This window comes from Mus caroli, unplaced genomic scaffold (assembly GCF_978045245.1).
Source record: "Mus caroli unplaced genomic scaffold, Mus_caroli_1 scaffold_7, whole genome shotgun sequence".
In the NCBI taxonomy this organism is placed as follows: Eukaryota; Metazoa; Chordata; class Mammalia; order Rodentia; family Muridae; genus Mus; species Mus caroli.
The window spans coordinates 124,694,860-124,766,948 of NW_028227262.1; the positions used below are offsets into that span (position 1 = coordinate 124,694,860).

Below are 72,089 nucleotides of genomic sequence, written 5' to 3' on the forward strand. Positions count from 1 at the left end.
TTAGGATAGGTAAAGATCCTTTCCCAATCTGTTGGTGGTCTTTTTGTCTTATTGACGGTGTCTTTTGCCTTGCAGAAGCTTTGCAATTTTATGAGGTCCCATTCATTGATTCTCGATCTTACAGCACAAGCCATTACTGTTCTATTCAGGAATTTTCCCCTGTACCCATATCTTCGAGGCTTTTGCCTATTTTCTCCTCTATAAGTTTCAGTGTCTCTGGTTTTATGTGGAGTTCCTTAATCCACTTAGATTTGACCTTAGTACAAGGAGATAGAAATGGATCAATTTGCATTCTTCTACATGATAACAGCCAGTTGTGCCAGCACCATTTGTTGAAAATGCTGTCTTTTTTCCACTGGATGGTTTTAGATCCCTTGTCAAATATCAAGTGACCATAGGTGTGTGGGTTCATTTATGGGTCTTCAATTCTGTTCCATTGGTTTACTTGTCTGTCACTATACCAGTACCATGCAGTTTTTATCACAATTGCTCTGTAGTACAGCTTTAGGTCGGGCATGGTGATTCCACCAGAAGTTCTTTTATCCTTGAGAAGAGTCTTTGCTATCCTAGGTTTTTTGTTATTCCAGATGAATCTGCCGATTGTCCTTTCTTTTTTTTTCCATTTTTATTAGGTATTTGGCTCATTTACATTTCCAATGCTATACCAAAAGTCCCCCATACCTACCTCCCACTCCCCTACCCACCCACTCCCCTTTCTGGCCCTGGCGTTCCCCTGTACTGGGGCATATAAAGTTTGCAACCCCAATGGGTCTCTCTTTCAAGTGATGGCCTATTAGGCCATCTTTTGATACATATGCAGCTAGAGACAAGAGCTCCGGGGTACTGGTTAGTTCATATTGTTGTTCTGCCTATAGGATTGCAGTTCCCTTTAGTTCCTTGGGTGCTTTCTCTAGCTCCTCCACTGGGGGCCCTGTGATCAATTCAGTAGCTGACTGTGAGCATCCACTTCTGTGTTTGCTAGGCCCTGATATAGTCTCACAAGAGACAGCTATATCTGGGTCCTTTCAGCAAAATCTTGCTAGTGTATGCAATGGTGTCAGCGTTTGGAAGCTGATCATGGGGTGGATCTCTGGATATGGTAATCACTAGATGGTCCATCCTTTCGTCACACCTCCAAATTTTGTCTCTGTAACTCCTTCCATGGGTGTTTTGTTCCCTATTCTAAGAAGGGACAAAGTGTCCACACTTTGTTCTTCGTTCTCTTGAGTTTAATGTGTTTAGCAAATTGTATCTTATATCTTGGGTATCCTAAGTTTCTGGGCTAATATCCACTTATCAGTGAGTACATATTGTGAGTGTTCCTTTGTGATTGGGTTACCTCACTCAGGATGATGCCCTCCAGGTCCAACCATTTGCTTAGGAATTTCATAAATTCATTCTTTTTAATAGCTGAGTAGTACTCCATTGTGTAAATGTACCACATTTTCTGTATCCATTCCTCTGTTGAGGGGCATCTGGGTTCTTTCCAGCTTCTGGCTATTATAAATAGGGCTGCTATGAACATAGTAGAGCATGTGTCCTTCTTACCGGTTGGGCCATTTTCTGGATATATGCCCAGGAGAGGTATTGCTGGATCCTCCTGTAGTACTATGTCCAATATTCTGAGGAACCGCCAGACTGATTTCCAGAGTGGTTTTACAAGCTTCTGATTGCCCTTTCTAATTCGTTGAAGAATTGAGTTGGAATTTTGATGGGGATTGCATTGAATCTGTAGATTGCTTTTGGCAAGATAGCCATTTTTACTATATTGATCCTGCCAATCCATGAGCATGGGAGATCTTCCATCTTCTGAGATCTTCTTTAATTTCTTTCTTCAGAGACTTGAAGTTCTTATCATACAGATCTTTCACTTCCTTAGTTAGAGTCAAGCCTAGGTATTTTATATTATTTGTGACTATTGAGAAGGGTGTTGTTTCCCTAATTTCTTTCTCAGCCTGTTTGTCCTTTGTGTAGAGAAAGGGCATTGACTTGTTTGAATTAATTTTATATCCAGCTACTTCACTGAAGCTGTTTATCAGGCTTAGGAGTTCTCTGGTGGAATTTTTAGGGTCACGTGTATATATACTATTATATCATCTGCAAAAAGTTATATTTTGACTTCTTCCTTTCCAATTTGTATCCCCTTGATCTCCTTTTGTTGTCTAATTGCTCTGGCTAGGACTCCAAGTACAATGTTGAATAGGTAGAGAAAGAGAGTGGGAAGTTTCTCTCCATTTAGTTTGATGTTGGCTACTGGTGTGCTGTATATTACTTTTACTATAAGTATTTATAGGCCTTCAATTTCTGCTCTTTTCAAGACTTTTATCATGAACATGTGTTGGATTTTATCAAATACTTTCTCAGCATCTAATGAGATGGTCATTTTTTTTCCTTTGAGTTTCTTTATATAGTGTATTACATTGATGTATTTCCATATATTGAACCATCCCTGCATCCCTGGGATGATGCCTACTTGATCATGATGGATGATCCTTTTAATGTGTTCTTGGATTTGGTTTGTGAGAATTTTATTGAGCATATTAATATGGTCAATTTTGAAGAAGGTACCATGAGGTGTTGAGAAGAAGGTATATTCTATTGTTTTAGTATAAAATGTTCTAGAGATATCTGTTAAATCCATTTGGCTCATAACTTCTGTTACTTTCACTGTGTCTCTGTATAGTTTCTGTTTCCAGGATTAGTCCTTTGATGACGGTGAGATGTTGAAGTCTCCCATTATTATTGTGTGTAGTACAATGTGTGCTTTGAGCTTTACTAAAATTTCTTTAATGAATGTGGATGCCCTTGCATTTGGAGCATAGATGTTCAGAACTGAGAGTTACCTTGGTAGATTTTACCTTTGATGAGTATGAAGTGTCCTTCCTTATCTTTTTTGATAACTTTAGGTTGAAAGTCGATTTTATTCAATATTAGAATGGCTAGTCCAGCTTGTTTCTTGGGACCATTTGCTTGGAAAATTGTTTTCCAGCCTTTTACTCTGAGGTAGTGTCTGTCTTTGTCACTGAGGTGGTTTTCTGTATGCAGCTAAATGTTGCGTCCTGTTTATGTACCCAGTCTTTTAATTTATATCTTTTTATTGGGAAAGTGAATCCATTGATATTAAGAGATATTAAGTAAAAGTAATTGTTGTTTCCTGTTATTTTTGTTGTTAGAGTTGGAATTCTGTTCATGTGGCTATCTTCTTTTAGGTTTGTTGAAAGATTACTTCCTTGCTTTTTCTAGGGCATAGTTTCCCTCCTTGGGTTGGAGTTTTCCATTTATTGTCCTTTGAAGGGCTGGACTTATGGAAAGATATATTGTTTAAATTTGTTTTTGTCATGGAATACCTTGGTTTCTCCATCTATGGTAGTTGAAAGTTTTGCTGGGTATAGTAGCCTAGGCTGGCATTTGTGTCCTCTTAGGGTCTGTATGACATCTGCCCAGGATCTTCTGACTTTCATAATCTCTGGAAAGAAGTTTGGTGTAATTTGATAAGTCTGCCTTTATATGTTACTTGACCTTTTTTTCCTTACTGCTTTTAATATTCTATCTTTGTTTTGTGCATTTGGTGTTTTGATTATTATGTGACAGGAGAAATTTCTTTTCTGGTCCAATCTATTTGGAGTTCTATAGGTTTCTTGTATGTTCATGGGCATCTCTTTTTTCAGGTTAGGGAAGTTTTCTTCTCTAATTTTGTTGAAGATTGTTGCGGCCTGCCCGCAGTCCACAACACGAACGGTTCAACTGAGAATGGCAGTTCGCTGAAAAGAGAGGAATCTAGACGGGGCGGAAGAAAGAATGGAGCTAAGACAAATCCTGATCAAAGCTCAATTTTACTAATTCCAGACACTCAGTTATAAAGGAAGGGGGAGGGAACCCAATATCCCGCCAAGTAACTCAGGGTCCAGTAGCAGGACGAACACGTGTGTGCCTCCAGGCAGCAAAGGCAGGTTCCAGCAGTAGGTAGGCGTGGCAGGACGAATGAGCACGTAGCTCCACCCTTGAGCAAGCAGGTTCCAGGCTGGGGGAAGGGAGGCCACAGAAGATATTTACTGGCCCTTTAAGTTGGAAATCTTCACTGTCTTCTATACCTATTATACTCAGGTTTGGTCTTCTCATTGTGTCCTAGATTTCCTGGATGCTTTGAGTTAGGATCATTTTTGCATTTTGCATTTTCTTTGATTGCTGTGTCAATGTTTTCTGTGGTATCTTCTGTACCTGAGATTCTTTCTTCTACCTCTTGTATTCTGTTGGTAATGCTTGCATCTATGGCTCTTTCCTAGATTTTCTATCTCCAGAGTTGTCTCCCTTTGTGATGTTTTTTATTGTTTCTACTTCCATTTTTAGCTTGTTAATGGTTTTATTTAGTTCCTTCACCTGTTTCGTTGTGTTTTTCTGTAATTCTTTAAGGGATTTTTGATGTTTTCTCTTCAAGGGCTTCTACCTGTTTACCCATTTTCTCCTGTATTTCTTTAAGTGAGTTATTTATGTCCTTCTTAAATTCCTCCATCACTGTCATGAGAAGTGACTATAGACACATATGTTGCTTTTCTGGTGTGATGATAGGTTCTGATGATGCCAAGTAACCTTGGTTTCTGTTGCTTCTGTTCTTACGCTTGCCTCCCACCATCTAATTATCTCAAGTGCTCCCTGCTCTTGCTATATCTAATTGGAGCCTGTCCTTCCTGTAGTTCTGGTTGAGTCAGAATTCCTCAGAGTCCAGCTTTGTCTGTGATCCTGAGATTCTGGTTATATCAGAATTCCTGAGAGTCAAGCTGCCTCTGAGACCCTGAGATCCTGGTGTGATCAAGTTCCTAGGATCCTGGGATCCTGGTACATGGTAGAGCACCTGGGAGTGATATCTCTTCAGGCGGCTGTGGGAGTGTTTGCCGAGTTTGTGCCCAAGGTAGACCTGTGCTGGCACTGACTGGAAGGAACCTGAGCCACTGATCTGGCGGGGGTTCCTGCATCCCTGAATCCTGCTGGTCCCAGTCACTCCTGGTGGTATGGGAATAGATGTTGTATTCTCCTCATCTGTGATTCTATGATCCTGGGCATGCTAGGGTACCAGGGGAGTAGAGAGTCCTCTGGGGACCGTGGGACTGTCCACCAAGTTTGGGCCTAAGGTAGATAGGCCTGCTTATATCTTTAGCTGTAGCCCCTGTACCTCCATTTGCTAATAATCTTTCTCAAAATGATATCACTGCTGTCACTGACCACGAAGATGAAGAAATAACAATGCACATAATGATTAAAAACTGTTTGTTCAAACAACACAGAAAATGGCCAGATTCAACTTGAGCAAAACACTCAGTATGGCCAGCAAGTGAGAGTTGAACCATGTAATTCATCAATCATAGGAACAACACCAGTCCAATATGAGTCAAGATTCTGTAAAATTATATTTATTTTTAAAAAAAGACAATCCTCTTAGAATATAAGCAAGTCAATCTTGAAATTCCTTGTATGGTATTTCAAATAATGTAAGCACAAAATACAGGTTTCTGGCTGTGAGCACTATTAGCAATCAAACCCCTGATACCTACTCCGTCACCCTCAAAGTTGTTCCCGGGAGTTTGTTAGGGTGCCTGTCAGTTATACTGTTAAAATCATGATTACTACAGAATGCTAACTTTTTTCAGCACTCCTTTTCCTTCCTTGAAATTCCACCATGAATCTAAATTCTTTGCCTCCAGTGGCCTATTTCTCATTGGTGTGCTACAATCAACTAGTTAACTGGGATACTTTCCCTCCCATCTCCTTGCTAACTTCTGGTCTGTGTTCATTTTTAGCTCATTCCCAGAGGCAGAAACTATCCCTGCAACTGAATATTCAACAACAAACATTGGCTTGCTCTAAACCTCTGACTTCATTATATTGTTTTCTTTTCTATTTTTTTTTGATTTTTAAGATTAGTCACTTTAACTTCAAGTACTCTTCCCACATATGAACTGTCATGTCATAAAAATTCTATTTCTGAGTTCATTATTTTCTTTATTTTTTGGAAATTCCATGCATGTCTACTGTGTAAATTGATCATATTCATCCCCCTACTCCCTCGTTCTCCTCCTGGGAGCCTCTCAAAATATCTCCTTGCCAACTTCATATCCTATCTTTAAATATTTCCATAATTGCCTGAATCCAATTAGTACCACCCTGAAGTGAATGGGTGGTGTGTATCTATGTAGGGGGGCACAATGGTTTAAAAATACCAGATGTAAAATTTCCTACCCTAATGACTTTTAAAGTATGGAATTGAGTGAAGCACATTCACGTTGTTGTACGATAGATCTCTAAAATTCATTTTTAAAATCTGAAATCAATTCTTTGCAAGTTAGTTTGGGTTGTGGTCTAGAGATTATTTCTTGGGCATCTGAAGGGACAGAGCTTGTATTTTGAGATAGTTTCTCTATATTTCTCAGCCTGGCTTTGAACCTACTCTGTAGTCCAAGCATGCTTGGAACTTGTAATGCTTCTTCTCAAAACTCACTAGAACTGAGATTACAGGTCTGTGCCACCAGGCATGACTAATGAGCAGCTCTTTGGCCCATTCTTTTCTTTACTGCACCTCCTATTACCCAAGTGTACTTCAGGCTCTATTTACTTATTAATCCAATTTCATCAGGAGTATCCACTGTTCTCCCATTCTTGGAACTTCCACCGAAATTCCAGAATACTATTTCCACAAATATGCTAGTATTGGTATTTACGATTGCACACTTAAAATGTCAAGACATGGACATTAAATGATACTTTATAAGGAACAAATGTGTGATGTCTAGAATTTACAAAAGAGATGATGAGAAATTTTAACAAATATTTAGAAGATGTGGAGAGGTGGAAAGATCATGAATATACAAAAATCTTAAACCTCAATATATATAATTGTTTCTGGATAAAAAGAAAGTCAAAACACCTCACCAGGTCATTGAGAGGTCAAAACAAGAGCTACCAGTTAAGCCAGAGATGATGTGTGGACTAATGTGCCAGATGAGGCATTTAAATAAAAACTTGTCAGCAAAATATTCACATTCTCAGAACATAGGCAGTCTTACTTCTATTATTCCATAGTGTCCAACTATAGGGAATCATTAGTCTCTATAATCACTTAAAACACAATTCATCATTTAACTGAAAATGTGACAGTACTGTATTGAGAAGATAGTGGAAGAAGATAAGTGCCCAGTAACTGCAGCTTACCAGCTCATTCATATAAAATGAAATGAGTGAATGATACCTAACCATATAATTAAAAACTATGCGCACTTCATCTGAAGATGTAATGGCAGCTGTATAAGAAATAACTAACAGGTCCAACATTTATCTTGAAAGCATTGCAAATCTAAGTTATCTGTTAATTTAGTAATCAATTGCATAGGGCTGAGGGTCCAGCTCACTCTTGGAGCACAGGCCAAGTATTCTGAACACTGAAAGATTAATTAATTGAAACCCCAGTATATATTCAAATGTCTCACTGATGCTTTTCATCTTCTAGTGACTTGCATTGTTTTCTCAAATAATGGCTTATTGATTTCCGCATGATCTCACTAATGCTAAATGTACCAGTTTCCTCTACCATTGTCTTTGCCAACCAGATTTCCTGAGCCACAATACTAGGGTAGAGGGTCATGTGTATTTGTCTAAGCTGGTTCCTCTGCACACAATCTCACTTTTATATCTTTTTGCAATTGACCATCTCAACAAGGAATCCTTCCCCAGACCATTTACTCTTTATTGAAAACATCTTAATAAATTGTGGTTCATATCAACCTAAATATGTTCCTTGCTTATTTATGTAGCAACTTGATTTTTATGACTCTAAATTTCATAAAAACATGAAAAATCTTCTAGACAGGCTTAATAAATTATAGCTTCTCAATATTCTCACCTGAATATATGAGACATTGAGCAAAATGTACCTAAGAGAGTGTTTTTATCCTTATCCACCCAAGTTATTGTAGCTTTTTCAGGACAAACTGTCTGCTACCCACGATCCCTCCTGTCTAGCAAATGCAAGTGTTAAATATGCATTTGTCCAACAATTATGATTCATTTCTCTGCATATTCTGAAAAACATGAGAGTTCTGGCTTACAATAGCCTGATACTCCTACAGTATGTGGGATCTGTGGCTTGTCAACCTAGCAAGAGGGAGCTCTGTATCCCAAAACTCCTTTCCATCCCAGTTTCAGTTAAGCATTGGAATTTGGATGCAGTCTGAAAGGTAAAATTAAAGAAGCAGACATCCTTCCATTAAGTAAGTGCTGGCCCACAGGTATTGCTTTTATACTGTGTCTTATCCCTGATCTATTCTCTGTCCTCTCTACAAGGGAGGAGTTGACACACAGCTTCTCCTACCCCTGCCAGATACCCTCCTTCTAATTCTGAGTCCCAATTCATGTGTATAACAACATGTGAAACCATCAGCTTCATCCTCAGGTCACCCACCATGCTGTCAGTATTAAATGCTACAAACGTTTTAATGGGTTTTCACATTACACAGATAAATTTCACTTTACTAATTCAGGTTTTCATCTGGCACCACACATTCCAGTTTGTACTTGCTTTGACCTATATTTGGATTTATTTGCCAACTACACTTCCTGTTGACCAAAATAGATTCCAGGCCTAGCACCATTGTCAGAAAGCTCTTGAAGAATTCGTCAGTTTCTCCTCATGATGACTGGGAACTGAGTTCCAGCAATCATCTTTTGGACTTTTATTAAATCACCCAATTCCACCAAACTTACAATACATCCTCTATTACAGAGTATTATAGCATTATGATCAAACAGCAATGATACCGCAGATTTTAAATTATTCAAGAAATTCTTTAAAAGTTTAGCAGAAATATAAAAGAAAATAAAATCAAAAGAGTCATAATTAGAGTATTTTTTTATATTCTTATATATTTTAAACCGTTGTGGGTGGATTTGAATTGAGAGAAGCTTCAGGAACAAAATTTCCATTTCCAAATTTCAGTGGCTGACACCACATAATTATGGTATTTGCCTACATTCTCTCCTCTTCTCAGATAAACTCAAATCAACAATCACCTGTACCTGGAACTTGTTGGGAATAAATAGACTCACACGTATGTTTGCCCACCCGGTCTTGTGCTGACCTGTAACATCCTTGATTAAAGATTGTATGATGTCTTACTATTATGTGTGTGTGTGTATGTGTGTGTGTAGATGTGTACATATGTATGTACATATGCTTACCCATATGGCTGCATATGGAGGCCAGAGGTCAATGCCAATTGTTACCCACAGTCACTCTGTACTTTAGTTTTTGAGACAAGGTATTACATATTTGGAGCTCACCTTTTTCATTTGACTGGTTAGCCACCAAGCACCTGACATCTTTCTGTCTCCACCTCCCTAGCACTGCGGTTACAGATACATACCATCATTGCCGACCTTTACTTGGGTATTGGGGATCTGAACTTGAGCCCTTATGTGCACATAGCAAGCACAGTATCTAGTATGCCATCTCTCTGTGGAATTTAAACTCAGACTATTAAAATTCAATCCATTGATTAATTTTCTCTTCCTCTAGACATCAATGAGAGTATAATAAATACTAACTAAAATCATAAAGTATAATAGTTAAAGAAGCAAGAGTAGGATGACCTCCAAACATCTTCTTCAACACATTTCTGGAATATGAAAATTAAGAAAGAAAGCTATTCTGTGTCCTATGAGGCTGTGCCAGTGCCTGGCAAATACAGAAGTGGATACTCACAGTCATTCATTGGATGGAGCACAGGGTCCCCAATGAAAGAGCTAGAGAAAGTACCCAGAGATCTGAAGGGGTCTGAAGCCCCATAGGAGGAACATCAATATGAACTAACCAGTACCCCCAGAACTCCGTGGAACTATACCACCAATCAAAGAAAAAAACATGGTGGAACTTGTGGCTCTAGCAATATATGTAGTAGAGGATGGCATAGTCAGTCATCAATGTGAGGAGAGGCCCTTGGTCCTGTGAAGGATTTATGCCCCAGTATAGGAGAATGCCAGGACCAGGAATGGGAGTGGGTGGGTTGAGGAGCAGGGGGATTGGGGCGGGGAGATAGAGGATTTTCGGAGGGTAAACTAGGAAAGGGGATAACATTTGAAATGTAAATAAAGAAAATATCTACTAAAAAAAATAAATAAATAAAGCTATTCACTGACTTGTTAAACCATGATGGATATGGGAAGGAAGACACCCAGCAGGACTCTAAATATCACAGAACAGAGATAGCAGAAGAGCAAACAACAAGAACAGAGTAGAGCTGGAAACCTGAATTCACACGGACATGCATGAGCCCAGTCAGATGACATTGTTCACATGCAGATAAAACTACAGTCTAGCATCTTACATTAGTGACTGAAAGCAAAGCCCCCTTCTTTTCAATATTCACTTAAAGGCACACACTCCATTAACTATAACATAAGAACTTCCATCCATATCCTCTTCCTCACACGAAGCACACCATCAACTACACAATTTCTGTAGTAGTAAATATAATGAACAGTGAATGGTCTCTGGCTAACCGAATGAAGGCCGCAGCACAGGTGAGAATGGCAAGATAAACAGAAGGAAAAAAATGCCCCTTCAAAGATAATCAGGTGCAAGAAAAGAACTTTAAAATGTCTGGGTAGAATATACTGTAACCAAAGACAAAAGATACAAGCATATGCCCAATACAAACCAGGAAATAAGAGCATCTACTTGCAAACTGCCTGATATGCCAAATCCAAACACCATTTGGAAGTTTTTAAGATGATGTACAGGCCCTCTTCAGAAAGCAAAAATGAAAAAAAAAAAAAACCAAAAAAACAAAAAACAAATTGAAACAAAATGAGGAGAAGATAAAAGAACATCAACATTGAGAATTGATTAAGAAAATTTTACTATTAGTATTTCTTTTATATTCTCTCCTTTTACTTTTATTTTTAATTGGATATTTTATTTATTTACATTTCAAATGTTATCCTCTTTCCTGGTTTCCCCTCTGCAAATCCCCTATCCTATTGTCCCTTACACTGCTTCTATGAGGGTGCTCCCCTACCCACCTACCCACTCCAGCCTCACCGCCCTAACATTCCTCTACACTGGGGCATCAAGCCCTGTCAAGACCAAGGGCCTCCCCTCCCATTGATGCTAGATAAGGCCCCTTCAGCAGCTTCAATCCTTCCCCTAACTCCTCCATTGGGGCCCCTGTGCTCAGTCCGATTGTTGGCTGCAAGCATCTATATCTGTATTGGTCAGGATTAGTATTTCTAAAGAAAAGTGAAGTTAGTAATGAACAAGAGAGAAAACTTCTCCAGTGATTAAACCAAAATTCGTCCCCATTCTACTAAAGCCTACCTGGGCTGAATACTGCCTGCCTCTCCACCTTAACCGGAGAGGCTTTCCTTTGAATGTGCTTGCTTTTCTGTTGCTTTGGTAGAAGAACATGATCAGAAAGCAACTTGGAGAGAAGAGAGTTCCTTTGGCTAATAAGTTATAATACAATATCTAGGGAAGCCCAGACTGGAACTCAAGGCAGTGTCTTGAAGCAGTAACCATGGAAAAACACTGCTTATTGGCTTACTTCATAGTCAGCAACTGTTCTGGTACAGTTCAGAACCATGTGCCCAGAGATGATACTTCCTACAGTGGAGTGGGCCCTTCTACATTAGTAAGCAACCTAGAAAATGATGCATAGACATAACCACAAGAAAATCTAGTGGAGAAAGTTCTGCAATTGTGATCACATCTTCCAAGGTATAAGAAGCTGGCAACTAAGATAGGCCACAACATACTTCTTCTATGGCTCAGGGAATATTGTGAAAAGGGAGTCCGAAAATATGTAAGAGCATGAAGATACAGAAAGGGGCTGTCTTATGAGATAGTAACTGCAATATTTTAAATTTAAAGATTTACTTTCTTTTATTGCATGTGTATGTGTGGGTGTCTATGTATATGTAAGTACATCACATGCCTGGCTGGTGTCCATGAAGGATAAAAGAGAATATGAGATTCCCTAGAACTGAAGTTATGGACAGTTTGTGAGCTTCTATGTGGGTACTAAGAATAAAACATCAGTCCTCTTACAAGAGCATCAAGTCAACTCCTGATCCATCCTCCAATCCCTGTTACTGCAACCTTAAAGTCATAGCCACAGTAGTTACCACTATTGGACCTACAAAAGAAGAGACATGTCAACACTCAGTTATGAATAGGCAAAGGGGATGGGGGATTTTCAGGAAGAAGGAAATAGATAGTGGTAGGAAGAAAGAGTAATTAGAATGTATTTTATACATGAATGAAAGTATCAAAGTTTAAGTTGTTTTTAAACTAAAAAGAACCATCCTGAACATTTTATTACGATATTTCTGAATGGAGGGGATGGACTGGCGGTGTAACTCAGTAGAAATGCTCTTGCCTAGCATGAAAAAAATCTAGAGAATCCATACTAGTTCTTCGTAAGCAAAGAAATCAACTTAAAGTGTTTCAGTGATAGCTAAAAGGCAGCTGAATCTTGGAGTGGAGTGGGTAGCAATAGCTTCCCTTTTGTGTTGGCTGTGTCAGCAAAACCAAGACTCACAGCGGTGCTGCAATACTGCCTCTGAAGTTCTTCCACTTCAGAACTATATACTCACACAGGTCATTTATTACATCAGAGGTCATAATGAACAACTTCCTAGGCATTGACAAACTGACCCCCACCCCAAAGCAGTGTGAACTCCTAGACAGACATTGCTACAAAGAATCTAAGATAAACAACACATAAGAGCACTACACATGATTTCATTGGAGATGGGAGCTAACCACCCTAACTAAAACTCAAGTATAAAACTGGTAACTTGTAAAGACTAGCGAGTGGTATTGGATGAAAGACAAACTCTCTAATACTTTTTAAGTTTTTCAACCATGTGCATGTACTAACATGAGGTAGTTCTCTGATGTATTACTGAAGATACAGTAGAGTTTTTGGTACAGTTTCTGTAGAAAAAAATACAGTCTGGGGAGGCAGAAAAATGATCCATCTAATGAAGTCCACATCTAGTAAAAGTTATGTCAAATAGCAAAATAAACATGGTTAATACGAGGTTAATGCTAAGACTCAGTTGGTCTGGTTAATGCAGGTGTACCCCACAATCATCAGGTCTCTAAAAGTGAAAGAGGATAAAAGAGCCAGAGGGGCATGTCACTAGAAGAATGACTAAAGGGATGAAACACGGATACATCCAAAGATGAAGGATGCTCATAAAATGTAGCAGCTTCTAGAAATTGAGAAATACAAGAAAAATGGATCCTTTTTGGAGACTCAAAGCAGGAATTATATTATGTTGATGCTGTGGCTTTACCCTTTGTGAGAATTTTATCTTCTCCAAATATAGGATGCTTTAAATCACACTTTTGTGGTAATTTATTACAGCATAGGGGGAAAAAACATGCCTTTAAATAAGAACGAACTCTTTGTGGCATTCTCTTATATTAGTGTGTACTGTTTACATTTAAGTTTTTATAACCAACAATTTAAAGATTAGCAGAAGTGTATTTTTAAACCTTTGCTCCTTTTGGTTTGAGGGGTGAAATGGGATCGCTACATGGGCTGTTCCTTTCACCTTAATGTTTCATTGAATTTGTTTTAAAGTCTAAGTAATTTTACCCCTGGGAAGATTCTGGAGTTAATAGTGACCTGCTCTCAATAACAGAAGAACCATGATTTAATGCCTTAAAATATTTCCAAGAGCCACTCTTTGCACTTAGTCAAGGTTGTTTCACTGTTGCTTAGATTTAGAAAGCATGCACAGGTAACAAATTGTAGCTTAAACAATTCTCATCTTTTAATTTACATAATCTAGGTATTAGTGTGCTATGCAACTATGCTTTGTTATTTTAGGATATTTCTATGTTCTTATCAACAATTTTCATTGGTTTATATCTTAACAGGAAGGTTAGGTCTGTATTCAGTCAATCTCTTGAACCCAAAGAACTTGTAAGCCCACTCACATCTCTCTTTCTATCAATTATTCAGTGTCATATAGACACCACACAGTGTAGAAGGAAGAAAACAGAGACAAGGGGTACCTGAGTCTAAGACCTACCTGAGCAACCACCTCTTCCTGTGTAGCTTTGGACAAGTCACATCATAAGGGTAGTGTGTGCATATTCATTAAACGATGAGATGATTGACAGGATCAGGGCTTCCCAGATTCCAAACTCTATGATGACCAAGAGAAGTATGCACCCATCACTCATAGAGGAGAAAACTCTTGAGTTGCACCAAAGCGAAATCAAGCCAGGTAACCAGATCTGGTCGGATCCATACATAACTCAGCAACAATGTGTTCACACTCTCACTTTTTTTTTCAGGGAGATTTTGTGTCTGTCATATGATTTTAGATATTTGTAATTTTCTCCAGAACCAGAAGAAAATCAGTAAGCATCTGTAATATGGTCAGAAGTCAAAGAGGGGCATATTCCAGTTGCTAATCCATTACAGTTTCTTTAACTGGTCAGTTCCCCTAGCTCAAACTTTTGGAAGTCCCAAGGATTTATCTCCCTACTGACCTTGTTTTGCCAATGAACTATAGTACAGGATATCATATTGCTTAACATGTGTTAGTTAAGCACATTTTTAATTACTAGCTTATTAACAACATAGCAAATAAATTATCAAGGTCCTGTGAAATATGTTTAAAGTGTTTTTCAATAACCAGAAAAGTATCCATCATTAATTTAATCAAAAAATCTTTAGAAATAGAAAATTGAAAGGGCTGCCCTCCTCCTCAGCTTCTTTCTGCCTTTCCCTAATTCAACCACAGGGATCAGCAGCTTCTGTCCATTGGTTGGGTGCAAATAACTGCATCTGACTCTTTCAGCTGCTTGTTGGGTCTTCCAGAGTGCTGTAATACTAGGTACCTTTTTGTGAGTGCCCACTCCATAACTTCAAAAATAGTGTCAGACTCGGGACCTCCCCTTGACCTGGATCCCACTGTGGGCCTGTTGCTGGCCTTTCTTTTCCTGAGGTTCCTCTTCTTCCATCCCTGCAGTTCTTTCAAACAGGAATAATTATGGGTCAGAGTTTTAACGATGGATGGCAGGCCCCTACCTCATTTGATGTCCTGTCTTCCTGCTGGAGGTGGGCTCTATAAGTTCCCTCTCCCTACTGTAGGGCATTTCATCTAAGGTCCTTCCCTTTGATTCCTGAGAGTCTCTCACCTCCCAGGTCTCTGGTGCATTCTGGAGGGTCCCCCATCAAAATCCTACATCCCGAGGTTGCCTGTTTCAATTCTTTCTGCTTGTCCTCGGGGCTTCAGTCCTTTTCTCTCATCCAATACCAGATCAGGCTCCCCTCACATTCCCCATCCCACTCCACCCACTTTCCATCCCAGGTCCCTTCCTCCTTCCCCACTTGTGATTATTTTCTTCTCCCTCCCAAGAATGGCCTTTGAGATCTATCAAACATTGGACCACCAAACAGACAGCATACACCAGCTGATATGAGGCCTCCAACACATATACAGCAGAGGGCTGCAGGGTCTGTGTTCAAGCAGAGATGATGTACTTAACCCTCAAAAGACTGGAGGCCCAAGGGAGTTTAGAAGTTAGGTGGGCAGGGCGTGGGGATGGAGACATCCTAGTGCTGACAGTGGGTTGGGGAGGAGGAATGAGATGTGGGATAGTCCAGAGGGTGGATGGGGAGTGGGAGAGGGGAATAAAATCTGGAGTGTAAAAAATAAATAAACAAATAAATTAAATTAGAGAGAGAGAGAGAGGAGGAGGAGGAGGAGAAAGGAAGGAAGGAAGGAAGGAAGGAAGGAAGAAAGAAAGAAAGAAAGAAAGAAAGAAAGAAAGAAAGAAAGAAAGAAAGAAAGAAAGAAAGAAAGAAAGAAAGGACACAATCAAAATGAAAATCCCAACAGCATGCCAACTTTCTGTTGGCTGCACAACTAAGGAAGCTAAACACAATATAACCAGGGCAGAAGGGAAGTAAAGCAATGAATTTGCCCTTCATCTCCTACTCAAATCCATTAAAAGGGAACATCACATGAGACCATTTGATTTCCAATGATCTGTTCAAAGACATCTCCCAGGAATCTGTCTGTATTTAGTGAAATAAGAATTTTATTTCACAACCCCATAGGAAGACCAGCAGTATCAACTAACTTTGACCCCCAATAGCATACACTAGCTGATAGGAGGCCCCTGACAAACATACAGCAGAAGACTACCAGCTCTGGCCTCAGTGAGAGAGGAAGCATCTAAACTTCGAGAGACTTAGGTCTCAGGGAGTGGGGAGGTCTGTTGTGGGGTGGGGGACATCCTCTTGGAGACAAGGGAGGTGGAACTGTAGGAGGCAGATCAGGAGGGGGATAACAACTGGACTGTAAGCCCTTGGTCTTATGAAGATCATATCCCCCATTATAGGGGAATGCCAGGGCCAGGAAGCAGGAGTGGGTGGGTTGGGGAATAGGGCAGGGTGAGGGTACAGGAAACTGGGAAAGGGGATTCCATTATCTGCAGATCTCTTCTAACTACATAGACTCTACTTTTACGTGAAAAGAAATTTCCTCTACACACAATAGCTGATTAAGGCAATGTTCACTGTGAGAGTAGTTAGTATTGCTTTTGGATTGGTATTTGGTCAGCTTCTCAGGCTTCTATAGCTACTGAGATGAGAAAAAACTTGACACTCTAGATTTCAAGTTTCTCAAGTTAGTAACACAAGCAGTGTAACATGGTAGTAAACCCAATGCAGGAGGTGCACAGTCTCAAATTGCTTTCCACTTCAGAAAGTATGAGAGCGAAACTGCAGAAAAATGTCCTTTAGGCAGTCTAAAATTGTAATGAATTAGTTCTAGTAATTGATTAAGTGATCATGTACATGCTGAATATTAAATACATAGTAGCTGTTGTGTCACAAACCTATATTTTCATATTCACTTTTTTTTTCAAAATTGTACTGTCTTAAAACTCTTGTATAAATTGTAATAAATTCTTTTGTTTGGTAAAAAGAAAAAATAAAAAAAAAGGAAATCTCTAATGATGAAGAAACCAAGTTTAGCAATCTACCCTGTTCCTGCTTACAGTCTTGACTCTAGAGAAACAGTCAAAACCACAAACAACTCTTGTTTGGGAAACATGGTACAAAGTGATTTCTCAAGAGTTCTATAAGCACTTGGGAGTCTTATCATCAACAGACCGTGGAAAAAGACAGGAGAATGTCTTCTTCATCCAAATGTACCATCTTCAAAGTTACATCCCATCCTATAGTCAGCAATATCACCCATTCTCCAATTGCATGTTATGAGTAAGATCTAATTGTCCTTCATTTGCAAGTGTCTGCCTACATTATCTGTCACTTGCCCCTCTGGGAACTATGTAGAAAATGTCTCAGGGAGAAGTATTTCTTTCTCACAAATAAAAGTCTAAAATATCTAAGCCTTTGTAAATTGGTTACATCAGAATATATATATATGTATATATATATATATACATATATATATATGTGTGTGTGTGTGTGATTACACATAATATATATATATATATGATTATAAATATGAATCCCAGTGTATTATATTTTGCTGAATATGGAATGAAATGCAAAGAGGTTTCTTTAAAGTAACCATAGTAAGCAGGCATTCTCATTTTAAGTGAGCAAAATGATCTATTTATATTTCTAAGCTGCAATTAACTCATTTAAAAAATTGTTTAGCATGCAGAGAGTTTACCAATACATCAAGTCTTTTCTTGGCATCAATTTTGCTCCATTATGTCTCCATTTTTAATGAAGTCTTGATGGATTCTTTTTGATGACCCTCTTTCCTAGAAACATGAAAAATTCTGTCTGACTGCCTGTGTCATTTAAAGTGACAACATCCAGTCGCAATATTTCTGAGCATGTAAAAAAATACATATGCATGAAGTAATTAAATAAAAGAAAAATTATTCCAATTCTCTGATCATCTTTAGAGTTTTATGTCTCACTCGACGTGTTAGGCAGTAATGTCTGGTGTCACAGCACTGTCAGAAACTTCTGTTAAATATTCCCTTTGAAACTGGCTTATTATCAGTTTAATCACCCATTACTAAGCTATGGCATACATGTGTTAATTTTTTGCCTTCCATGTGCTGAAACTATCTATGTCCCTCCACTTGATCCAGATGTACTTCCATTTCTGGCCTTGGTCTTCATGTGTAGGCTAGACAAAGTTGAGCATGATATTTAACCTCTCTGAGATCTCAAAAAGAGGTCATAACACTGTAAAAATAACCAAGGTTTATTTCCGTCACACTATTAACATTTTATACTACATACTTTTTTGAAGACAAGGTCTCAGGTTAGCCTCGAACTCAGTATATAACTGAGGATAACTCTGAACTTCTAATCACCATATCTCCACCTTCAATGTTCAGGGATTCCTATACCTGTTTTTTAATGTGGGTCTTAGGATAAAATTTATGGCACTGCACATGCTCAGGAAATGCTCTTCTTAATAAGTACACCCTTGGTCCTCTACCACATAATCCTTTAATGTAAAGACAATGTTGTAGTATCAATATACTCAATTGATACTACTATATCTTCTGATCATGAATACTAAAATCTCTCCAAATGTTAACAAATGATAGTTGAGAATTACTGTTTTATAAATTATTGGTTGATCCTGCCAAACATGGTTTAATAAACAATTACACATTAATATACTTTAAATTCAAGGCATTTATCTTGCATGTTGTATGTCTGTGTAAGTGTGTGATGAATGTATATGCACATGTATTTTTGAATATGTATGTATATACATGTGCTAGCCAGATGTTGATATCAGATGTCTCTTTCCATGGCTCTCCATCTTTTACATTGAAGCAGTCAAGGTCCTTCACTGAGCTCAGTTTTCTCAGATTCTGCTAGGTTAGTTAGCCAGTCAGTTCTATGGATCCATGGTCTTAGCCTCACACTGTATAATATAAACTTTAAACAATTAGAAAAATATACATTCATGCGAAGCACACAGCAAACACATGAAATAAATCTAAATACTAAGCAACCCACCTATCTCTAATCTAGTACCTTTTGACACTGCAACATTGGCTTCCTGGTCTCTGCAATCAAATATCTGACTGTGGAAGAAAAGAAGATTAGAGAAGAAGAGAGGAGAGGAGAGGAGAGGAGAGGAGAGGAGAGGAGAGGAGAGGAGAGGAGAGGAGAGGAGAGGAGAGGAGAGGAGAGGAGAGGAGAGGAGAGGAGAGGAGAGGAGAGGAGAGAAGAGAAGAGAAGAGAAGAGAAGAGAAGAGAAGAGAAGAGAAGAGAAGAGAAGAGAAGAGAAGAGAAGAGAAGAGAAGAGAAGAGAAGAGAAGAGAAGAGAAGAGAAGAGAAGAGAAGAGAAGAGAAAAAGGGAAACAGGGAAAAAGAAAAAGGAAAAAAAACGAAAAGGAAAAGAAGAAGAAGATGATGATGATGATGATGATGATGATAAAGAAGAAGATATCTACTCTGCAAGGTTTCAGAGGATAGCAGTCCAGGATAGAAGAGAAGGCAGAGCCAATAAAGCAGCATGGGCTATGGTGATGGGAGTGTAGTGAAAGATCAGAGAGTCCAGAAAGGACTGTAACCCTTAAGAAATGGCTGATCTCTCCCCTGGGAAAAAAAAAAAAAAAAACAAGTGTACAAACACATGCAGGAGATATTTCACATGCAAACTATAACGTACATATAAAGACCTATAATACACTAATCAAAAGAGTACACATGGAGGGACCCATGGCTCTAGCTGCATATATAGCAGAGGACGACCTTGTCTGACATCAATGAGAGGAGAGGCCTTTGGTCCTGTGAAGGCTCAATGCACCAGTGTAGAGGAATGCCAGGGCAGTGAGGTGAGAGTGTATGGGTGCATGGGGGAGCACCCTCAAGGGCAAGAAGGGATAGGGGATAGATAACCTTTGAAATGTAAAAGAATAAAATATCCAGAATGAGAAATCACTGAAAAAAACAAAATCTTGTTTAATAAAACATTTTTGGCCACGATTTAAGGGGGAATTATTAAATAATAAATTATTGCAATTATAAGCATTAAGTTATGCTTATTTTGAAACATGTAAAACAAGAATACCCTGAAGCACACATTATTCAGCTGGTATCAGTTTCAACACTGCCTGGCATTTTATCTTTTTTTTTTTTTTTTTTTTGTATGTGAATAGATATTTTTGGCCTTTCAAAGATTTCCTTTTTTTATTTTTTATTATTGGGTATTTATTTCATTTACATTTCCAATGCTATCCCAAAAGTCCCCCACACCCACTCCCCCACCCACCCACTCCCACTTCTTGGCCCTGATGTTCCCCTGTACTGAGGCATAAAATCTGCACAACCAATGAGCCTCTCTTTCCACTGATGGCCGACCAGGCCAACTTCTGATACATATGCAGCTAGAGACACGAGCTCTGGGGAGGTACTGGTTCGTTCATACTGTTGTTCCACCTATAGGGTTGCAGATCCCCCCAGCTCCCTGGGTACTTCCTCCAGCTCCTCCACTGGGGGCCCTGTGATCCATCCAATAGCTGACTGTGAGCATCCACTTCTGTGTTTGCTAGGCCCCGGCATAGTCTCACAAGAGACAGCTATATCTGGGTCCTTTCAGCAAAATCTTGCTAGTGTATGCATTTTAATCTTTTAATTTCATGAAAAGGCAGTCATTCGCACAGTTCTATCATTGGTCAATGCAGGAACGTAGCAACCACTTGGGCTGTTTCCCTCTTGTATATTAAATAGTCATAAAAGTGCCAATTGTCAGTATTTTATGAGTGATCTCTCACTGTCAATGGAAATGTAGACAAAAGAAGCAGAATGGAAATGTTGATCAATGGTATTAATAAGATTTACCACTAGATATTTGCTATGAGCCATTCATCAGTTTAAAAGTGTGGCTCCTTTAGTCTTTGCAAACAAACAACATAACTAAGATGACAGAATAAAATAACACACATACACACACTCATGAAACTGCTGCTCAGCTAATCAAATGCCCACTTTAGACAGTGATCAGGGTTCTGGCCTTCACATGATCAGAGGTTAATAAAACTAAAACTATAATGCAGACCAGTCCTCTGGCCTATGGTGACTACTTTTCTAATTCCTTTCCTTCCTCTTCTTTCCTTTTTTTTTTTTTTTTTTCTTTCTTGAAACAGCATCTCCCTATACATCCTAAGGGACCTATAAAGATGCTTTATAATTTTGAGCTTCCTTTGGCCACTAGGATGCTTACCCAGTAAGGGCTCTTTTTCTAGGCCAGAGTTTGAGCTCCAGAATCCATTTGGTGAGAAGAAAGAACTCTACAAGTTGTCCTACGACTGACACGCACATGTACACACACATACAAAATAAATAAATGTAAAAAAAAACAATTAAACTTCCATATTTCTTCAAATGAAGGGATTAAGTGATAGACATACCAGAGCTGTGTGAATTCATGGCTTGGACTAAGCCCAGTGCGTTTCTTTCCCTCTTCTAAATATCCTTAAGCCTAAACCTAAAAGCTTCTAGCCTCTGTACAAGCTAATCTTCCAAGGTGATTGATTCAATCTGGCTTTTCTTGACTTCTCACTGAATTTCTCTACTTGGTTTCATGCCAACCCTGGAGGTGGGGGTGGGGGTATGAGAACGTAATCCAAGAACAAATTCGTGTGTTTGAAGAAACTGAGGTCATATGACTCTTGGTTTCTTGGAATTTTCTTATAAGCACTCACACAACTCCATTCTTAGACCATGCTCCCACAGAGTGGAAAAGATGTAAACACAATATGTATCAATGAAATTCTCAAAATAATAAAAACCTGAATTAAAATAAGTTTAGAAATTGAAATAAAAAGGAAGCTTAGAAAAAAACTTAAGCTGTTGAACATGGAAGGATGAAAATACACAAGGCCTTCATGCTTTTTTATACTCTGTGAGCAGGACAATAAAAGACATGAAATATTTCCTGATCCTCTGCACTTCTCTCCTGTCCCTTCCAATGTCTGATCCTTCCCCTCTTTTACCTTCCCCTACTCTTTCCTACATATCCCCCTCTCCCTCTACCTCCTGTGATTATTTTTCCCCCTTCCATGTAGGACTGAAGCATCCACACTTTGGTCTTGCTTCTTCTTAAGCTCCAAATGGTTTGTGTGTTGTACCCTGGGTAATATGAGCTTTTGAACTACTATCCACTTATCACTGAGTACATACCATGTGTGCTCTTTTATGTCTGGGTTACCTTACCAAGGATGATATTTTCTACTTCCATCCATTTGTCTGCAAATTTTATAAAGTCATTGTTTTTAATAGCGGAGTAGTCCTCCATTGTATAAATGTACCACATTTTCTGTATCCATTCTTCTGTTGAGGGCTATCTGGGTTATTTCCCATTTCTGGATATTATAAATAAGGCTGCTATAAACATAGTGGAGCAATTGTCCTTGTTATATGTGGGATCATCTTTTGAGTATATGCCAAGTAGTGGTATAGCTGGGTCCTGGGGTAGTACTATGTCCAATTTTCTGATGAACTGCCAGACTGATTTTCAAAGTGGTTGTACTAGCCTCCATTCCCACCAGCTGTGGAGGAGTAAGTGTTCCTTTCTCTCCACATCCTCGCCAGCATCTGCTGTCACCTGTGCTTTTTATCTTAGCCATTCTGATTGGTTTGAGGTGGAATCTCAGGGTCATTTTGATTTGCATTTCTCTAATGACTAAGCATGTTGAACATTTCTTTTGTAGCAGTCACAGCAGGGACTGGGAGGTAGCCACTAAAAAGTCCCAGAACCCAGGGAAGTAAAAGGCTCCCAGGACCCAGTGGCAAGGACTTTAGAGAAATACCCAACAAAGGGGAGATGGAGCCTGTAGAGACCACCCCAATAGATAGGCAAGGTCCCCAGTTGAGGTATGGAGCCACCCACCCATCTCAAAATTGTTAACCCAGAAATGTTCCTGTCCAAAGGATAGACAGAGAGAGAAAAGGGAACAGAAACTGAAGGAAAGGTCATCCAGAGACCACCCTACCTAGGGATCCATCCCATCTACAGACACCAAACCCAGACACCAATGCTGATGCCAAGAAGTGCTTGCTGATAGGAGCCTGGTGTGGCTGTTACCTGAGAGGTTCTACCAAAACCTGACCAATACCAATGCCTAGAGACCCCAATGGAGCTAAGGGAAGGGCTGAAGGAGCTGAAGGGGAGACCCTTGGTCCTGTGGAGGTTTGATGCCCAGCATAGGGGGTTGCTAGAGTGATGAGCTGAGAGTGGGTGAGTGGACTGAGGAGCACTCTCATAGAGTCAAAGGGGAGTGGGGGAAGGGAGAATGGGATGAGGGATTTATGGAAGGGTAACTGGGAAGTGGGATATCATTTGAAATGTAAACAAAATGATTAATAAAGGCATGAAATGAAAGATGATTTTATGTTCTAAAAATGTTGTGTTGACAGTGTTTGTGACAGACACAGATGAAAACAGCTCTCATGACTCTGGGTATATGAATCTGAGTTTGCATTGTTAAAAGTCATGCAAGTTGTTACTTAATGCCAGATTCTGTGCCAAGCACTTTAAATGCAGTAGCAGAAGGTGCTAGCTCCAATTGCCTACGTATGGAAGTGCAACTTTTAAGAAGTGACCCCTAGAAAAAGAAAAACAAAATTTTGGTCCTTGTCTTTGTTGACAGCTACAATATAAATAAAATGCTATAGAGACCCCAGATAAGACATTAATTTCAGAAACCATATATCCCCCCTTCCCATGTACTACCTGAAAACTTTCCCTAGAGTTTTAGGGAACCTCAGGCTGAACTGGGGCTTCTGTCTTCAATATGAAAAGGATTTCAGGACTAGCCAGTTTAGTAAAACAAAGTTGATGGTTTTATTAAACATTTTAATATATAATTTGAGAGTTTTAATAAATGGTAGAGTTAAAAGGGTGAGGCACTCAGAACAAACAACCTAGTAGAAATGTTTCACAAAATGATTAAGGAAACTTCTTTCTCTCTCCCTCTCTCCCTCCCTCCCTCCCTCTCTCCCTCTCTCCCTCTCTCCCTCTCTCCCTCTCTCCCTCTCTCCCTCTCTCCCTCTCTCCCTCTCTCCCTCTCTCCCTCTCTCCCTCTCTCCCTCTCTCCCTCTCTCCCTCTCTCCCTCTCTCCCTCTCTCCCTCTCTCCCTCTCTCCCTCTCTCCCTCCTTCCCCATAAGAAAAATGTATGAGGTAGCACTAAAGATGTATTGAATAAAATAAAGTCCAGTAAGGTAAAATCCAAAAACAATACGGTTGCACAGTAGAGTTAGCACACCTCCTCTCCCAAGAAATGAGGTTTCTACTGAAATTCCTAGAAAACTGCAGGTTTACAGTTCCTCAGGAAGAAAGACCTTAGGCAGCTCTTAACTGTGCAGGAATCCTCAAGCTGCAATTCTTGATTTTGTACTGTTCAGAAGCCTCAAGTTGGTTCTGAGATGAGCTACTTTTCACTCTATTGTCATACTCCCCAAGTTTTGTCAGCTGTTCTAGGTTCTCTCACTCTCAGTATCTCATTCTTAGAGATATGGGGCTGGCAACCAGAATGAAAGACTAACCATGGTCAGATAAGCTGAAAGTAATGATGCTGGGATGTAGTTAGAGTCACCTATCTGCTGGGATGTGGTCCCATTCACCTAAGCTCCAGACGGCTAAACTCTAGGAAACCATCTAATCTCTATTGCCCCCAAAGTAATCCAAAATTTGAAACACCAGTCTGAATTTTCCTAAAGTGCTATTAAATGAACAAACAAGCAAGCAAAAACCTCTACAGTTTTACTTTTAAATGGGGAACACATTCAAGTGAAATGCCATTTTCTATTTAACCTAAATTCTTCTTCATCATGTATAGGCTTCTTTCCGACTAGTCAGAAAAAGAAGGAAAAAGAAGAAGAACAAGAAGAAGAAGAAGAAGAAGAAGAAGAAGAAGAAGAAGAAGAAGAAGAAGAAGAAGAAGAAGAAGAAGAGGAAGAGGAGGAGGAGGAGGAGGAGGAGGAGGAGGAGAAGGAGAAGAAGGAGAAGAAGGAGAAGAAGAAGAAGAAGAAGAAGAAGAAGAAGAAGAAGAAGAAGAAGAAGAAGAAGAAGAAGAAGAAGAAGAAGAAGAAGAAGAAGAAGAAGAAGAAGAAGAAGAAGAGGAGGAGGAGGAGGAGGAGGAAGAGGAGGAGGAGGAGGAAGAGGAAGAGGAGGAGGAGGAGGAAGGGGAAGAGGAGGAAGAGGAGGAAGAGGAGGAAGAGGAAGAGGAAAAGAGGAAAAGAGAAAAAGAGGAAAAGAGGATCACTTAAGCACTGCCTTTTCTCTAATTATTTTGATACCTTAAAATTTACTCTAGAAATTTCTCTTTTGCATGGTAAATCTAACCCTGGATCTATAACTTTAAATATACACATGTACACATATATGTGTATATGTTTGTATATATGTATGTATGTATGTATGTATATATAACATATGTATGTAGTATAATTATACAGTATATAATTATATAGACTGTTTATTCCCAAACTCCTTAAATTATCCCTACTATACATCTTTGAACATTTAAAAATTCCTCTCAAACTTTTACTCTCATCCTATTCATAGTTGCAAATCTAGCTGTGGATGACTTGAGAAAGAGCAGCTCACTGACTCACCTTTGTCCCAGGCAAGAACTCATGCTTTAGCCCACCCACTGCATCTCAGCAGATTTAAATACTTGGTGAGTTAAGAGGTTCTCTCTGTTGTCAAAAGACAAAGAGAGTTTTGTGCTCTTGCTCCAAAGCCACATGAATAACACAAAAACAGAGTTTCTCAATTACAATCTGTCCTTTATTGCTTTAGAACTCGTGTTTGGTTTGCCATAATCCACCAAAATTCATCTGTGGGGAGAAGGGCATGGGAAAGAGTGGTGGGGTGGTCCGGTTTGTTTGTTTGTTTTTTGTTTTTTGTTTTTTTAATTTGGTTTTTCAAGGGCAGTCCCAGAAAATTAATTCAGAACAAAGAAAAAAATCTCATTGGATAAGGACTGAAAAGAATAATTTTGAAGAATGTAACTCTAGGTCACAAATGCTCAAAAATAATTAAAAGTAGGTATAGAGATCTGGGGTCCAAGCTTAGATCAATGAAATTCATATGAAGACTCACAAAGGTATTGCAGAAGGTATTCTTTGTCCTAAATATTCTGAAAAATATTCCAAAAAAGAAAAAGAAATGCCATTTGGGAAGCAGGGTTCTCTGAGGAACTGGATCATTCTTGGTAGATGATTTAAAATTCTGAGGAACTAGAAAAAATAATGAGAAGCTGGAGTTCATCGATATTACAAACTGACTACAAGGAAGAAAGAAACAAAAGGGAATATCATTACATGTTAATAAATAATGCAAACAATTCACAATCCCTGGAGGCACTGTCTTTGGAAATGATAGTTTATTTGTTTAGAACATTGTGGGGGACACAAAATTTAGTCTCAAATGTTTTGTGCTTCAAACAAAGAACAGTTTTCTTCAATAAATAAGGATTGCTCCCAATACATTGTAAAAGACTATTTGCCCATTGGAAAGGAACAGGTAGAGATACTTCCCAGAAGAGACAAAGCAAATAACTCTCCATAAGACACAGTGTTCCACCTCACTCCTAATACAATAATTGGAAAGTAAAATTATAGTGAAAGACTATTAGGAGAGGTAAATATGAAAAAAGTCTAAGGGACTGTCAATTGAGAAAGGTGTGCTCAAACAGGCCAGCTCAGCATTGCTAGCAAGAGAACAAGTAGGTACAAGCATTGTGTGTTGAGCACAACTTTCAAGCATATACACCCCTTTACTGAGTAGTGAAATTTACCCTGAGGATCTCTTCCCACACAAGTGAATGGTTTATGTTCAAGGCTTTTAAATTGTAACATATTTTTACTATGCCAAAAGATTCAAAACCATGTAACTCTTCCTTAGTAGGAGCCTAAATGGATAAATAATTCATACAAACGATGCAATACCATTTTAAATGAAGATGAGATCTTTATGTACACATCTGGAATGACTTCCACACAAACATAAATGAAACAGGATACCAAACACCTTACATGTGAAATTGGTAGAGGTGAGATGCTGCATAAGACAAAGTTGGAGATAATAACTCTTGGAATAACAAAGCTAATACTATGCAAATAGATTATCAGAAGGGAAAGGTGGTAGATGAAAGACAGATATCTGAGGGAGATAAGAACCAATGACATGATGAACATAGAAACACTTTTTCAACTACAAAGTCATATAAATTAAATAATGGATGCACATAACAATATTGACTAATCTTGGATCCTTGAAATGAAACATAAGGTTTTTGTTCTAATGTTTTTATTGAAACTCAATTCTGAAGTCCAACATCTTAAGAATGCCTCACAAATTCTTACCTATTTATTTGCCACTTATTCTGGATTCTATAAGTAATGTTTAATCATAAACACAAGAAGAAATCAAATGTGTTCCATATAATGAATTAATTTAACTGTCTTAGTACCACAATTGCATGTTTGACAGAAAGTAATCATAGTGGTTTGAATATGCTTGACCTAGGTGGTAGCACTGTTAGTAGGTGTGGGCTTGTTGGAGGAAGTATGTTACTGTGGGGGTGGGCTTTGAAAGACCTGTCTCCTAGCTCCCTGAAAGCTAGTCTTCTCCTGTTTGCTTTTGGAACAAGATGTAGAACTCTCAGCTCCTCCAGCGACATGCCTGCCTGGATGTTGCCATGCTTCCTGTCTTGATGATAATAGACTGAACCTCTGAACCTGTAAGCTAGCCCTAATTATATATTGTCCTTTATAAAAGTTGTCTTGGCCATGGTGTCTCTTCACAACAATGGAAACCCTAAGTAAGACAATAACTTAAGGGAAGCAAGATTTAATTTGGTGTATACTTTAAAGGGATACAGTCCACCATCATAAGGAAAGTGACCACCATGGTAGGTAAGAGTGGAGGTGGGCGACTTCTCCACATATTGGCAGATCAGAACGTAGAGTAGAAAAATGCTGGTGTTTTATTGGCTCCCTATTTTTATTCTGTACTAAACCCCAGCCCATGGGATGCTGCTACCCACATCTAGGATAAGTCTTCTTTCTGTATAGAAACCTGTTGGGAAATAATCTCACAGACACACCCAAAGGTGTGTCTTATTAATCCTCTAGGTATTTCTTAATCCAACAAGGTTAATGAAATTAGCTATTACATCATCATACTTAACCTTCAAAGATACATGTGTGTAACTCAAAGTATACATGTAATTTAGTAACCAAGTCATCATCTCAAAGAACTCTACTGTGTGAATCTGCTGACAAATTTAGAACTTAAAACATTTATATCAGTCATGAGAAAAATGTTTATATGCAAATGTGCATGCTTTACATTTGCCCAAACAGGGATCAATGTGTGCCCCATATACATACTCAAATAAGGGCATTAAGTAGGATTCATCTGTCTTGACAACTCGTTTTGATCAATGTTGTCTGGATCACTTCGCCGAAATGAAGTCTAGACTTACTGAGAAAGGCTTCTATAGCTGTACTTGCCAAAAATATGATCAGAAAGACAGGAACAAGCATCTAGGCCTGCTTATGCATGCACTACATAAACAAGAAGATTTCCTTTCTACACAGGTCTCCTTTCCCTTCTTCTTTTCTACACAGAACCATGTGTAGAAATGAAGACTATACATGAGATGTATATGCCTGGTCTGAGAAAACCAGAAGTACTTTCTTTCCAAGGATTCTCTAGGAAGAGGAGAGGGTGAAGGAATGAAGCTTGTCTGCAGCACTGATTATTAAAATAAAAAGTGAAGGGGTAGGAAAAATACACACAATCTTTGTAATGCTAATATTATTATATTGCACTTATATATCAATGGAAGTCTATCAGGAGCTCATTTAAGTTACTACAAGTTTCCCAAGATGAATAATATCCTGTCTGTAATTCAAATGAGTTCACAATATGGCTATCATGAACTTGATACATTTTGAAAAAATCCAGGGTAGTTATAAAAGGAGCAAGTCGGGAACCCATAAAAGTGACACATCAAAAACTTTAGGCAAATGAAGCAAGTCATGAAGGGCAGAGCAAGGTATGCAGGCTTTAGGGAATGGACAGATCTTCCCAAGAGGGAGAAATCCAGGAGAGGTTTTGAAAGCAGAAGAAATGAACATGGAAAAATAGGTGAGACTTTCTGAACTCCACTGTCAAACCGGAGCCCTTGCATTTTCTGATTACCCTGATCATAGAAATCATTTGAAGATTCTATTTTTACAACAGTAGTGAGATCTTCAAGGCAGTGAAGGTTAGAGAGGTTACATGGATAGCACGGTCCATACTTGCACTGAGAGTCTAGAAGTCAGTGCTAGGAACAGTATTTATAGCACTTGTTGTGATAGTCCTTCCCACAGAGATGAAGAGTTAAAGGAAGGCAACAGTATTAAATTCAAATGAGAGCACACATTATAACATGTGTTAAAAATACATTGGACAATAAAAAGAGGCATGGTGTAACAGCCTCTGAATATGAGAGAGACATTATGGAGTCAAGGTGGAGAGAACTGGAAGAGTCTGGGAAACTTCGCCCATGCTCCTCCTGAGTCTGCAAACACAGAGTTTTCTGTCTGTCTCATCCCATGTTAAGCAGTTCTGTGGTTGCTATTCACTCAGACCCCTCTTCTCCTAGACGGAGCTGCTGAAAGTAAACACCATGCTTTGATTGTGGCTTACCTGGTACAAAAATGTTTGTATGCCTGCAACCATGAAAGGAAAGGGAGAGAAGGAGGGGCAGCTCATTTCCAGTTCAGAGTAGGAGACGCACAAGGCATTTTATCCATGGCCAGCTGGAAGTTACAGTATAGGACTCAAAAGATGGGTTTATATTTATGCATTCCGATTCACTTTTTGTAAGATTACATTTACTACATTGCTTCAGTGCAACCCATGGTAATGCATGCCACCGTGTATACATCCTCAACACTAAGAATCAACTGAAAAATTATCTCTGCCACCTATGACCCCCTGGTCCCATCAGAGGCAAATGTTCATTCTATAAAATCACTGTTTCCAGTAAGAGTTTTAGTGGACAATCTATTAAGTGCAGACATAGGCTTAACATGTGCAACTCTGATCTTTCAGTAAAACATTAAAGAATGATTTCTAGGTAAATAAGCATGACTGTAGAAAGACTATCAATAAACCCCACGACCGTTCAAAGTCCATGACAGTAAAGCCTTCTAGGGATGAGCTGAACAGATTTTAGAGAATCTGAGGAAGGGAATCATATGCAGCCACAACCAATGATGTTACTAAAATAAAAGATGCTCCCTCTCTATAAGTAACAAGAGTCAATTGCAAATCACACGAAGCAACATGCTTTGCTTTTGTTAACACCATGATATGGTAAAAATGATATGAAAGTATTAACAGTCTTCTAACTTGTGTTTTCATAGGTGATATGGACTTATTCTACTATCCACTTTTATTTACTTATGCGCTCTTCAGTAAGCATCTATATCATTGTGATATCTATATTTTCAATTAAAGAGGATATAGATTTCATTATATTCAGTCTTATATGTCCAGGACACAGCACATGCTTTTACATAAAATGTTCAATAATAGTTGAATGAACAAATGTATATTAAATATTCTCCCCCATTTTACTGTTATAATTTAAATAGAACTTTATATATGTATGTGTGTATATATATATGTGTGTGTGTGCGTGTGTGTGTGTGTGTGTGTGTGTGTGTGTAATATTACAATCAGTCACATAACCACAGAAAGGAGTAAAATGTCACTACCATGGCCTGCCTCTGAAGAAACAGGACCCCACAGGTCAGGTACATTACAGCCATAGGGGGGAAAATAACCTTGTCACTGGGTAGCCAGGGAAGAGCCAGGAGCTCAGCCAAGGGAAGCAAGTAACATAGTGTGTCTTAATAGCTTCACTCTCACCTGAGAGTCTAAGAAATCTAGGCTAGAGGCCAACAAAATTAACTCATCTTCCTTAATCTGCTGTCAGGAAATTCAGTGAAGAAAAAACAAAAAACGAAAAACAACAACAACAACTTCTTCTGTGAGTCCCTGAAAACCTCATATATTAAAGTCCTAAACCACAAAGTGGTTGTGTTAAATGGGGGAACCCTTAGGAGTTGATTAGTGTATAAAATTATGCTCTCATAATTTGGATTTTTGACTTTACAAATCTTTATTGCAGTCAGCTCAGTTCAACCGATGGTAATGCACACCACCATGTATATATTCTCAACACTAAGAATCAACTGAAAAACTCTCACACCCAGGACTCACTGGTGAGACCCTCATAAATCTCTCATCTCCCAACACACACACACACACACACACATCATAAAAGTCACGAACAAAGAACAAAGCCATAAATTTTCTGAATCTGGAGCAGATGCTCAATGGACAACAAATCTAGTCTCCTGGTTGTAGACATTTTAGCCTTCAGAACTATGCAAAATAAATGTCTACTGCTTATAGGTCATTCAATTGATAGCATTCTGTTAAATGCCTTGAAGATGACAAGATAGACTTAATCATCAACCAGCTGTTTGACAATAACCAAGGTGTGTGTGTGTGTGTGTGTGTGTGTGTGTGTGTGTGTGTGTGTGTGTGTGTGTAACCTTTCACTTAACAGAAGAATTCTTCTAAAACATGACAATATGGTCTGAGGGGAGTTGCCTCTGGATGCTGGGAAACAATACTATCACTAACTTTGTAAATTTCAGCAATTCATTCTTTTTGTTTCTCAAGATTTATAAATTATGAAACAAAAACAAAATGTCATCAGGATAAAAGATAAAATGAGATTATTGAAAAAAGTATTAAGTGAAATAACTGGGTGTTAAAAAACATGAAGTTTGTTTTTAAAGCACCAGGTTTCATTCCTGCTGACTAGTGGAAAGAAGTTTTACCATAAAGTCAACCTCCAGAGTAGACTAGACAGAATAGTGCAAAAGAGCAGATGCTCAGTTTCTTGGCTCAGCTCCATCAGAAGGAGCAAGTAAGTCCTACTCATTCCTACAGAACCCTCACCTGCCTCTGCAGCAGAAATGATGAGAGACAAGGAACCAAATCAAGATGAACAGCCAGCCAGTACTCTAGCTTGTCTTGCACACCAGGCAAGTTGGCTGTTGCATTCCTATTTGTGTGGAAAATACCTGGCAATCCTCATTTGCTGGCATCAAATCAGATCTCTTTATGCCTAGAGTGCTATACATATCACCACCCAAAATGTATCATCTTGTTTTCAATAATTTCAATAAAGTGATACTGCAGCTTAAACTACAATCTCAGTGAGAAAGAGATCCATGCTAGACTCAGCTCCACCCACAGCTCACAGCAGAACATCTAATGTGCAGTACATGCTTAACAAATGTTTGAAATCCAACCATGTTGGCACGCATACACGGACGACAACAAAAATTAGGTATGGTGAGCATTTTGTTTAATAGAAGTTAAATGGTTTTAAGAGCAACTACAGAGTTGGAGTCCCTGAAAGTATGTATTGCTTCTTCTCACCCAATGCAGAGAGAGGCTCTTTCCAGAATTATTTTATTCACATTACGGCCAGAATGCAGCAGTCAGCACAAGCGTCTTTCATTATCACCATGAAATATCATCATCTGTTTCTGAAATGAAAGATGAAGCATGTTACCAAATTTGGGTAAACTCCATTGCAAGATAATGTCTGATTCCTGGACTGAATTCCAAAAGGAATGTTATTACAAGCTGTTTTCAACCTCTAGAAGTGTCCATCCTCACTCTTTCAATACAAATCTGCAACCCCTCAAAGCTCTCTACATTCCCCAATCGCCCCTACTCCTATGAAAAGATGTATATAGGCCTCTGAGTTGAACTGCATTGCTGTTCTCTCTGACTATTTTATGGCATGTAATATATTTCCATGGCTTTTTCTACAGAATCTTTCTTTGATAATTTAGTCCAGTGTATGCTCAAAGGGCAGAAGGGAAATTTCTCATGGGTGTGGGTTCTACCTTGCTGCAAGCCCAGCAAACAACTGTGGGCTGAAACCTTTGAAGCCATGAACCCAATAAAACCTCTTTTTAATTATTAGCTCAGGAGTTTATTTAGACACAGCAGCAGAAATCTACAGACTAACACATAGTCATTTGCAAAATTGTAAGGAAATCCTTAAGGAAAGATAGGATTAAACAAATATGATAATATGTAGGGTAAATGCTCAAAATGGCTGTGCATACTGCTGGTTAAAAGGAAATGCATGGTAATTAAGGAAAGTGATTTGAGAGGAGCTACAAGTCAGTACATTATTACCCCTTGGGGGCACAAGAAATAGGGCTGTCCTTTAATCATTAAATCTGCAAATCACAGCTCATTCAAAGTGGCTTGGATCTGACATGCAGGGCAGCATAAAGGAGTTTCGGTGTCTGCTTGAAGTCAGCTTTACAGCTTTACTTAAGTTAATAGCTATAAAGTGTGGTTTAATGACTTTTTTTGGAATTTGGTGAGAGGGGAGAGAATCTGAAATATATAAATGATAAATATTCAATAAGTATTATCATTAAATGTATTTAATGTTTGTCTTTGCTAAATTTCTATTAGCAGATAAATATTATCTTAGTGTAGAAAAAAAAACTTTTTCAAAATTGTACAGTTCCCTTGAAACTTATAATAGATAAACTGGGAAGGGAAAAGTATCCATAACAACTCAAGGCTGGGCATTGATGAGCAGATCTGCAATCAGAAATCTACTAATCTAGATAGCATTGCATTCAAAAGGAAACTGATTAAGTCACTTTACCCGGGGTACCTTGCTCCTTTTAAAAATGGAACCAGAAAAAGCCTTATGAATTAATAGAGTCCTGGAGAAGTGAGAAATAACTTCAGCTGAGAAAGAATCTCTTAGAGGACAAAGGGGGCTCCAAGGACTTCCCAAGATGGAAGGAAAGGTCTGAAATTGAAATGAACAATTGAAAGAAATAAGAAGCTCAAAGAGGAAGCTTGAGACCAGAAAATCTAAGGAAATGTCTGTATCCGTGCGATTCTGCATTAACTGGGCCATGAGAAGGAAGTAGAAAGGAGTACAATAGGAGCCAGTGAAATGGTTCCATGGGAAAAGGCAGTTGTTGCCAAACCCAAGGACCTGAATCCAATCCCTAGGGCACACACTGGAGAAACAGACAACCAGCTCCTTCAAGTTGTCCTCTGCCCACAGGCAGCCCTCTTGGCCATCACAGATAGGATTTTGTACAGTAGATCACTATATACTGCTGAGTTTTGTTTGATGCCAACAGACACGGGCAGCCTTCTTTCCAAGAGGATACAACCAAAGGGGGGGAGTAAACCCACATATCTGGGAACTCAAAGGTCTGGAGTTGTCTCTGTAGCCGATGCCCCATAGTATCTTCTGATTGCAACCTATCCATTTCCCTTTAAACTACAGTTTTCTCAATAAACTGTCAGCTACTGCAAAACAATAAACTAACACCCTCTAACCAAAACAACTAACATAGCAGCTCAAAGTCAGCTGCTCCATCCCAGTACAAACTGATTAGAAAACCAATAACATGGGCTGAGGAGATTGTTCAGTGGGTGAAACACATATACCATAAGATGGACAACCAAGGTTCATATCCCCAGAACATACATTACATGCTTGTCTGACTCGGCAACCACACTGTAATCCAAGAGCCTGGGATACAATGACAGGGTACCATCAAGCCAAGCTAAATAGCTAGACCAGCTGAATCTTAACTCTGCATTCATGAGAAATCATAATTGTTTTAAAAATGCAAGAGTGGGAGACTCAGTTTAAATCTCTGCCTCCACATACACTCAGGTCTGAACACATGGGTACACACACATACACACACACACACACACATGCACACACAATATAATACATATATGCAAAGATTAAGTAAATAAATTAGTAAAACTTTAAAAGTAGAGAACCAATCACAATGCAAAAAAGTTCACTGTAGTTCACTGTGAATCCTTAGGGACTAAGATACCTCTTCATCCTTGAAGAGACCACTAATTCAGTCAGTCCCTCTTTATGTTTGCCAGAACTGTTTCAAAACAAAATTCTAACAAGTTTAACTTCTGCAGATTTTAATTGAGTTTTGAAGCAATTTAAGATTTGGAATCTCTCCAGCCCAAAATTGGTACAAAATCCAGTCCCACCACATGGCCATGTTATATTTATAGCCAGAAGAGAAGGAAGTGGCATACAGAAAGTAGAAATGGGCTAGAGACACAGAGAATGGCTACAGCTTCAGTCTTTTAATAAGGCCCCAGCATAATTGACTCCATGATGGGATGGAAGTACCATTTTGTGGTGGTTTACATGTGGGTGGTTGGCCCATGGGAAGTAGCACTATTAAGAGGTATGGCCTTGTTGGAGTAGGTGTGGCCTTGTTGTAGGAACTGCATCACAGTGTACATGGGCTTTGAGGCACTCTATGATCAGGCTCCACCCAGTGTGGATGAGAGCCTCCTCCTGGCTGCTTGCCAAAGACAGTCTCTTCCTGGCTGCCTTCATATCAAAATGTAGAGCTCTTGGCACCTCCAGCACCAAGTCTGCCTGGATGCTGCCGTGCTTCCTGCCATGATGGTAATGGACTGAACCTCTCAAACTATAAGCTAGGCTCAATTAAATGTGTGTCTTTATAAGAGTTGCCTTGGCTGTGTTTTTTCTTCAAAGAAATGGAAACCATAAGACAGATTCAGATTGTAAAATTCAGCATGTAGACAATACCATCTACCCAGATTAAAACAAAATTCTAATCCATCAGAATCCATATAATTCTGGGAAACTCTCAAAATGTACTAACTTTGCTTTGTAGCTTCTGCAGGTCTACTTTAGCTAACAGTTCTTATTAAATGAAGTATGTCAACACAGAACATGAGTTTTTTTGTTTGGCTGGTTGGTTTTTGTTTTTGTGTTTGTTTTTTTTGTTTGTTTTTTATTATAAGCCACCCTGAGAAAGGCACAATGCTACACTGAGATCTCAAACACCCAGTATAGTTACTGGCTGCCTAATAATGACTTTCTACTAGCTTAAAGTCATGGCCATGTAGTCTTTTAATGAATGGCCACTTGTGGTTAGCTAAGAACCAGCTACTTATTTCAAAAGTAGGCAACTGTTCAGCATGTACAGAAACAACTTGAAGACCAAACTTAAAGTACATTCAAAGACAGCCATAGAGCAACCCTGATTAACCCTGACGAGAGTTAACAACCCTTCCATAACCAACCCCACCAGTTAGTCAACCTTAAAATTTGGGTCTTTGTTTTCTAGGGCTTTCTTTACAATTTGAGACCCTGATAAAAATTTACATCACACATCATTAATAAGCTTAACTGGTCTCAATTCTGAGCAACAGTTGTTTAACAGTCGGTTTTATAAGGGAACAAGACATAAGTGAAAATAACAAGGAAGACCATTGCTGAACACTGGGTTTCTCCAGGTTATTGATGCTAGTAGCAGCAATAGCAGCAGTAGAAGTAGAAGTAGTAGTAGTAGTAGTAGCAGCAGCAGCAGCAGCAGCAGCAGCAGCAGCAGTACTAATAGGTAAGGCTTAAAGCAGCAAGAACTTTCTTACTCTATTTTGAGATGTGATTTGCTTCCTAAAAGTTTCAGTTTGACTATGTGCTACATGAGTGACCTTTAATTCTGATCTTTTGAAAGCTAGTGCCAAAACCTGGTCTAAAGTGGGATCTATCATGATTTAACATTGACTTCCCTTTTGGATAGGTTCTCATCTAAATGGATGTGTGAACCAAAATTAAGGCTTTAACACTACTCTCAGTTCCTCTCATTTTGTGTTTCTAGTCTAATACGTAATTCATGGGTATAGAGTTTCTTGCAATAATGCATATCTTTGACATTTGCTTTTTGAAAAAGTATTCAATGGCTCACTTTAGGTAAATAATCCAAAAATCAATCAATGTACAAGGTTAAAAAGTGAAAGTCAAAATAGAAAAAAAAATGGCTTCATTTCATATTTTGACGTTTTGTCTTTACAGTCAGAGAGATCATCTGTTTTTCAACAGCAGGCTGCATGCAAACACTTAAAACTTACGTTGAGCCTACAGTAAATGAGAGAAACACTGTCATACCTGTGATTAAATCCAATAAAATCTAATGCTGAGAGTTTGAACTATGATCCTTATCCATGATCCCCAAATGAACTAATTGAATAAATCAAAAAACGGGTCAAACAAGGAGCCCTCCCCCCATTCATTTAACTCATTTAACTATATATATAGTTAAATGATCTGTTGAAAGCTAGTGCCAAAACCTGATCTACCGTATACCAAGTATATATATACTGTATTCCAAGTATATATATATACTGTATACTACATTGCAATTGCTAGAACAAAGCCTGCAGGGCTGATGTGTCATACGTTGGAAAGCACTGGCTGAAATAACTTCGATTCATTTTACATTTGAGTTTGAATTTATTTTTGTATGTGGCATGTTTCAGAAACCTTGAGTTGTCATCATTTTGTGGCACCAGCAACCCCCATACACGAATGCAGTTAGGTAGCTCCATAGGGGTCATGGTCCACAATCTGAAAGCTTGATCTAAAGCAGGGAGTGACACTTGTCACATTGTCTGCAGATACTATGATTGTGAAAGTCTCTAACCAAGGCAGCCACTGCCAAGAAGAAGCATAAGACATCAGCAAAGAAAACTGAGCAGGTGAAAGTTCTCATCTGGTCGACAGTCTTGGCTTTGTGGTTTTGGGAAAAGCTGCTCATGAACTTAGCAACCACCAATGTCACATCCTGTGTTGCAGAATGCATGTCTTTGGTGTCAACACAAATAACAACTAAGATTATTTAAAAAAAAAAAACTAAATATAATTATGTATAGAAAGCCATTGAAATGAGAAAATCCATTTCATAGTAAATAGGGAGTATTTCCAGAGATTCAGATATGGAAATATCAGAGCCCGAAAGAGATAAGATCCCAGGAGCTTCTTCAAAAAGATCTTTGGCAAGGGTGATATGAGTAGTGATGTAAACAGACAGCTGTTGTGCAGATATCCTTGCACTATTATTTGTTAAGGTTGCATTGGCCTTTGTACCAGGATGTGATTCTAGAATAGTCTTTTCTGAGCTGTTCCATTGTTATGGTTGACACAGTCACTTCATTTTCATAATTTCAATATTTTAATATTTCAATGCAAACAACCTTTCGGTTGATTAGTAAATGAGACATTTTCATGAACTCCATGGAGGCTGTGCACCTGCCTTGAAATGTGTATGAAGCTGCCCAGCTTTGGTGTGCCTGTCTTCAGAAACAGTGCAGTTAGTCCTCCCTCATACTTGGAGAGATGGAAGGTATGAGTTGGAGAGAACCAGAAGAGTTCAGAATCCTATTCAGGGTGTGGTTGGGTCATAAAAGTAAAAAGCACTCATCAAAGCTGCAAAATGGAGAGCTACAGATAGTTTAATTTTTTTAAAAAAAATATTTCTATAAATTTAGAAAACAATTAGCAACATCTCACACAAAGCATATCTGTGGAAGGGGCTAGTGAAGTAGCTCTAGCTCGATAGTAGAACATTCACTAATCATGATCAAATGCCTGAGGCTGAGCCAGAGCCAGAGGATAAAAAAAGACAAGCAGCATCAGTCCCAAGTAACCTATAAATCTGCAATTCTTCTTTGTCAGTTCCTCTAGTATTGTTTCCTACTCGTCATTCAAATTTGGAAAAAAAAAATAAATAACCCATTCCGGTTTCCTAGAAACCTACACCTAGTCCTCTTATCCTTTCACAGACCTCCCCATAGCTCCATAATTTGTAATTATGACATTTATAGAAACTTCCAGAAAATCATTAAAATAAAGGAATGTAACTGAAGATTTAACCCAAGCATAATTAAAGATCAATGAGCATTTTTTCATTTCTATGACATATATAATTTAACAACTGGAATGATGATGAATAATATTATGCCAAAATGCCTCAGTTCTCTAAGAATCTCATGAAAATTTTGAACTCTGCATTGAAGACATATCTATACAAAGATAATTAAAGACAAAATTTCAATACAATTTCTTATTTATTAGTCTTTCCTATGTAAATAAATAAAATAATGTTTTTGGACTTCCTTAGATTCTCTGACACCCTAAAGTTAATAAAAGTTCAGAAATGTTTGAATTTAAAATTTGATTTTGGAAGGCATGTCATAGGTTTCAAATAATTAAACATAAATTAAATATAATTAAATATAAATTAAATAGGTTTATCAAAATAGTATCACAGACCACTATGAAATAAAACTCAAAACTTAAGAGGAAAATCCTGGAAAGGTCACATCGTTATATAAAATTCCTCTCTCTTTAATGAAAGACAAAAGTTTTCTTAAATAATAAAACATAAAATATGAGCATAAAACACAGGAAAAAAATCACTGATAAAACACGTAAATATATTATGTATACCAACTATTTAGAAATGTAATTTTGTTCTGTTTTTTAATTAGAAGGAACTGAGAAATATTCTATTCAGTGTCAAAGTTTAGCATCATTCCAACATGAGATACTGTCCTCTGTGTTCTGCCCAGAGAGGCACACCTGGTACTAAAGTCAGGAAGGAATGTCAGCCACGCTTTTTGTCCTGGGTACCATGTAGGTCCTGAGACACAGGTGAATCTGGATGACCTTGTGCAAGATCATTGAAGTACACCTCAGAGAATTAATAAAATACAAATTTTAGTTTGCTTTTATACTTTATGATAGCTAGCTATCTTTCCTTTTCATTAGCTATTCAAAGGTAATTGCTAAAAACTGAGCAAAATAATTAAATATAAATAATTAGGAAATGATTATGAGCACCTCAAAGTTTACAAATTCTTTTTGCATCCTAGAGCCATACAGCAAAGCAAAATTATCTAAAAATACTAAAACATCAATCATTAATCATAAATTTTGCCTTCTTCAGCAGCTTGTCTTTATATAATAAAGAGAAGATAAATTTTTTATTAAAGCAACAAAGACAGAGTTATTAAAAGTACAACCATTAAGTCTAGGATGTGGCTCAGTGACCATGCTTGTCCAATATGCATGAGGCCCTGATTAGATCCCCAGCACAGATGATGAGGAAGAGGAGGAAGAGAAAGAAGGGGAAGAAGGGAGAGGAGAGATGAATAAAAATCAAAGGAGGCTGAGCAGGACTCACACACTTGTGATTGTCTAAGACTTAGCTACTTGTTACGAGTACTTTACAATATATTCGTAAGTCAGCTTAGGGTACAATTAGTATGGATAGGGAAACCTATAGTTATGTATAGAGGCAGATCTGAGCCAGATATAATTCAGCATGTCTTAGCCGATTCAACTTCCTTTGGACTTTACTCTCCTCTCTGTTCTCCAAACACTTTCTTTTGTATCTTCCAATGTGCATTGGAGTCTTATTCATACCTACATGGGAATCTGAAAGATGACAGCAACTCTGAACTTATGGTCACTAGGCAACAAATGACCAAAGATTAGAATCATCAGAATTACCTGGGTCTTCTATTCATTCATAATTACTTTCTGATCACACTGACTACTCTAGTTGTAGGGTATGTATTAGTCTACAGCTAACCTGACCAATCCTGTAACATATCAGCCCCATGTAAACTCTTATACCTGCACAGATGTGTTATGCAGACACTTTCTTAACCCTTGAGGACAAAGAACCCAGTACATTCTAGCAAAGAGCAATACCTTGAAGAATCCCTTTTTGTTGTTAATTGAAAATAGCTTCTTCTCCCATACAATACATCCTGACCACAGTTTTCCCTCTCTCCACTCCTCCCAGCTCCCTACTATGACCTCCCTTCTCCCAGATCCATTCCTCCTTTGTCTAGCATCAGAAAAGAACAGGCCTCCGAGAAACAAGAACCAAACATAACAAAACCAAATTCAGTAAGACTACACAAAAGTCCTCACACCAAAGCTGGACAAGGCAACCCAACTGGAGGAAAAGAGTCCCAAGCAGGCGAAAGAGTCAGAGACACACCCACTCCCATGGTTAGCAGTCCCACAAACACCACGAGCCAGCATCCACAGCATAACAGAGGGGCTGGTGCAGCTCCATGCTTGCCCTGAGCTTGCTGCTCTCGTTTCTGAGAGCCCATGTGCGCTGCTCAGTTGACTCCGTGGGAAGGTATTCTTGTGGTACCCTCCATGCCCTCTGACTCCTACATTCATTCCTGCCCCTCTTTTAAGGGATTCCCTGAGCTGGAGGGTCCTGATGGAGATCTCTAATTTAGACCCTTTTTCTACATCTGCCACATCAGCTCCCATCTACTACTGGAAGAAAGACCTCTGATGAGGAAACTTACTCTGTGAGCATCACAGAATATTATTGGGAATCATTTTATTATTTTTAAAAGACCAGTCATGTTTGGTTCTACTCTAGGTCACTGAGCCATCCATTCTCCAGTTCCTGGCCACCCAGGCAGTATCTGGCACGGGCTCCTTTTTATAGAGTGAGCGCCTTGAACCATACTTTGAGCAGCTGCCCCTACACCCAAGCAATCTCAAGCTGACACTATTTCATTGCAGCTTTCTGATTCTTCCATTGCATTTTATGTATAACAATCTCCTAAGAACATGTTGGGTTTACAAATTTATCTTGGCAGCTTTGGCTTCTGGCAGGAGAAGAGGCCAATACACACACACACACACACACACACACACACACACACACCACATGCTTTGAAGGATTTTATGTTCTTGGAGACAATGACATGAAGATTTTTAATTATAAAATTTTTGTATATCATTAAATCCCTTCCGTAATTTTAAAACAAGAAATATTTGCAAATATAGCAATGAGACGATGAAAGGAAAAAGAATGAGAAGATAAAGCAAAAACAAAACATTATCCCTGTGATGGCCAAAGGTTCCCACGTTGAGAGACTGTCCTGGAGTGTGAGTGGATAGTGGAATGATGGAACCGGTGGGATACGAGCATGCTGAAAGGTAAGCAGCTCATCAGAGGGCTTCAGCAGACACTGATGCTGATCTTCTGGGCTGCTTTTTCCTTCAAAGAGAATTGCTATAAGAAAGCCTGACCTATCAATCCCTGTCAATCCCTCTGACTTCCACACAATTTCGTTCATACAATAGAATACTTCTCACCGTACAATCTCTTCTGCACAAACTCCCACCACTGTGAAGCTATCTGCTATGAGGCATTGACAGAGACCAGCAAAATCCAGTGTCAGCCCTTGGACCTGCAAACTCATGAATCACATAAATTTCATTTCTTTAAAAATTTCTCAGCCTCAGATATTCTGTTTAAAAGGAGTAATACCCTAGCTAACTCTTCAGAAATTATTTTCTGAAAAAGACACTGAATTGAAAGAACTAAAAGCAGTATACGTGGGTTATTTTTTTCTTTTTTTTTATCATTTTCTCATACTTATTGGGTTTTGTGCTTTCTTTTTAAAGTATCTTTCACGTTCTATTATAATGAAAGTATAAAAATATAAAAGAAACATGGGGGAGAAATAGATAGTAGTTGTGCTTATATTTTGGCTTTCCATGTGCTCATGTGTATGTTGTATCACTTTAAGAAAAATGGGAAACCTTCAAAATGAGGCCCATAATGAAATTTTCAGAAGTCACACTACTTGATAATAGTGAGCTCCCAACTTTTTACTATATACCTTCCATTAAAAATTTAGTATAAACCATACATGCATGTAAAGTATACATGTACTTTATATTGTTCACTCTGTATATTGCCACTTTATTAAGCATTTATACAAATATATAAACCTTTTTATTTGGTAAAATGAAAATCTTAGAAAAACGGAGTGTTGGCACCAAGCTGTAATCTCAGGATTCAGTAGATTGACACAAGACTTCAAGGTCAAAGTCAGACCTTGTCTGTAGAACATATGTATAATGCTTAGAAGCTCAGGTTTTTAATACAAAAGACTTCCCCACATACTCTGCAAGTTTCCCTTCCATTCTTAGGAAACTTTAGAAGACCTCTATCTTTAAAGTTTAATTTACTATTAAAAACAATCTAAATTCTACCTAGCAGACCTGAGTGGCTGGACATATACTGTAGCTATGATGAGTGCTACCTCTTGACTGACAGCAATGCTGGAGTTAGAGTGTAGTTATTCAGAGCTAGAATGAAATAAGTTAAAAGCAGTTTGACCTTTGTAGGGCATACTAGCCAAGCACAAGATTTATCATTAACATTTATAATAATAGGTTATTTCACATCTGTTCAGTCCTTCCTTTTGTTTTTACTTTTGTTGTGTTTTGTTTGTTTCAGTTTGAACTTTTCTGGGGAAAGGGAGGAGTTCTCACTATGTAGTCTGAGCCGACATGAATTCCCTCTGCTTCCTGGGTGCTGCCTCACCACGCTTGGCAGGTTCTTTTCTCTCATACCTACCAATTGTACATCTTTTAAAGAGAAAGTGCCATATACACAGACAAAACACCAGTGCACATTTTTAAAAATGCATTATTCAAAAGCCTGTCAGTGGTGATTGCACTTGGGAGGCAGAGGCAGGGAGGTCTGTGTGAGTTCGAAGCCAGCCAAGTCTACAAAGGGAGTTCTAGGACAGCCAATGTTGTTATACTGAGTAACTCTGTCTCGAAAAAGTAAGGAAGAGAGAGAGAGACAGAGACAGAGATAAAAACAGAGAGATACAGAGAGACAGAGACAGAAACAGACAGACAGAGAGACAGAGACAGACACAGTGACACATAAAGAAGCAGAGAGAGAGAGAGAGAAAGAGAGAGAGAGAAAGACTTACTGCCTTTTTCCTCTTTTTTCTCTTCTGGGTACTAGGGAATTTAGTTACCTAGGGCTCACAGCTGCTTTGAGCCTGTTACCTTGGTGTGACAACCTGGAAGTCAGCAGAAGAAACAAGTTGTTAGCAAAACTGGGGGAAAAAAGCTCTGACTTCAGACAAAACAATGTATGTTCTCATCTTACTCTCTTAGCTAACTCACAGGCAACATGGCTACCATAGACAGTAGCTTAAATGGGTAAAATGAGTAAGAAAATCGACAGGAACGCAGTTGCTTCAATATGGAAGATCTACCAGAGTATGTCCTCCCAAAGAAAATATGTCTTCATAAAGCTCTTTATCCAAGGAAGATTTGAACTTCCGGACAGGGTAAAATTATTACCTAGTTTCTTCTTATACATAAACAGGAGAGGGGTATAAAAGTATAATTATTTCTAATATCCCTCCATCCCCTCTACCTGAGAGAGGACAGAGAGGGAAGAAGGAGGAGAGAAAAGGGACAGGAAGCCAGGAGGGGGACTTAAGGAGTGAAAGAGGCCAAGGCCTGAAAGAGCAGGGGGTGGGGGAGAAAAAGAAAAAGACAGGAAAAGAAAAAAAGCTCGGCTTTCCTTTACACTCTGATTTGAAATGACCTAGTTCTGCAAGAACACACACACACGCGCGCACACACACAAACCACACACACACAGGCACATACACACCCTGCACTAGTCTGCACCAGTTTTAGCAAGCATGCTGTCTTTGGTAGGGGACACCTCTATCCCCACCATCCCACTGTAGCCAGGACACAACTCAGCTACAGCTACACTGGCCTCAAGTCTTTTTGTTTTTTGTTTTTTGTTTTTTTTTTTTAAATACTGCTGGGCTTGGCCCTGAGTAAACTAGCCTAGGCAAAGACTGAAAAGGAGGATCAGGCAGGGGGGTTGGGGGGAGGGGCGGTCAGCATTCAGATGCAGGCTGCTCTGAGCAGGAAGGCAGGCTTGGAGTCTCCGGTTAACACTCTGTGACTGGGACACAGCTGGCTTTGCATAAGGACATTAAATATACAGCACCACAGTTTGGTCCTGGGCCCGGCCTCCGGCTGGTGGCACCAAGCCATTTGTCTCCGCCAGCCAAGGCCTGGCCCTGGTTTCCACGATACCGGGAATGCCCCACAGTTAGCCTTCACACCTGTTAGGGGCTTCTCTCCTCCTGCCACCAACCCAGCGGGAACCCCTGCAGCACTTGCCCACGGCTGCAGAGATGGCCAGAGGGGACCCGGGCGGCGCTCTTCGCCTTTCGGGGCAGACCCCTGTGAGACCCGGCACAGGAGGCTGGGCGGGGCGGGGGCCGGGGAAGGCGGGAGAGGTCGAGCCGGGAGGAGAGGGGTATGGGAAGGGCCGGGGGAAGGGCGATCTCCGCTCGCGTAACGCTCCCTGAGCCTGCCGCAGAGGCGGCGGGGCTGAGCCGCGGAGGGGATGGAGCTGCCACCAGCCTCGGCTCTCTTCCCCACAGCCCCAGCATCGCCTCCCCTTGCCCGCCCGCGCCACTCCTTAGGCCGCACAGGGTGATCCCGAGTCCGGGTGAGCAACATCTCACCCTGGACTGGAGAAGAGGGCGGGCCAGGACCAAGGCACGGGGACTCCTCGCGTCCCGGGCGACCTGCGAGTCTCCCGAGCGTTGGGAGACCCCGATCCGATCGAAGCTACTTGCGCCCCTCCTCGTCCCCCGGGGTGGGGAATCGGTGCGAGGCTCGGCGGCTGGGCCCCGGGTGCCCGGGTAGCCAATGGCGGGCAGCGATGTGGCGAGTGAGGGGCCATCGCCGAGGGACGGCGCGACCCGGAGACCCGGGGCCACTGGAGGACTGCGTAGCCAGGCGGCCGCCAGCTGCCCTGAGCCGCTGTCCGCTGCTGAAGCTTCGGCCGAGCGCGGCGCGCTGCCCGCCTGGATGCGCCTCTACTTCTACGGGATGCACGGCATCACCCTGGACGTGCTGGTATCCTCTGCCAGGCGCTTCGCCCGCAGCCTGGATCTGCGGATGCTGGGCTTCTCTTCACCCTACCGCTGCCTCCTGCACTCACTCACCCACTTCGCCCTGGAGCAGCTCTACCTGCAGCGGCCGCGCTGCCCCAGCGCCTTCCTCTTCAATTTCCTGCTCTACCCCTCTGCGCACGTCGGGCTGCAGACCCTGGCTGGCCAGGCGCTACGGCTCAGCCTAGGCGGCGGGCCGGGGGGCGCGGCAGCGCCGGCGCTGGGGGCGCTCGACCTGGCGCTGCAGTACGTGCTCGCGCTCTACCACGGCCAAGTGTTCCTGAAGGGCTTCCTGCGTTTGCGGTACCCGCGGCGGCGCGACCAGCACACCAGGGACACGCTACCTGCAGCCCAGGACGCCCAGATCCTTTGGGAGGCTGGTGGCCAGCGACGAGGACCGGGTGGCCCAAGGGGCACAGAACGATCTCCTACCCAGGGACTCCCGGACCTCCTCCGCTTCCTTTTCTTCGGAATGCATGGCTTTCTGGATGAGATCTTCTTCACCTTCTTCTTCAATGTGCTGGGGCAGGGGGACAGGGCCAGCAGTGGCCACACATCCCTCTGGTCTTTCTTCATGTACGGAAGTTGTAGTTTCGTGGTGGAAAAACTCTACTTCCATCTTCACTACAGCCGTGGCTGGGGCACGTGGAAGCGGGTGCCCATCTATGTGATCTTCATCTATGCGTGGGAGTTTTCCTGGGGTCTGGGACTTCGTATGTGCGGGGCCTGTTCCTGGGACTATTCTCACTATCCTCTTAACTTCATGGGCCTCATCACCTTGATGTATTTACCTGGTTGGCTATTTCTTAGTGTGTACCAGGACCTACTGTCCAACGTGTTGTGGCGGGTGCAGTATGTCCCAACGAACTAAGATTAGAGGGGACAAAAAAGGAAGTATTGGAATCTGAAAAGCGATGCAATTTATTTTTACACATTTTAAACAAGGTGGTTTTGCTTTCTGTCTTCTAAGTTTTATACACTTTACCAAACTCTGCCAATATGTGCTTGACATTTTAGTTGTCTGCACTGCTTGGAATCTATATGTAAAGTTCAATACTTTGAAATGTTACTCAAAAATAACTCAGAATATTTAACTCATCAACCATCTAAACTTTACGAGGCCAAGCAGCAAACCCACTCGACCTTAACCTTAGGAACGGGTAGTAGTCACTTAACCTCGGTGAGTGATAGCTACATGTTTTTCTGTTCTTCCTTGGAAGTTTTCAGACCAGAGAACAGTGACTTCTACAAGTTTCTGATGTAATGATCTGTTTGCTTTCCTTTCAATGCAGTTTCCTTTTACCTTCTTGCTATGTTTACCAGTGGCGGCTGAAACTCCGCATCTTGTCCTTCAGAAACTCCAGTCCACAGCTATTAAAGTGCCTCTGTCCAGCGTGCAGATGAGAGGAAGCTGGCAAGTGGGAAACCATCCCGGGAACTCATTTTGACATGAGGAAGTCCTTCCTGTGAACCCCAACAGGTGACACTGTGTTGAGATATTTGATCACCATCTTGGAAATGATCTCTTTCCAATGATGGCTAGCCTTAAACACAATGTGTGTTAACATTAATCAGACCATGGTGTTATCAAAACTTTTGTAACTGTGCAATAACTTTCCTGTTTACCCTATATGTCCCAGGGCCAAATGAAATTAGACCACCTTCAATCGTGTTCTAACTCTAAGGACCCTTTTCTACACAGAGTTTCAAATATAGAAACAGTACTTTGGAATAAAATGAATCTGAATTCTCCCTCTAATTGCATCAGGCCTAATTGGTTTCTCTACTAACTGATGGGGTTTTCTCCATATTTCTCCCACAGTCTGCCTTCTCTCTCTTTTTTTTTTTTTTTTTTCTCTCAGACCCAGAATTTGGTGTCAGGCTGATGCAGTAATGCACCATATAAATCCATGATAGCTTTTTGACAGCTTATGATTAATTAATGTCTAAAAGCTTCAAAGTTAAATGAGATGATGGAAGCCACTCTAAGAAATGATATCTAATTGATTAATAATGTACTCTGAGGGTGTTTGTTGTTTTATTGTATTCAGGACCGAGCAAGTAGGACCGAGAGCAGCTCAGCCAAGGATGACTAATAACCTCTCAGCTTTCAGTACAAAGATAATTAGGAAAACTTAGAAAGTTTCTTAATGAGTTTAAATCTTCCTCTTGCCTGTGTTGTAAAAAGGGATGTTTTTGTTTCAAGAGAAAAGAAAAAGTTGCTATGAAAATAGAAAAGAATGTGTATTTACATGTGATGTGAGACACAGTTCTAATAGTGTTATATCCACCCATCGCCTGCGCTAAATTATATGTAATGCTATATAGTCAACTGCACCTGTGAGATGGATGATGGCCAAGTAATTCTTTTCATCGGCCAAAAGTTAAAAGGCTCTATGTCTACCAAAGGTTTCTCATAAGTTGTTTGGGTTTTTTTGTTGATGTTGTTTTGGGTTTTTAGTTGTTGTTGTTTTGTTTGTTTGTTTGTTTTGTTTTTATGACAGTTTGTCACAGGTCTAAGGTTTTTGAAAATGCTTGAGGGAAAAATATCTAAGTAGAGATGGCAAAGCTAGACACTGGGCAAGGTATTTGTACTTCAAACATGACACGTGCATGGGAGTCTGAGTTTAGTGTATCACGGCTGCACATCCCACATTCCTGGGAAGGTTGGTCGAGTCAGCCCCATGGCTGCTGAAATGCTTATTAAATTCTCCGCACTCACCTCCTCCATCTGCTGCATTCAGAGCTACAGAGGAGCCCACTAGCCTTCTCTGACTCAGAAAACCCCGGTGTAGGGACACACGCCATTTCAGTCTCCTTTTAATATTACCCCCATCAGAAGGACGGAGCAAAGTTTTCACTCATTAAACTTATATACCAGTACCCAGACAGTTGCCAGGACCACTTACACAGCAATGAAGCACTGGACAAATCTCTGTCCTTATAAAGTGGGCAATCTACTGTTTTGATTTATTTGATTGGTGTTGGTGTTGGTGTTGCTCAAGACTGTTGGTGTTGGTGACTGGTAGTTGGAGTTGTAACTCTCATCAGTCCTGTCCCAGGAATACAATAATCTATAATTCTTAAAAATTAACCCAGCTAACAGCCCCTCTGCCAGTTCTGCAGGTTGCTAGTTGTGTATTCAGGAAGCCACTAGCCTGCCTGTCTGGTAACTCAGTGTGCTGTTTTAGGGCTTCTCACTTCGTGCTTGCTCCACTTCTTAAAGGAGACTTTTTGCTATGATCTTTGAACCTTCAAGAAAAGAAAAACATCAGATCGTTTAACTTTGTTATTATTAGTGGTTTAGAGATGGAAATGATAAGACAGTATGATAGTTAATATTTAAAAAGCATTTGCTATCTGACAAAACTTCCCTAAAGTGTTTATGTATATGTATTATATAGATATAAAATTGAGAACACATTCTTATATACTATGCCTTACGTGAATATACATACAGTATATATTTTAAGTACATATTCATATATGTGTATATATTCACTTAAACTTACAACAACCCTGATTTTATAGATGAAGGCAATAAAACTGAACCCCAAATAGATTCAATAACTACCCAAGATATATAGCTTTTGAGCATATATTTGAATTAATGGATGCTGGACTCCTCAGTTTGTTTTTAACAGCAGCTTGATTGTGCCTCAGTCTAATGGCCTCAGTGATTTAGATCTTGGCTGGACTGCACTTCCCTTGACTGTTAGAGATGCACAGACAACTATATAGACAGCAGATATTGTTGTTGCAAAAGATTCATGTTGCTCTTTTAGTATATGGTACATAACAAATTAATTAATATCAGGATAAATAACTGACAATCAGCCTTCTTTTACATTTAAATATAATGCCTTTATATTTAATCAGTGCTCTGAAAGGAAGCTCATCATATAAGCTAAATTATCCACAACATATAAATGTAAAACTAATATGCTAAGAAGCAAAGTAGGTCATATCACAAGGTATGAATACACATAAAATTAATCACTGTTATACATTAAATATTGTACTTAAAGCAGATATCAATGTAAGGACTAAACACACTCAAACTGAGAACAGTGTCAGCCAACTGTGGTGGCACACCACCCTAATCCTCGTACTGAAGCTGCTGCGGCAGGAGGATTGCAGATTTGAGGTCACTCTAGGGCACATAAGGATATCCTGCCTTTTAAAAGGACCCATTTTTAAAAAGACATTTATTCAGAGTTCTACTGAGAAAATACACTCTTAATGGGAAAACATAAAAGGAACAAGTGTGCTTAATATATACAATGTTGAGCTTTCTTTTTAGAAGTACTTGACATTTTAAATCAATTCTATTAATTTCTGTGAATCTAAAGAGGAATATAAGCTCTTGAATTTTGATGTTAACAATAGATACAGAAGTCCGGATATCAAAGAGAACCCCAATAAAGTTGCTAAATACATTGCATTACTTCAAGCATTTCCGTTGTTCCGTGTACTTTATTATGTTGCCTTTTAATAATTGACAGTTCATACTGCAACTTGGCAAGACACACAGTTTGGAAAGATATGCACTGTTTTGTTGTTGGAGAAACATACCTAATTGTCTAATCCTAACTTCTAACAAAAAAAAAAAAATTAAAGGAAATTTTATTACTTTGAAATAGTCTCCGTCAGTTTGGAAGACCTGTTTCAGAAGGATGGAAGAGGGTTTTGTGGGTGGGTTTGGCTCATCTTCCACTTTGAAGGTTCACCAAGTATGTGTATATCTATCTGAAGGCAAGGTGCATTCATGAAATACTTAGTAAGGAGACGTGATGAAATAGCTGCCACTGTAATAAAGCAAGGGTTTCCATTCAAGGACATTGTAGCTCTTTACCTTGTCAATTAATTTAGCGTACACGACAGTACTTACCAGAGGTAAACTTTTTCTTTACCTAAGGAAAGTAAATAATATTAAATTAAAAAAAATACAGTGTCCTTTTGCCTCCCTCCATCTGACACATGAACACCTACTTTGTGGTGTCATGAGAGGTGGCAGTACGGGAGGTTCTGTTGTGTTGCCAGGACTTTTTTTTTCTTCTAGTAGAATTGGTAGCAGAGGAAGGAACAAAAGTGGTGATTGTCAGTGTATCTAATGGAGCCTATTCATTAGACCTAGCTTCATTCAACCTTTCACACTGTGGCAACAGGCCATCACTCAGGCGCTTAATTCCAGTCACAAGCAACCCAGATTGCAAAACACCCTGCGGTGTGTGGAGAGAAAGATGGCTAGTGAAACGCTTTCTCATACGGTAGGAAAAATGTAAATATGGATAATATTTGTCTTAATTTCAAAATGATCTTTTCAAGATTCCTGGGCAGGGAGGGTGGAGCAGGAAGAACCAGTCCCCAAGGTAGAGAAAAGGCTAATTTTCATCTTACCTCTAAAGCCCCCCTCAGAATGTGAAACTTTACATGAAACAGTTTTCCCAGCTGGAAACTAATGTATGTTTACTATGATTACGAAGATTTAAACTTTGAAAGAAACTATGCCCCTTAAAGCATTCAGTCTTTTATACAAAGTTCACTCTCTAACCATAAAAGAAGCAGGCTTCCAAAACATCAGGAGCCAATAGCTTGCCATTCATTGCTCCTTCTCTTCCTTCTCTTTCTCTTCCTCTTCTTCCTCTTCTTCTTCCTCCTCTTCCTCTTTTAAGAAATTCTGCCTGGCAGTGGTGGCACATGCCTTTAATCCCAGCACTTGGGAGGCAGAGGCAAGCGGATTTCTGAGTTGCAGGCCAGCCTGGTCTACAAAGTGAGTTCCAGGACAGCCAGGGCTACACAGAGAAACCCTGTCTCGAAAAAACAAAGAAAACAAAAACACAAAAATCTTATTCCTTCATTGAGAATTCCTATGTTTAATTTTTTTGTCATACAATGACTTTATTATTCAAATGACGAAAGGCTTGCAGGATTTCAGAATATGATTATTTTGAAAATATAATCACCTTGGCTACAAGTAAAGTAGCAGACTAAATATAAGAACCCTTCATGAGTCACTGAGGTTTCCACATGGTTAAAACTAGAAAAATATTTGAACGCTGTAAGCCTACAGGATATCACCTAGTGAAATCCCCTGTCCAACTTATCCAGCTATACTAGTAGAAAAAAGTTGAAGGGACAAAGATAGAGTTCAGGGATTTAGAGTTCTTGTCACACAGTATGAGGACCTCAGTTAGGATACCATCATCCACATACAAACGTGGGCATGGCCATGTGTACCTGTAACACCAGCCCTGTTGAGATGACAAGGGGGCAGGGTGGGGGACATGCCACTGGGATCCTGCTTCATATTTAGTGATAGACCTTGTCTCACAGGAATACGGTAGAAAGTGATAGACCAAGACAATTGATGTCCTTTTCTGGCCTTTTCTCATAAACCCTCAATCCCACCCTTCCATGTAGCTCCCCTCCCACCACATACACACATGGATCAAGAGGCCAGCTATGCCAAAGAGAAAAGTAGATAGCCAAGTACTGTTGAAAAATACCATAAGTCAACATGCCTGTTTAAAAAAATCTCACTTTAATGTATTAAAAAATAGCTATACATTAGATCACCTTATAATATAGATAGGTACTGTATGCTATATTTTTTAGTTACATATCTTTTATACTGCTGGTGCAGATCATATGGAATATTAAATATTGAACTTTGAGTATTTGGAAAAACCCCTATCTGGAATGAACAATGATGAGGGGTTGTGTAAAACAGTCACATTATATTGTTCTGTACGTTCATTAACTTAGAGAGGTTGATGGAAATTTACTCTCATTCATTAATGATGGAGAATTATTTTCTCACTATCCTTTTATTAAAAGCAATGAATGGGCAGGAAGAAAAGCTGAGTTTCCTGGAGTACAACAAGACTAGCATTCCATTTCAAATTCTTAAGAGGAAGAGTTTAATAAAATCTGTCACAGTGCTTGGCCATCATGGAGATTTTCACAAACAGCAAATGAAATAGGAGCACAGAATAGTCAGAGCTGGAGTGGAAGACAGCAGAGGAGAGGGTGGCGTTCAAGAGCCCCAGAGACCCAAATGTGTTATTTTTCCAGTTAAAATATTTCATAAAGACAGTCTAATTCTTTTAAAATATAAAAGTTACATCATAAAAAATGTTGCATTCACAAAATGCTACATACCCTGTCTCTTTGGGTAATAAATAAACATTTTATTGTGCTATTATTGACCAGTGAAATTTTTCTAATTTTGCAGGATAATCAGGTTATTAATCAAGCTACAGTGGTTTTAATAATAAATCCATTGAAGTTTCTCCCCATTGTTCAGGTGAAGAAACCACAGCTAATTATAAATCAAAGACCATGGATCTGGAACTCTTGAGGAAACGAGAGGTCATCTAGCTTGTTCACGAAAACTCTACTTTCATGCAGATCTTCTGGACATGTGCGCACCTGTCATCTTCTGATCACAGTCAATAACTGAAATCATCTAATCTACTCCATTGTCAAACCATCTGCCCCCACCCTATGACTTCATTTACTAGAAAATTTCTAGGATGCTAGTCAATTTGAGGAGGGTATATGTCAAATCCAAAAACTGAGCTTTGGAGGTAAGGAGATAAGATACTGTTTCAATACTAGACAGCAGTAACTAAATCCCTCCAGATGACAAAATGTAATGTTAATTTCATTGTTTATGGATAAACACAAGAATCACTTTGTGCCTAGTGGGAGAAAATAGCATATTTTTTTTTATTCTTCCCTTTTTGCCTGGGAGTTTCTTTCTCTTAGCACAAGGCTCAGTTTCTTTTCTGATATTATCTATATCATGAGGTATTTTTAGTTACTAATCTCATTAAGGAATCCAAATTATCTTTTAAAGCATCATATCTAAAAATGTGAATTTAAAAGTAAGCTGATGTGCACCGGAATGGTTGTGGTTGGCTGATGTGTTTGTCTATATGACTTTTCCACAAAAGCTCATTTGGTCATTTTTTCCTTCTTGATGTCTCTAGATTACTGTTGTTTTTAAAAATTACATTCTGGATTTTGGTATGTTTTATATAACACAAATGAAAATAGAATGTTTCAATTGGTTACATGTTTAATTACTGACTATGGCAAGTGGTAAGTACTTGTTTTCATTTATGACTCTAATTTGTGTCTTGCTATTAAACTTTATATATTATTAGTAGATTATAATAGGCCATCCAGGAAAAACAATAAAAAAATAGAGGGAGGAAGTATGTATGGACGGGTTTTCATGTGTGTGGGTATATGCAGCATCTGTGTATATGTGTACTTGGAGACAGAGGAAAGACAAAGACAGAGGGAGACACACACAGAGGGAAGAAGGGAGGAGGTGGGAAGGAATTCACTCTAGTTGTCAGTCTTCTAACTTTATTCAAGGCTTTAACTAGTTAAATAGAACCTATCAACTCTGCAGATTGCAATATATGCTCCTCTTTCCATAAATTTAAGTGGAAAAACAGTTCACCAGCAGCCTGACTAAAATAGCTATAGTGTTTAAATACTTACGTAAACATCTTGTTGTCAATCTAGTCAACACATAAAATTAACATCATAAGTCTACCACTTGTCAACTTGATATTCATAAATACATTCTTAAACTATAAAACACTAAAGAAATAAATGGAAGAAAACAATAGAAGATATAGCTTCTATGTTCATAGATTAGCAGGATTGGTGTTGTTAAAATGATCATACTTAGCCAGGCAGTGGTGGTGCACACCTTTAATCCCTGCACTTGGGAAGCAGAGACAGGAGGATTTCTGAGTTTGAGGCCAGCTGGGTCTACAGAGTGAGTTCCAGGACAGCCGGGGATATACAGCGAAGCCCTTTCTTGACCCCCCCCCCGAAAAAAATCAAAATCAAAAATCATACTATCAAAATCAGTCTATGGAGTCAATGTCACCTACAATTATATTTTCCACAGAATTAGGGAACAAAAATCCTAAAACTTAGATGGAAATGTTAGTGACCCTAAATAGTTAAAGCAAGTTTAATCAAAAAGAACAATAATGGAGGTATCACACAACCCAATTTCAAAACATACAACAAAGCTATAGCAACCAAAAAGCACATTACTGGCATGAAAACACATGTAGACTAATGGAATAGAATTAAAGACTCAAAGGTAAACACATCCAGCTGCAGTCAACCGAGTCTCCCTAACGGTGTCAAAACAAAATGTGGAAAAAAGACAGCCTCTAACAAATGTGGCTGGGTAGCTAGATATAGAAGAATGAAACTAGATTCATATTTCTCATTCTGAGTAAAAATCTATTCAAAAATGAATCATATATCTTGGTGTAATACATGATACATTAAAACTACCAGAAAAAAAAAATCCTCCAGACAATGACAGAGGCAAAAGTTTTCTGAATCCGACTCCAATGTCTCAGAAAATTTCTTGTTCATGATTTAACCATGAGTTAATAACCCTCACTTCTAACACCACAACCTTGGCCTTAGGATGAAGTTAGGGAAGTACAAGAATTAAAATCACAACAAGAAGAGATCAGTATGCGCCCAGTATTGTGAAGTTCAGCTTAAAAACGAAGTGATGTAATATCCAAAATAAGTTCAAGACCACCTAGCCCCTTCCCCTCTGAAAGGACTTTCAGAAACATAGCAGTCAAAATAACTGAGTCTACAGCTGCCAAAACAAAATGAGCTGTTCTCAGAAAAATAACCATAACAAGATAGCAGCTCCCAGAAAAAAATCCCCCTTCCACACCCTACACTGATTTCTGAGAAAGACCACAAACCACCCTGGCCTTGCTAAAATTAACGTTAATTGCTGTGATGTTAATAGCTGACCCATAAGTTCAAAATGTACTATTGCTTTGCTGACCAATTATAATAACCTGCCATAAGGGCAAGCAAAGTGAGTCACTAGGCCAGAGGTAGTCACTATACGAACCAACCAATTCCTGACAGGGTTACTTGCTACACCAATTAAAATAAGCCAGCTACCCTGTTGCCTAAATCTGCCCCTTACAGGGTATAAAAAGTGTGTTCTTTTTTGTTCTGGGTCTCTCCTCTGGCCTGCATGCTGAGAGGGAAGTCCCCAACATGTTGATATAATAGAAATCCTATTGTGGTTTTCAGCGATGATGGTCTCTGTGGTCTTTGTGAGTGAGGGTCTTTTGACAAACTTCAACAATGACAGGTTCGGGCTATTATAAATAAAACAGCTAAGAGCACAGTTGAGCAAGTGTCTTCGTAGGATAGTGGGGCTTCTTTTGGGTGTTATTATCCCCAGGAATGGTATAGGTTGGTCTTGATGTAGAAACTATTCCCAATTTTCTAAGAAGCACCAAATTTATTTTTATTAGCTATTTTCTTTATTTACATTTCAAATGTTAGCCCCTTTCCTGGTTTCCCCTCCAAAAAACCCATCCCCTTAGCCCTTCCCCTCTCCCACTGCTCACCAACCCACCCACTCCCACTTCCTGGCCCTGGCATTCCCCTACACTGGGGCATAGAGCCTACACATGACCAAGGGCCTCTCCTCCCATTGCTGTCCAACTAGGTCATCCTCTGCTGCATATGGAGCTAGAGCCATGAGTCCCACCATTTATACTCTTTGGTTGGTGGTTTAGTCCCTGGGCGCTCTGGGGCTTTGGGGTACTGGTTAGTTCATATTGTTGTTCCTCCCACTCTAGCTCCTTCATTGGGGACCCTGTGCTCAGTCCAATGGATGGCTGTGAGCATCCACTTCTGTATTTGTCAGGCACTGGCAGAGCCTCTCAGGGGACAGCTATATCAGGTTCCTGACAGCAAGTACTTGTTGGCATCCACAATAGTGTCTGAGCTTGATGATTATATATGGGATGGATCCCCAGGTGGGGCAGTCTCTGGCTGGTCATTCCTTCAGTCTCTGCTCCACACTTTGTATCTGTAACTCCTTCTATGGGTATTTTCGTCCCCCTTCTAGGAAGGATCAAAGTATACACACTTTGGTCTTCCTTCTTCTTGAGTTTCATGTGGTTTGTGAATTGTATCTTGGATATTCTGAGCTTCTGGGCTGATATCCACTTATCAGTGAATGCATATCATTTGTGTTCTTTTGTGATTGGGTTACCTCACTCAGGATGATATCCTCCAGATCCATCCATTTGCCTAAGAATTTCATACATTCATTGTTTTTTATAGCTGAGTAGTACTCTATTGTATAAATGCCACTCATTTTTGTATCCATTCCTCTGTTGAGGGACCTATGGCTTCTTTCCAGCTTCTGGCTATTATAAATAAGCAAATTTACTTTCAAATTGATTGTAGAAGTTTGTATTTCCATCAGCAGTGGAGGATTGTTCCCCTTGCTCCACATTCTTGCCAACATGGACTGTCATTTGAGTTTTTTATCTTAACTATTCTGTAACATGGAATCTCAGAGTCACTTTGATTTGCACATCTATGATGACCAAATAAGTAGACAATGTTCATAGCAGTTTTATTCCTAATAGTCATCATTGAATTTGCAGACAAGTAGGTCAAACTTGAAAATATCATTCTGAGTGAGGCAACACAGATCCAAAAAGTCAAGTATAATATGTGCTTACTTATAATTGGACATTAGACATAAAGTGCAGGATAATCATGCTACAATCCACAGACCCAAAGAAACCAGGTAATGAGGGTCCAAGGAAGGATGTGTGAATCTCACTCAAGTGGAAATAAAATAGTCATCAGAAGAGGATGGAGAGAGAGAATGAAATAGTCATTAAATGGGATATGGGGATGCCCTTCAGGTGATGGGGGAGGGTGCAGAGCAGGCTGGGAAAGAGAATGTAAATTGGTAGGTAGGAAGCATCTCTGAGATTATCTGGAGACCTAGGATAGGGGAGGCTATGGTGCATCTATAGGAGTGACCCTAGCTGAGAGTCTATCAACAGGGGATAAGGAGACTGACGTGGACAGCTTCTGTAGCCAGGCAGGACTTCCAGTGGCTGGAGGAGGACATCAACCCATACACAAAACCTTCAACTTAGTCCTGCCTACATGGCACACAGGGATAAAGGTGAAGCAAAGACTAAGGGAACAGTCAACCAATGACTGGTCTAATATGAGACATATCCCATGGCAGAGAACTAACCTCTGACACTATTAATGATATTCTGCTATGCTTGCAGGCAGGAACCTAACATAACTGTCTCCTGAGAGGCTTCATTCAGCAGTGTATGGGAACAGATGCAGAGACCCTCACCCAGGCAGAGCTCAGGGAGTCTTGTGGAAGAGTGAGGGATTGAATTGAAAGGACATTACAAGAAGACCTACAGTGTCAACTAACCTGATCCCATGAGGGCTCACAGAGACTGAACTACCAACTAAAGAACATGCAGAGCCTGGACCTAGGTCCCCACACACATTTGTAAATGTGCATCTTGGTCTTTATATGGATCCCTAACAATTGGAGTAAGGGATGTCTCTGACTCTCTTCCCTGCCATTGTATCTCCTTCCCCTACCTGGACTGACTGGTTGGGTCTCAGTGGGAGAGTGGGTGCTCAATCCTGCTGAGACTAGATGTCCCAGGGTGGGATGGTACCTAAGGGGGCTTCCCCTTTTCCTCAGAGAAGGGGAAGGAGTAACAGAGGAGAGATTTGTAAGGGTGAGACTAGGAGTAAAGGAGGTAGAGGGCTGCAAATGAAATGTAATATATATATATATATAAAAATACATGATGGAAAGAAAAAATAAACCTATAAAGTAAAACAGAATTTAAGATTACTGTATTTTAGGATATTCAGAAAAATCAAGGTGTAGATAGGGATAGTGTGTTAATCAGTCTTTCACTGTGACAAAATAATGAGAAAATAAATTACTAATAATGAGAAAATGTTTATTTTACTCATGGTTTCAGAGGCTTTCAGTCAATGGTCAGGTGGCTCAACTGCTCTGAATCTGTGATGAGGAAGAACATTTAGGTGCTGGGATTGTGTCCTGGAGAAAGCTCACCATCACATAGCAGTCAGAAGGCACAAAGAACATAAAGAAAGGACCCAAGGATGAAATATACCTTTCAAAGCCATATCTCTGTAAGCTACCTTATCTCCTAATAGTCCATCAAGCTATAACACTGTAAACCTCATATTCCAAGAACCTCTCAAAAAGTCCATCAACTGGTATTGTAGTTTGTATATGCTTGGCCCTGGGAGTGGCACTATTAGAAGGGGTGGCCTTGTTGGAGTAGATGTATCTCTGTGGGTGTGGGCTTTAAGACCTTCATCCTACTTGCCTGGAAGTCATTATTATGCTATCAGCCTTCAGATGAAGATGTAAAACTCTCCAGTTTTCCTACAGCATGCCTGCCTGGATGCAGCATGCCTTGATGATAATGGACTGAGCCTCTGAACCTGTAAGCCAGTCCCAATTAAATGTTGACCTTTATAGGACTTGCCTAGGTCATGGTATCTGTTCAATAGCATGTAAAATCCTAACAAAGACAGAAGTTGATACCAGGAGTGGTGTATTGATGTGATATGCCTAACCATACTTTTGCTTGGAAGAATGTGGATTTGGGGACTTTGGACTTGGGAAGCAGTGGAATGCTTTAAATGAGGCTTAATTAACCATTCTAGTAGGAGTATGGGAGACTTTGTTGCTGAGAGTAATTTGAATTATGCAGACCTAACACAAGATGTTTCTGAGGAAAAGCATTTCAGTATGTGGTGTGGAGACTGGTTTTGTGGCATTTTGTTGAAGAATGTGGCTGCTTTCTGCCCTTGTCTGAAGAGTCTACCTGAGGCTAAGGTAAAGAGATTTATGTTAGTTGCACTGACAAAGGACATCTAAAACAAAAATCCCACAGAAACATTTCTGGACATTCCTGTCCAAGGGAAGAACAGGGACAAAACCTGGAACAGAGATCGAGAACTGCCCCACCCATGATGGGGATCCATTATGTCCACAGATACCAAACCCAACACTGTTGCTGTGGTCAAGAGGTGCTTGCTGACAGGAACCAAATATGCTGGTTCCTTGGGAGGTCTGGCTATCAACTGACCAATGCAGATGTGGATGCTTGGAGCCACCATCAGACTGAACTCAGGAAACCAGCTGAGGGAGCTGCCAGAAAGACTAGAGGAGCAGAGGGGGATTGCAACCCCATTGGAAGAACAACATAGGCTGGCCCATCCACTCAGTTCCACCAACCAAGGAGTGTATCTGGAAGGATCCAAGCTCCAGATACATATGCAACAAAGGATGGCTTTGCCTGACAGCAATGGGAGAGGAGGCCCTTAGTCCCGGGGAAATTTGATGTCCCAGAGTAGGGAGATGCTGGAGCGGTGGGGTGGGAAAGTGGGGGGGGGGGGAGGGGGGGAGACCATCATCATACAGACAAAGAGGAGGATGGATGGCAGATGTGGGATAGGGGGTTGGTGGAGGGGTAACTGGGGAGTGGAATATCATTCGAGGCAATGTAAAGGAATGGAATGATTAATAAAAATTAAAATTAAAATTAAATAGCCCAGCAGAGACTTTGTTCTCTGATTAAGTCTCATGAAAAGGATTTTCAGCAAGCATAGCAAGCTTAGAAAAGAAAAATATAAAACCTATGGTTTGAGTATTAAAGGGGCACCAGGAAGTGAAATGGAGCGGAATCTTGTGATCTAGGAGATAACAGATTAAGGGAATGGGAGAATGGGGCAAGATCCCACCCAGGTAAGTTTAGATCCAGGCATGGTGGTACACACCTTTAATCACAAGAGACAGGCTTGCAGATCTCTGTGTTCAAGGTCTATCTACAGAGCAAGATCCAGGACAGTCAAGCTTAGGCTATAAAAAAGTTGGAAAACAGAAAGCTAGTCATAATGTAATAGAACAAGGGGGTTGTTTTCCAGCTTCTGCAAGCTGTAGAACTCAGAAGCTTTTGTATGTGGCTCTGGATTTAGAGTTAATAATAGAAGGGACTATTGGACAATTGATACTGGTTAGCTGGAGCTAAGAAATTAATGGTGATTAAGAAGAGACAAGCACCCAGCCGGAGGACAGTGATCTGCCCTGCAGGGAGCGCCATCTTGGCTCCGGGACTCCACCGAACTTAGTCTGTACAGGTGAGACTGAGGACCACAGAGGCACACAGCTTCTGGGACAGGCGGGAGCCACAGAGCCACTGAGGCAGCACCCTTTTGGGGCCACAGACATCCGGCACCCTCCCAGCCAGAGGACAGTGATCTGCCCTGCAGGGAGCGCCATCTTGGCTCCGGGACTCCCCCAAACTTAGTCTGTACAGGTGAGACTGAGGACCACAGAGGCAGACAGCTTCTGGGACAGGTGGGAACCACAGAGCCGCTGAGGCAGCACCCTTTTGGGGCCGCAGACATCTGGCACCCTCCCAGCCGGAGGACAGTGATCTGCCCTGCAGGGAGCGCCATCTTGGCTCCGGGACTCCACCGAACTTAGTCTGTACAGGTTAGAGTGAGGATCACAGAGGCAGACAGCTTCTGGGACAGGCGGGAGCCACAGAGCCACTGAGGCAGCACCCTTTTGGGGCCGCAGACATCCGGCACCCTCCCAGCTGGAAGACAGTGGTCTGCCCTGCACAGGAGCCCTCTGCCTCAGGAGCAGGGAGCACATCTTGGATCCAGGACTCCACTGAACTTAGGAAGTTAGTCTGCACAGCTGAGAGTGTGCACCACAGAAGCCTACAGCTTCTCTGACCTGCCAAAGCAACACAGCATCTGGGAAAGGTCCTGTTTTCCGCCTTCTTCTTTGGCCAGGAGGAGGTCCAAATGCCAGATATCTGTACACCTTCCCTTTAAGAGGAAAGCTTGTCAGCAGGGAGTGCTCTAACCACTGAAACTCAGAGGAGAGAGCCTGTCTCCCAGGTCTGCTGACAGATGATACTCAGAATCACCAGAAGAACAACCTCTGAACAGAGACAACTATAACAACTCCAGAGATTACCAGATGGCGAGAGGTAAACGTAAGAATCCTACTAACAGAAACCAAGACCACTCACCATCATCAGGACCCAGCATTCCCACTTCCCCCAGTCCAGGGCACCCCAACACACCTGAAAAGCTAGACCTGGATTTAAAAGCATATCTCATGATGATGGTAGAGGACATCAAGAAGGACTTTAAAGAACTACAGGAGAACATGGCTAAAGAGTTACAAGTCCTTAAAGAAAAACAGGAAAACACAACCAAACTGGTAGAAGTCCTTAAAGAGAAACAGGAAAACACATCCAATCAGATGATGGAAATGAACAAAACCATACTAGACCTAAAAAGGGAAGTAGACACAATAAAGAAAACCCAAAATGAGGCAACACTGGAGATAGAAACCCTAGGAAAGAAATCTGGAACCATAGATGCAAGCATCAGCAACAGAATACAAGAGATGGAAGAGAGAATCTCAGGTGCAGAAGATTCCATAGAGAACATCGGCACAAACAATCAAGGAAAATGGAAAATGCAAAAAGATCCTAACTCAAAACATCCAGGAATTACAGGACACAATGAGAAGACCAAACCTACGGATAATAGGAGTGGATGAGAATGAAGATTTTCAACTCAAAGGACCAGCAAACATCTTCAACAAAATTATAGAAGAAAACTTCCCAAATCTAAAGAAAAAGATGCCCATGAACATACAAGAAGCCTACAGAACTCCAAATAGGCTGGACCAGAAAAGAAATACCTCCCGACACATAATAATCAGAACAACAAATGCTCTAAATAAAGATAGAATACTAAAAGCAGTAAGAGAAAAAGGCCAAGTAACATATAAAGGCAAGCCTATCAGAATTACACCAGATTTTTCACCAGAGACTATGAAAGCCAGAAGATCCTGGACAGATGTTATACAGACACTAAAAGATCACAAATTCCAGCCCAGGCTACTATACCCAGCCAAACTCTCAATTAACATAGATGGAGAAACCAAAGTATTCCACGACAAAACCAAATTCACACATTATCTCTCCACAAATCCAGCCCTTCAAAGGATAATAACAGAAAAAAACCAATACAAGGACGGGAACCACGCCTTAGAAACAACAAGAAGGTAATCCCTCAACAAACCTAAAAGAAGACAGCCACAAGAACAGAATGCCAAATTTAACAACAAAAATAACAGGAAACAACGATTACTTTTCCTTAATATCTCTTAATATCAATGGACTCAACTCCCCAATAAAAAGACATAGACTAACAAACTGGCTACACAAACAAGACCCAACATTTTGCTGCTTGCAGGAAACTCATCTCAGAGAAAAAGATAGACACTACCTCAGAATAAAAGGCTGGAAAACAATTTTCCAAGCAAATGGTATGAAGAAACAAGCTGGAGTAGCCATTCTAATATCTGATAAGATTGACTTCCAACCCAAAGTCATCAAAAAAGACAGGGAAGGGCACTTCATACTCATCAAAGGTAAAATCCTCCAAGAGGAACTATCAATCCTGAATATCTATGCTCCAAATACAAAGGCAGCCACATTCATTAAAGAAACTTTAGTAAATCTCAAAGCACACATTGCACCTCATACAATAATAGTGGGAGACTTCAACAAACCACTTTCACCAATGGACAGATCATGGAAATAGAAACTAAACAGTGACACAGTGAAACTAACAGAAATTATGAATCAAATGGATCTGGCAGATATCTACAGAACATTTTACCCTAAAACAAAAGGATACACCTTCTTCTCAGCACCTCATGGTACCTTCTCCAAAATTGACCACGTAATTGGGCACAAAACAGGACTCAACAGATACAAAAATATTGAAATTGTCCCATGCATCCTATCAGATCACCATGGACTAAGGCTGATCTTCAATAACAAAATAAATAATAGAAAGCCAACCTTCACGTGGAAACTGAACAACACTCTTCTCAATGATACCTTGGTCAAGGAAGGAATAAAGAAAGAAATCAAGGACTTTTTAGAGTTCAATGAAAATGAAGCCACAACATACCCAAACTTATGGGACGCAATGAAAGCATTTCTAAGAGGAAAACTCATAGCTCTGAGTGCCTCCAAAAAGAAACTAGAAAGAGCACACATTAGCAGCTTGACAACACACCTAAAAGCACTAGAACAAAAGGAAGCAAATTCACCCAAGAGGAGTAGACGGCAGGAAATAATCAAACTCAGGGTCGAAATCAATCAAGTGGAAACAAAAAGAACTATTCAAAGAATCAACCAATCAAGGAGCTGGTTCTTTGAATAAATCAACAAGATAGATAAACCCTTAGCCAGACTCACTAGAGGGCACAGGGAAAGAATTCTAATTAACAAAATCAGAAATGAAAAAGGAGACATAACAACAGATCCTGAAGACATCCAAAACACCATCAGATCCTTCTACCAAAGGCTATACTCAACAAAACTGGAGAACCTGGATGAAATGGAGAAGTTCCTAGACAGATACCAGGTACCAAAGTTGAACCAAGATCAGGTTAATGATCTAAACAGCCCTATATCCCCCAAAGAAATAGAAGCAGTCATTAATAGTCTCCCAAGCAAAAAAAGCCCAGGACCAGATGGGTTTAGTGCAGAGTTCTATCAGACCTTCAAAGAAGATCTAATCCCAGTTCTTCACAAACTATTCCACAAAATAGAAACAGAAGGTACTCTACCCAACTCATTCTATGAAGCCACAATTACTCTGATACCTAAACCACAAAAAGACCCAACAAAGATAGAAAACTTCAGACCAATATCCCTTATGAATATTGATGCAAAAATCCTCAATAAAGTTCTTGCTAACCGAATCCAAGAACACATCAAAACAATCATCCATCCTGACCAAGTAGGTTTCATCCCAGGGATGCAGGGATGGTTCAGTATACGGAAATCCATCAACGTAATCCAGTATATAAACAAACTCAAAGACAAAAACCACATGGTCATCTCGTTAGATGCAGAAAAATCATTTGACAAAATCCAACACCCATTCATGATAAAAGTCTTGGAAAGATCAGGAATTCAAGGCCCATACCTAAACATGATAAAAGCAATCTACAGCAAACCAGTAGCCAACATCAAAGTAAATGGTGAGAAGCTTGAAGCAATCCCTCTAAAATCAGGGACTAGACAAGGCTGTCCACTTCCTCCATATCTATTCAACATAGTACTTGAAGTCCTAGCCAGAGCAATTCGACAACAAAAGGAGATCAAAGGGATACAAATTGCAAAAGATGAAGTCAAAATATCACTTTTTGCAGATGATATGATAGTATATATAAGTGACCCTAAAAATTCCACCAGAGAACTCCTAAACCTGATAAACAGCTTTGATGAAGTAGCTGGATATAAAATTAACTCAAACAAATCAATGGCCTTTCTCTACACAAAGAATAAACAGGCTGAGAAAGAAATTAGGGAAACAACACCCTTCTCAATAGTCACAAATAATATAAAATATCTTGGCGTGACTCTAACTAAGGAAGTGAAAGATCTGTATAATAAAAACTTCAAGTCTCTGAAGAAAGAAATTATACAAGATCTCAGAAGATGGAAAGATCTCCCATGCTCATGGATTGGCAGGATCAACATTTTAAAAATGGCTATCTTGCCAAAAGCAATCTACAGATTCAATGCAATCCCCATCAAAATTCCAACTCAATTCTTCAACGAATTAGAAAGTGCAATCTGCAAATTCATCTGGAATAACAAAAAACCTAGGATAGCAAAAACTCTTCTCAAGGATAAAAGAACCTCTGGTGGAATCACCATGCCAGACCTAAAGCTTTACTACAGAGCAATTGTGATAAAAACTGCATGGTACTGGTATAGTGACAGACAAATAGACCAATGGAATAGAATTGAAGACCCAGAAATGAACCCACACACCTACGGTCACTTGATCTTCGACAAGGGAGCTAAAACCATCCAGTGGAAGAAAGACAGCATTTTCAACAAATGGTGCTGGCACAACTGGTTGTTATCATGTAGAAGAATGCGAGTCGATCCATTCCTATCTCCTTGTACTAAGGTCAAGTCTAAGTGGATCAAGGAACTTCACATAAAACCAGAGACACTGAAACTTATAGAGGAGAAAGTGGGGAAAAGCCTTGAAGATATGGGCACAGGGGAAAAATTCTTGAATAGAACAGCAATGGCTTGTGCTGTAAGATCGAGAATTGACAAGTGGGACCTCATGAAACTACAAAGCTTCTGCAAGGCAAAAGACACCATCAATAAGACAAAAAACCACCAACAGATTGGGAAAGGATCTTTACCTATCCTAAATCAGATAAGGGTCTAATATCCAATATATATAAGGAACTCAAGAAGGTGGACTCCAGAAAGTCAAATAACCCCATTAAAAAATGGGGCTCAGAATTGAACAAAGAATTCTCACCTGAAGAATACCAAATGGCAGAGAAGCACCTGAAAAAATGTTCAACATCCTTAATCATCAGGGAAATGTAAATCAAAACAACCCTGAGATTCCACCTCACACCAGTCAGAATGGCTAAGATCAAAAATTCAGGTGACAGCAGATGCTGGCGGGGATGTGGAGAAAGAGGAACACTCCTCCATTGTTGGTGGGATTGCAAGCTTGTACAACCACTCTGGAAATCAGTCTGGCGGTTCCTCAGAAAATTGGACATAGTACTACCGGAGGATCCAGCAATACCTCTTCTGGGCATATATCCAGAAGATGTCCCAACCGGTAAGAAGGACACATGCTCCACTATGTTCATAGCAGCCCAATTTATAATAGCCAGAAGCTGGAAAAAACCCAGATGTCCCTCAACAGAGGAATGGATACAGAAATTATGGTACATTTACACAATGGAGTACTACTCAGCTATTAAAAAGAATGAATTTATGAAATTCCTAGCCAAATGGATGGACCTGGAGGGCATCATCTTGAGTGAGGTAACACAATCACAAAGGAACTCACACAATATGTATTCACTGATAAGTGGATATTAGCCCAAAACTTAGGATACCCAAGATATAAGATACAATTTGCTATACGCATGAAACTCAAGAAGAATGAAGACCAAAATGTGGACACTGTGCCCCTTCTTAGAATTGGGAACAAAACACCCATGGAAGGAGTTACAGAGACAAAGTTTGGAGCTGTGATGAAAGAATGGACCATCTAGAGACTGCCGTATCCAGGGATCCATCCCATAATCAGCTTCTAAATGCTGACACCATTGCATACACTAGCAAGATTTTGCTGAAAGGACCCAAAGATAGCTGTCTCTTGTGAGACTATGCAGGGGCCTAGCAAACACAGGAGTGGATGCTCACAGTCAGCTATTGGATGTATCAGAGGGCTCCCAATGGAGAAGCTAGAGAAAGTACCCAAGGAGCTAAAGGGATCTGCAACCCTATAGTTGGAACAAAATGATGAACTAACCAGTACCCCGGAGCTCTTGTCTCTAGCTGCATATGTATCGAAAGATGGCCTAGTCGGCCATCACTGTTAAGAGAGGCCCATTGGACTTGGAAACTTTATATGCCCCAATATAGGGGAATGCCAGGGCCAAAAGAATGGGAATGGGAGGGTAGGGAAGTGGGGGGGGGGCGGTATGGGGGACTGTTGGGATAGCATTGGAAATGTAATTGAGGAAAATATGTAATAAAAAAAAAAAAAGAAGAGACAAGCATCACTGAGGTTAAATCTTCTGGGGAGTGTTTTGTTTTTTGTTTTGTTTTTGTTTTCCAGATTTTTATTAGGTATTTTCTTCATTTACATTTCAAATGGTATCCCAAAAGTCCCCTATACCCCTCCTCTACCCACCCACTCCTTCTTGGCCCTGGTGTTTCCCTGTACTGGGGCATATAACCTTTGCAAGGCCAAGAGGCCTCTCTGCCCAATGATGGACAACTAGGCCATCTTCTGCTACATATGCAGCTAGAGACATGAGCTCTGGGGGTACTAGTTAGTTCATATTGTTGTTCTACCTATAGGGTTGCAGACCCCTTCAGCTCCTTGGATACTTTCTCTAGCTCCTCCATTGGAGACCCTGTGTTCCATCCAATAGATGACTGTGAGCATCCACTGGCATAGCCTCATAAGAGACAGCTATATCAGAGTCCTTTCAGCAAAATATTGCTGGTGTATACAATAATGTTTGCATTTGGTGGCTGATTATGGGATGGACCCTGGGTGGGGCAGTCTTTGGATGGTCTATACTTTCATCTCAGCTCCAAACTTTGTCTCTGTAACTCCTTTCATGGGTGTTTTGTTCCCAGTTCTAAGAAGGGATGAAGTGTCCACACTTTGGTCTTCATTCTTCTTGAGTTTCATGTGTTTTGCAAATTGTATCTTGGGTATTCTAAGTTTCTGGGCTAATATCCACTTATCAGTGAGTGCATGCATATCATGTGAGTTCTTTTGTGATTGAGTTACCTCACTCAGGATGATACCCTCCAGATCTATCCATTTGCCTAGGAATTTCATAAATTCATTGTATTTAATAGCTGAGTAGTACTCCATTGTGTAAGTGTACAACATTTTCTGTATCCATTCCAATGTTGAGGGACATCTGGGTTCTTTCCAGCTTCTGGCTATTATGAATAAGGCTGCTGTGAACATAGTGGAGCACATGTCCTTATTACCGGTTGGAACATCTTCTGGATATATGCCCAGGAGAGGTATTGAAGGATCCTCCGGCAGTACTATGTCCAATTTTCTGAGGAACCGCCAGACTGATTTCCAGAGTGGTTGTACAAGCTTGCAATCCCACCAACAGTGGAGGAGTGTTCTTCTTTCTCCACATCCTCTCCAGCATCTGCTGTCACATGAATTTTTTTATCTTATCCATTCTGACTGGTGTGAAGTGGAATCTCAGGGTTGTTTTGATTTGCATTTCCCTGATGATTAAGGATGTTGAACATTTTTTAAGGTACATTTCAGCCATTCGATATTCCTCAGGTGAGAATTCTTTGTTTAGCTCTGTGCCCCATTTTTAGGGGGTTATTTGATTTTCTGGAGTCCACCTTCTTGAGTTCTTTATATATATCGGATATTAGTCCCCTATCCGATTTAGGATTAGTAAAGATCCTTTCCCAATCTGTTGGTGGCCTTTTTGTCTTATTGACAGTGGTTTTTGCCTTACAGAAGCTTTGCAATTTTATGAGGTCTGAGGAGTGTTTTCTGAGAGCACAAACAAGCTGTGTTCCAGAAATAGCCAAGGATATATCTTGTGCTGCAGCTATAATATGTAAGAGTCACCCAGGTGCTACTGGTTATGAAGACATGAAGGCATCATGAAGAACAGCTCTGGCTTGGCACTGTGTGAGGCCATGGAAGGCTATTGGTGAAAGTGCACCCTTACTTGCAGTTAATGGCCCAGGACAGAAGGGGTCATGCAAAGGAGTTGAGGCCTGGCACCATGAAGAGAGCCTTTGAGAGGCTGTTGGTGAAGCATAGTTGCAGAGGAAGACTCCAGTGTTTTGGAGATGCCAGTTCCATGAGATGATCACCAAGAACAGCAGAGGCAATGGAGTGGATCAACTTGAGCTTAGAGTGCTATAGAAGGCAGAGCTAGAGAAGTGACCCAAGCCCTTTGGAGGAACCCAGAAGATCATTTGTGAATTCCAGACATTAGAACAAGAAGCTATAACATTGAAGTTGCCTTAGAGGCCCCAAGATGTTTGAGATGCCAAAACTGTGAGATATCTGCTGAGGAGAGCTGCTAATAGGGAGTGGAACCAGTCTAGGAGATAGAAATTTGTTTCAGTCAAACAATATAAAAAAGGAGTTGGAAGTTCTGAAGACTGCTTTGGCATCAGACATGGAGGTGCAGAGTTTAGAGGTTGTCCAGCTGGTTTCCTGTCTTGCTTTGGGGATTACAGTTAAGTGATTAGATGAATCTCAGAAGAGACCTTGAACTTTGTACTTTTAACATTTTTGAGACTGCTATAGACTATAAGGACTTTAGAAGTTGGAGTAAGTATATTTTACATTACAATATGTTTAGGTATGATCCACATAGACTCAGATGTTTGAACAAGCCTATGGAGGCCAGGGAGAAGGATGTAATAGTTTGTATATGCTTGGCCCAAGGAGTGGCACCATTAAGAGGTGTGGCCTTGTTGGAGTAGGTGTGTCACTGTGGGCATGGGTTTTAATAACCTACACTAGCTACCTGGAAATCAGTCTTCTCTTAGAGACCTGCAGATGAAGATGTAGACCTCTCAGCTCCTCCTGTACCATGCCTGCCTAGATGCTAGATGTCTCTGCCTTGATGATAATGGACTGAACCTCTGAACCTGTAAGCCAGCCCCAATTAAATATTGTCCCTATAAGAGTTGCCTTGGTCATAGTGTCTGTTCATAGCAGCAAAACCCTAAGACAGCTGGCAACCAAGACCTTAACACAAGAGCATTCAGGAGGTCTTTGTATCCAAACCATAACAAATCATTGTGTTCAAGTTAAATATTTTGAGGAGTCCAATCTGTGTGAGTGGCAACAATAGTATAAATGACCTCCAGTATAAAGGAAGGGATGAAAGACTACCCTGTCAGATAGGTGTGGGACCGTGAAATGCAGCTTGTTTTCTGGTCGAGTAAGACTTACTCAGGAGACCCAGTAGAAACTCTACAAGAGACAGAACAGTGAGCCATGCTCCCAGACAGACATGATCCCAGCCTGACACCATGGAGCCCCCCAACTCCATAATTCTGTGACTATCAGTCACACAGACATAGTCCCAAGCTCCTGGCATTCTGGCTAGACTCCACCCTCACAATTACCTGACAATAGCCAAGTATGCTCCGCCCCACAGTTACCTGGCAACAAGGTAGCCCAGCCCACTATAAAAGGAGCTGCTTGGCCCCTCCTCTCTCTCTTAAGCTCTCACCTCTCTTATTCTCATCTCTAGTTCTCCTCCTCCCTCTCCCTCCCCCCAACCCCCACATGGCCGTGGCTGGCCTCTCTTTCTCTACCTTCTCTCTTTCTCTCTGCCTTTCTACAATAAAGCTCTAAAAACATGGACTGTCTCTGCTCATCAAGACTCTCAGTGTTGGGGCAACAGAATGGGCTTTCCTCTAAAGATCAGTGTCTAACCTCCCCTGAACTGGCAGCCTTCCTGCACTCCAGCCATGGCTGCCAGCCAACCTAAGCGCCAGCCAAGCTAGCAGTCTGAGCTAGTCACACTCTCTCGTCCCCAAGGTAAACTGCCAGAGCTCTCCCCCTACCCTTCCTTTGGCCCCCAGGGGTCAGAGTTCATCCGAGGGCACATTCTCAGCTCTTCTGCAACATACAGCAACATCTGGGATGTCCGAGGCTGAGAACCAGTGATCTCTGGCCTCCATGAGGCCCAGAGACTTCAGACTGCTCCCTCTCCAACCCTGGCGGATTGGGGTTCCATGGCTTTCCACAGCCAGACTCCCATCCGGGCTGCGTGGAGAACGCTCAGCAATCTGCCTGAGACCACTTGCCCAGAGCAATGGAACTCTGGCTGGACGCCAGTTCTTCCACCCCCTTTATTCCCCCAGGATTGCTGCCCCACAGATAGGGAGTTAAGAATTGATATCATCCAAATTAGGAGAATTGTGCGAATTTGCATTCTTGTGGGAAAGCTTGATTACCAGTCTAGAAGCTGAAAATACAAAATGGAAGAGAATATACTTTTTTGTTTGTTTGTTTTTTGAGACAGGGTTTCTCTGTATAGTCCTGGCTGTCCTAGAACTCACTCTGTAGACCAGGCTAGCCTTGAATTCAGAAATCCGCCTGCCTCTGCCTCCGGAGTGCTGGGATTAAAGGCGTGCGCCACCATGCCGGGCGAGAATATACTTAAAACACTGTTAGGAACAATTGGTAACTACTAGCTTTACTGCGAGGCCATGGTTTGTTTCCCAAGCATGGTACCTGCCGCTTCACTTAATTCTCCTGGCTGCATGAAGAGAAAGACCCTATTATCCCTATTTTTATATGTACTGAGCTGGGACACAACAAAAGAGAGAAATTATCTTTGCAAAACTCACAATGGAAGAACAAGGATTTGTCCTCCCACAGTCAGGATCAGGATTACAAGTTGCATTTTCTAAATGTTACCTTCAGAGATGGAAGGAAAAGCAAAGATCTAAGAAACATCAGGAACATGGAGGAAAGACCTGAGGTTGGCACCGGTCATATTCCAATAAAGAAAGCACTAAAATATTTGAATTCATACCTACTCAAAGAATTGAAAGATTTATGCAATCACTAACTTTTAAAATAAATAAAACCACAAAAGTTACTTTTGAGTGCCTACTACAAATGTTCTTCCATGAAAAAAAAAAAATTAGCAAGTCTAAGATGCGTCCTACTCCTGAGTATTGTACTGGTT

General features: G+C 40.2%; 1 protein-coding gene and 1 long non-coding RNA gene across 3 annotated transcripts; one reads left to right on the plus strand and one right to left on the minus strand.

The window, feature by feature from the left end:
* Positions 1-32,480: 32,480 nt before the first annotated feature.
* Positions 32,481-45,482, minus strand: LOC115031345 (uncharacterized). Its single transcript, XR_003836986.2, has 3 exons — positions 45,392-45,482; positions 43,817-43,909; positions 32,481-32,670 (listed from the first exon to the last, which is right to left on the minus strand). It is a non-coding gene; the product is annotated as an uncharacterized LOC115031345 (long non-coding RNA).
* Tmem229a (transmembrane protein 229A) lies at positions 45,202-54,040 on the plus strand. Of its 2 annotated transcripts, none has more exons than XM_021165891.3 (2): positions 45,202-47,303; positions 53,133-54,040. In XM_021165891.3, the coding sequence occupies exon 1, from the start codon at positions 45,579-45,581 to the stop codon at positions 46,692-46,694; it is 1,116 nt and encodes a 371-aa protein (XP_021021550.1). In that variant the 5' UTR covers positions 45,202-45,578; the 3' UTR covers positions 46,695-47,303; positions 53,133-54,040. The 2 variants fall into 2 exon arrangements, with proteins under 2 accessions (XP_021021550.1, XP_029334855.1); XM_029478995.2 differs by lacking the exon at positions 53,133-54,040 and having other exon boundaries at positions 45,202-47,003; positions 47,116-50,426.
* The last annotated feature ends 18,049 nt before the right edge of the window (positions 54,041-72,089 follow it).

Coding starts and splice junctions, on each gene's coding strand:
- Tmem229a (XM_021165891.3), top strand. CDS start 45,579: ATGGCGGGCAGCGATGTGGCGAGTGAGGGGCCATCGCCGAGGGACGGC.